Source organism: Sylvia atricapilla, chromosome 1 (assembly GCF_009819655.1).
Source record: "Sylvia atricapilla isolate bSylAtr1 chromosome 1, bSylAtr1.pri, whole genome shotgun sequence".
NCBI lineage: Eukaryota > Metazoa > Chordata > Aves > Passeriformes > Sylviidae > Sylvia > Sylvia atricapilla.
In genome coordinates, this window is record NC_089140.1 from 65,644,457 (window position 1) to 65,714,053 (window position 69,597).

The 69,597-nt window shown below is 39.3% G+C and overlaps 1 long non-coding RNA gene across 1 annotated transcript; it reads left to right on the forward strand.

The window, feature by feature from the left end:
• Positions 1-10,580: 10,580 nt before the first annotated feature.
• Positions 10,581-23,058, forward strand: LOC136367924 (uncharacterized). Its single transcript, XR_010744754.1, has 3 exons — positions 10,581-10,653; positions 15,104-15,265; positions 22,670-23,058. It is a non-coding gene; the product is annotated as an uncharacterized lncRNA (long non-coding RNA).
• The last annotated feature ends 46,539 nt before the right edge of the window (positions 23,059-69,597 follow it).

Genomic DNA, 69,597 nt, shown 5'->3' on the forward strand with positions numbered 1-69,597 from the left:
ACAAACTGCATGATCTGAAGGGGGCTTGTTTCAGACTCAGCATTTCTAGGATATTTTCATGTATCTAATTTATGTAAGTGGGCTTTAGGCTTTGATAGATTAAGTCTGTGTGGTTTAGGCAAAGTGAGTGCTGTTCTGAAGTTTCACCTACATTATAACACAAACTCAATGTGAATTTAAGATTAAAAAATTGTGCTATAAGTTAACTGGTGGTGAAAACGCTTTGTTCCTAAAATTCTGAGATATTTTTGCACTGTCAGGTTTTACTCGGGTCTGGAATGAAAGTTGAGTAGGAAGAGGATAGGAAAGGAGATGAGATGCTTACAGTGCATAGAGTAAAGCTGTTATGCAACTAGGTTGTCTTTGGCAGCACCTGTAGAGATGTGACTGCATCATCTTTATACCAGAACAAGGATTTTACAGGTGTGACTTCCTTATTGCTGTCTCATGGTGGCTAAGATCCTACTATAGATAAGACCTAAGCAGTCAGAAAATATTTTTGATCATGGTGTATTTAAAGCAGTGTTTTACTCCACAGAATTAGTGTTAGCAAGTCCAAATTGCTCTTTTCACCTTAATGATGACTTGAAGAGCACAGATGAGTTGCAGTACACAAAACTTAATTTCAATCAGAAAAAAAAAGTGGTTGGGTTTTCTTTTTTTTTTTTTTTTCGTTTCTTTTGGTTTTTTGGTTTGGTTTTTTTATGTTGTTTGGTTTGGGTTTTGTTTGGTTTTGTGTGGTTTTGTTTATTTTGGGGGGTTTTGTTTGTATTTTTGTTTGGTTTTTTTTTGTTGTGTTTTTTGTTGTTTTGTTGTGTTTTTGGTTTTTTGTATGTGTGTTTTTTGTGGTTTTTTGTTTGCTTATTTGTTTGTTTCTGGTTTTGCTTGTTTTTGTTGGGGTTTTTTTTGGTTTTTTTTTAATTTTCTTTTGGGTTTTGTTGGGGTTTTTTGTGGGTTTTGTTGGTCTTTTTGGTTTTTTGGGGTTATTTTTGCTTTTTTAAGTATGTGGTTTTTGTTTTTCTTTTTTATGTTTTTTGTTTTTTCTTTTTTGTGTTTTTGGTTGTTTTTGTGGGGGTTTTGTTGGGGGTTTCTTGTGTTTTGGTTTGTTTTTGTGTGTGGTTTTATTTGTTTTTTTGTTTGTTTGAGTATTTTTCTGCTTTTTTTGTGTGTGTTTTTGTGGGGGTTTTTTTGTGTTTTTTTTTTGTTTTTTTTTTTTTTTTTTTTGAGTGTGTTTTTTGTTGGGTTTTTTTGGGTTGTTTTTGTTTTTCCTGGCTGGCTTTTCTTAAGTTCAGTAGACATTAAAATAATTGTATGAAACAATTACAACAATAAGAACAAATCTCCACTTTTCAGAATCATAATGTTCATTGGCTTCAATAGAATAAAAGTTGTAGTGTGGTAAAAAATGCTTTTTTTCTTAAAAAAATATTTTCAGCTATCATTTCAATTATCAGGTCTGAAATATTTTGTTGAAAATTGACAACTTTGCCTACAGGGTAGGAAACTTTTAGAATTATGTTCCTAGTTCAAGCATTTGCAATTTCTGAATACTTTTCTGAAAAGGAAATATTGCTAATGAAGAGGAATTTTCATCCAGAATGGGAAGTTCAGATAGGAAATTTTCAGCTATTGTGAAGGGCACTATAAGCCAATGATGCTGCCTGCAAGTGACATTAAAAAACATTCATTATGCTGCCCAGTCACCTGGGAAGTCAGTCCAGCACTGCATAACAGAAACAGGGACAATTGTGTCAGGCCTGAGCTCCCCAAACTTGTTTTTAACCCCGGTCTTGCTGCATCTATTTGTCATCAATCCTTATTCTGTGAGAGCCTCTAAATTTGGCACTTCAGCAAAAGAGGGATGAGCTCCACAAGTGTATAAGCACTGGTGCTACATATTTCCCCTAGTGTACCTGGAACATGGGATAGCGCTGAATCTGTTCATATGCGTGAAAATACACCACTGCTGACAGAACAGTTCACAGAACTGAGTATTTTTAAAGAGTGTATCAACTGGTTAATATTTATAGATCAGCATGGCGAGGTACTAGCAATATTATAACCTTAGCTGGGTACCATTTTGTTTTACTTGAGGGAAATTCAATATGAATAAAACAGCAACTTTTCAAACATGACATTTAATCCACTCATGTAAATCATACCAGGAGATCTATTATTCATTATTAAAAGGGCACCATATTTTTATTATACTGAAAATGAAACACAAATGCTGTGAAAAATTTAGTGCCTTTTCCTGAAGTTTCAGGACACTTATCATGCAGTCATCTAGCAGGGGCTGACACTCATTTTAAAATATAGCTACAAAATTAATAAATTTGAAATCTTTTGCTTGGATGTTCTGTTCACTGAATGAGGGATTTATTATTTATTTAAGCCTTCCTAATACTTCAGATGGCAAAGTCCTTTGATGATGTTCATATTTGGAGTTAGATATGTAACGAATAAAGTCCATATCTTTGTTGTTATTAGTCATTTCCAGCATTTTCTTCCCTGAAGTACATTTTGAAAACTACATATATCAGAAACTGATTAACATGACCTAAGGTATTAATTCTTAAAATATGATGAAACAAACAGTTTCAAGGACATTATTTTCTGTATGTCAGCAGCTGTCTAAGGACTGTAATGCTTTTAATAATTGCAAAACAAGGAATCATTAGGAAAAGTAGACCACAAACTTCTCTCTCCCCCCTCCTCCTCCCTTCCTGGTTTACTTCAGTGAAATGCTGGCATAAGTGAAGAACATCTAGCTCTAGGACACTTTATAAACATAACATAAGAGTTTGATACAATAAGAAAAAAAGATAGTGCTTGGCAGTGCCAGAGGACTTTCAAAATGAGAGCCACTTAAATTTTCTCTGGATGCAATTATTTGTAGTAGGGATGAAAAGGTGCTACGTGAACCTTTTGGTAAATTCAAGAACTAAGCTTATACGGACACTTATATGTATTTGAAGATTGCAGTTCTGCTGTTTTTTTCAAAGAGAAGGAGCTAGTATTTTTACCTCTTTTATTATGTATATCTGAGTTTGTTAGGGATCTGGTCTTTGACTGCCATTTGCTAGATATCTATGCAACAACTCCTCAAAATTCACATTCTCAGAGCAATTCTTACAAAGCTATTACACATTAGAATCTGTTGTGTCTAGCAGTGTGCAATTTGTTTGCATATCTAAAAGGTTGCTACTTATCCCCAGGTGGTGGTTTGTTTTTGTTTTTTTTTTTTTGTTTTTTTTTTTGATTAGTTTGAGCTACTTTTCACATGTTGTCTGGTCATTATGCTCCAGTAGAGGCTGTTTTTGGAAACACCTGCTGGAATGCACTATGTATGCTGGATCACCTTTAAAGCAATGCATGCTGCCCAAAAGCCTCAGAAATGTGACCTGTGTTATAATGCTTTATATCTGACTAGAGGAAAGTATGTAGCCTGCTTTGGTAAATCTAGCAGACATATGTTAAACATCAAAAGTGCCTGGGGACAGCATTTTATTTTGGACCACTCCATGGTTTATCCCCTACTTAATTGGGAATTATATCTGTAAGAGAACTTGATGTGAGCCATAGGATACAACAGTTGTAAAAAAGTCATATATTATCTAGGGCAAACCAACAGGAAGGCAGAATGAAGCCTCTGCCTGTATCCTTAGCTCCAAGTGAATTGCAAACAACAGAGAACACCAAGAACAAAATAAATGCCAGCCCCAACCAAAAAAATCTGTGACTGGAAAAAAAGAGCATCGCCATGACTCACCAGAGCTGCCAGCCTGGAAAAAGTCCCTGAAAAGGGACCTAAAGTGTGTTTTGGTCAATATTTGCAAGTCATGGGAGACAGCAAAACACCCTCAGGAAAATGCTTTTATTTTTTTGCCTTAACATACAAAAGGCAAAAAAAAAAAAAAAGCCTTTTTTTAAAGGCTTTCATATTTTAAATAATTATCTGTAAGCTCAGGATGAGCAAGGTAGTTGCAAAGCTGTACTACAGAAATGAGAAGAGTACTTTATGGAACCAAAGAACAGAAAGTAATCCTGTTAATCCAGCAATTTTTAAGCAGAGCACAGAAGGAAAAGTTATTTTGTTCTCAGAGGCTGGTCTTCCTCTCCTCTTGTGGAAAGAGAGCAGAGCCTAACCAAGTCTGGACTGTCCAGGAAACGCTGAAGGAGCGTGAGCTCTGGATTGTCAGTGTTTTATTTGTGAAGTGAGTATTGCTGCATCCTTGGCTGGACTGAAGCCTGTGGTTGAACAGGTTGCTACCTGAGGTGTGATGAGGAAGCCAGAACAGCATCAAGGAAGAGACATGAGGTGGAACAGCTGCTGGACCAAGAAAGAGTGGGAAGCTGCCTGCTCCTCCTCTGGAGCCTGGGGCAGGCAGAGCAGCCCTGCTGCGTGACTCAGCCCTGCATGCCGAACGAGCCACGTCTTCATGAGACTCCTTGGCTCCAAGTGGTTTCTGGGCAAAGTACGCGTCCTCTTGACACAAAAGAAATAAACTCTGCTGTATCGTGTCTGTGGTCCGTGTTATCCTGGGAAACTCATGCTCTGACCGTGCTGAAATCGGTCTCAGGGATAAATAAGTGAAATGGGAGTGTCAGGAGAATGAACTGGGATTCCAGCTTTCCTCTCACAAAGACAATTTCTCCCTCACAAGATGAGGTCAGAATCCAGCCAGGCCAGTATATCACCAGAAGCTCTCAGGGAGGCAGGAGCTGGATGTACCATACATTACTACTCCCTGCTGGTCCAAGAGCAGAAAAAAATTAGCAGCAGATGTGCCAGGACAATTAGCAACAGATGCAGAGGCTAAAGCTCACAGAATGCAAACATTATTCCTCTATATTAGGGAAGATAAAAGGCCAGATTCTGGTCCTCTGGTGTAAGGTACTTGTGCATGAGATGCTGCTGGAGTTTTCTATAGGCTGAGTTATCACTCCTAGAGGAGAGGAGCAATGGAGAATTGTCACTACTCTGGTAGCATGGGAGAGGGATGGGTGTTTGCATTGGGCCACTCCGTGTGGCTCTGGGAAGACGCTGGGGTGATTTGGCACAGCATGCCAGGAGGAATCCTGCTCTCCACCACCACTGAAAGCAGTGAATAAATTGCCTGCTTACAAATGCTGCTGTCCTGTATCCCTAGCAGATTATGAGCCTGAGCTTGTGTGCTGTGGCCCAACAGCTTCTGGTGCATAAGCTACTGCTGACAGCGAATCTAGGTGCCAGGAAAGATGGTGGTACTGCTTAAAGGCTTAAGGAGATCTGCAAGCTGCAGGGACCCTTTGCCAGGCCTATTCTCTTAGAGAACAGGGGAAAAAAATGTGGGGAAATGAATGATATGTCACTGTATGGTCCTCCTCTGATTTGTGTGTTATTTTGTATTCAGATACCTGTTCAGAGACAGGCAGGGATGGAAAGCTGGGGAAATAAGTTTTCAGCTATTCCAAAACATTGTGGTGATAGACAGGGACTTTTGGAAAAACCCTAATAGCATGATATTTTATTTTTACTTCAGTCCATGTTTCTATTTTCTTCCCTCTGGCCTTTTATAAATTTCAGAGTTACACAAACACCTCCTAAGAACGCCCTTCTCTTTGCCTGTAGCTGGCCTTGCACATAAACAGGGAGAGCTTGAAATCTGGTTGTGAAAGCTCCCCTTTAATAAGGGAATAACAGCCTCATCTCCAGCACTATTCATTCTTCATAGTAAGGTAATTTTTATTTGTTAGTGATAGGAACTGTTTCCTATTTAAAAGGAGTCTACCTGTGTTTTACAACAGTGACATTCCTGTACTGTAGTTTTCATAGTCAGAAATGATGGGCTGTTAGTTTATGTGACATTTTTTCAGGATTCTTCTCTGTAATAATAGATATTGAATTGCCTTTGCATATTTTAATTCCCCTTAATCTGTTTGAGTTTTATTGATAAAATTTTTGTTTGATATGAATTAATTAGTGTAACTTTTGCCCATTTTTTCCTAAATCAAGAATATTTGAAGGTGCAGAGGAAAGAAGAAGTTTATTTCTTCTCTGATAAGGTTAAAGCCCAAGAGTAAGTCAGACAAAAACCCCCAAAAGCTCACACCAGATATGTTTATTGAAATATTCAAATAGAATTCATTCTCTCTATAGAGTGAAACTGTGGTGGCATATGGGGAAGTAAGATATATTACAATAAAACTGATATAAAGCAGTTGAATTCAGGAATAGTGGCAGGAGATAATTTTCGTTCATTATGATTTAATTCAATTAAATGCAACACTGTTAACTGCAGAGTAAGAAGTATTAGTTGTGCCTGTGCAGGCACACACAAGCATTATTTATTCTCTGCTGCATCTCTTTTTGCAGAAGAAATTACACTAGTAAAAAGGGGGTGCTCAATGCTTTCATAGCACTGTTAAACTCTCTATACGTCACAGACCTCAGTGAAAATTTGACCTGAGCAAAGAGAAATATTGAGGTAAGGTGTTGGAGAATAGACCCATCAAAGCCCAGGAAGCTGTCCTTGGGTAGTATATGCTCTTTGAATGTCAACAGTGTTGGTGCAGGCTTGTGGGTTAATTTACTGGATAGTGCCTCAAATGAGGTTGCCACCAGCAGGGAAAATATCAGTAGTGATTTTACTTTTTTCCTTCAGAAACCAAAAAATCCATCAGAACAAACTGCTCAGCTTGAGCTGCCTGTGCCTTGTCTATCCCAGGCACTGCTCCCAGTCTCTTGAAGGAAAGCAGTTACTGATCCCCATCCTCCTCCTCTGCTTACCTGAGCTGTTCCCTGTTCTGTACCTGAGCACGGCAGCTCAAACCCACAGAAGGAGGCAGGCAGGCATTCAAGGGCTGTGGTTTTCAATCTGAGCTATCTGCCTAAATGCTTTTGTTCATCCATGCCTAAGGGCCGTGCTGGCTGTGCCCCAAATCCCAACTCAGTCTCACAGCCTAGGAGGAGGCTAATGAAGGGCAGGTGGCACAGGACCAAGCTCTCTCCTCTCTCCCAGGGCTTTCTTACCCTGTGGGTGCGGGACTGTAAGCTGTGACAGAGAATGTGCTCATTGTGGCAGTGAGAAAAGGTTTAGTATGGATATGGACCTAAAGGAACCTGCACGAATGCTTGGCATGATGGCATAGAGTAAGTAACAGGTACAAACTTGGCTGGGATTTTTGTATGGATTCAACAGAAAGAAATTTTTTACTTGTCAAGTATGTTTTATTTGACTGTAACTGAAATGTGTGACGCTGTCCTACCTGAGTCAGGCACCCAGTGTTCATGCTTAAGGACTCCCTATAGCCTTTACAACCTCAGACCCTGTGTATTATGGCGTATTATAAAGTCCTTGTTTATGTTTTGTGATTATGTGTTTCCATCATGGCATGGTATAAACACCCAGCCCCTGTAAACAAACAGATGCTTCCAGTCCCAAAGAATGAGTCTGCAGTCTAGGTCCAGGATAAAAGCTTGCAGCAAAGGAAGAATCACTGTGAATCAGAAACAAAGAAATAAAATTTTAATTGTGACAATGATTACCCTTACACCAGCTGCTTGACCATCGTCAGTTTACATGCAAACTAGCAGAAGAGCATATACTGTTGAATTATTTTTAAGGGTCAACCTGGGAAACAAGAGAGAGCATGAAAAGGGAGCTGTGATGCAGCAGTGATTTCATCTGCAAATGCTTTGGGATTGTTCAATACTGTAGGTAACTGTCTTTGATCACAGCCTTGTAACCATCACCTTTAATTTGTAGCGCAGAGGTTACTATCTAGCACCCAGCTAGCCAAATGAAATGTATGGCTTGATTAAGGATCTCTTTTGTCAGTAATTTGTGCCTAATGTTTTTAGCTTTCCCACGGGCTGTTACAGAAAATGGTAAATCTGGTTTAAATGAAACCTGATACTGTTAATGGTTTAATAGCAGCTGCCACAGGGTTATGGCATTTTTCAACAGATGCTTCTGCTTCATTTTAAGCCTACACTAAGTCTTAGAATATATTTACATAATTAATATAAAGTACACGTACATAATAATGATAGTATTTTTTAATTTTAAAAGATTTCCTTAAATGACTTTACTGTTGTCTAATCACAATATAAAACGTGAAAAAGAAAGGCATATTATTACAAATAATAATTCATATTCACCTCTTCAGAAAAAAGTTGTAGAATGCAGCACAACTGTGAACACTTGTCATCTCCTAACATGGCAGTTATTGGTGTAGGCAAATCCCTTGCTGCTTCAGAAAAAGAGACAAAAAGCTTGGCTGCACCTGAGTTATGCTTGTTATCTTACCTACTGCTCAGTCAGGGGTATAAAATAGGTGATGCTTGTATTCAAATACACACATCAAGAAAGAGCTATGTTGAGGTGTGTGCTTACATACAGAAATATTTGAAGAGCTAAAGATTTGTGGATGATTATTGGCTGCACAATGTCATCCGATTGAGGAAATCTATCCTAATTTAAGAAAATATTGGCATTTTAGGCTGCTCATAGGGGGTGTTTGGTTTGAATGGATTTCTTCTATTTGGAGGTCTTATTCTTAAGTTCCAAAAAGTACTGAGGGTGTATCCTACAGGATATTCAGAGTGAGAGGATGCTCTTGAGTATTGTGGCCTTCTGCAAGTACGTGTCTGTTCACAATGAGGAGAAAAGGAGGAAAGGCTCCTCTTGCTGGAAGGCAAGGTTATGTTGAGCAGGTAAGTGTACCAAGGCATTTGCTGCTATGAACTGTGAGGACTGAAATGGGAACAATAATATGTGAAAAACATGCAAATAACAGAAAATTGTCTCTATTAGAGAAGCATCCAAGACTGTTTATTTAAGAGATTAGGCAGTCACTGTTCTCTCAGGAGAGTGTGTAGGAGCAGTGGTGAAGCAGATGTTTCACTGTGTGAGAGGTGTAGCTGATGTATTTGCTCCCCTTGTCCCCAAGGTGACTACCCTTCATGGCTGTTAGCCTGGATATGATGGTAATCATCTTGCATGTTCTAGCTTTTGTGTGGGTTTTGTTTTTTTTTTTTTCTTTTTGAATGTATTAGAGATGTTCAAGAGGACCTGAGTCAATGCCAGATTAAAAAAAAAAAAAATTAAAAATGTGATGTAGGAACAGATTTCTTTTTCTTTGTGTTTACCCTTCTTCTGTACCTGCCAAAACCTTATAGAGGGATTTACATAAGTTCGTTACTTCAGGGTGTTTCTTCACCACTAGATTTCAAGTCTTTGCCATGGGAACACAATTGCTTCAGGCCTCAAGGCATTGGTAACCTTCTTCCACACCTCCTATAGAGGAACTTCTATACCTATCTTATGAAAAGTATAGACTATGTTTGCCAGTTCTCTCCGAGAACTTTTTACCTCAAAATCCTTTTAAACCCTACGCTGAGGTTCACATACTTTTCACTAAGAGCTTTAATTTAAAGGAAGAAGGCTATTAAGTACCAACAACATTCCCACAGCTGGGTGAAGAGTCTGTGACTCAGTGAGGAGCAAGTCAGCAAGTGTTCTTATTGGGTGTTGGGATGAACTTTTCAAAGCTGCTGCAAGATGAATCCAGTGGTGAATGTTAGCAAGCCCTCAGAGGGACAACTCAGATTTCCAAGTTGGTTTGTTACTCTGTCATAAAGGTTTCTAGTGGCAATATTTTTCCAACACTGGTAAATAAAGACAGAAAATGAGTGCATTTTCATTTTCCCTCAGTGAAAGCTGAGGAAAAAAACAACAACAACAAAAAAAGGAAATCATAAAATAACCACACAAGAAAAAGCACAGCATTTTTTGTTAGAGTGGAAAATTGTTCAAATATATGATCTTTGGGAAGAGTTTTTAATTGTTTTAGCATGCAAAATTGGACCAAAGGTATGAAGGCTGCAGAGCTTTATATGATAAAAGAAAGCCAGTTCCCTTGTGATGTTTTTGTAACAAATAAATCTTTTTTCCTCTTTTGCTAGGTTCTACCACATAGACAAGCTGTGAAACCAGGCATGGTACTCCTCTTTGAACTCTTCCTTCTTCGAGGCACCTACACCTGGATTGATAGAGAAGTAGGATGGGGAGCTTTTCCCTTATGTGATAACAATTTTAATGTTTTGGAGGGAAAATTTAAATGTCCCTTCCTCAGAGGCCATTATGATTCCAAAATCAACCGATTCAAAAAAATTGAAAATTTTATTTCTCAGGACTTGGATCACTGGTTATGCAATCTCTACTTTCAGGTTTGTATTTTAAAAAATTGTTTGGTTTTCTCTATATTTTCCTTTCCGATCCTGAAATTGGATTATAGCTCATCTCCCATTTGCTGGGATGTCTGTAAGCATGGGGAAGACAGCGATGGGAAAATTATATGGGAGAAAACTGTAGTAAATGGAGTACAGACGAGCAAGAACTTCCTAAAATTCTTACAGCAACATCTCAGACTCCTAAGCTTCACAGTGCACAACAAGCATGTTCTGGCTTTGTTTTAGAATTTTAGAATTCTGAACTACCTTTTTATTTTTTCCCTCCTCTTCACAGATAATTAAAATACCACAGGATTCAGATAAGCAAAATAAGTGTGGTATGCATGTTCATCTGCCACCTGAACTTCTCATGTATTCAAGCACTGCTGAAAAGAATGGTGTCTCACAAAAGGTTGTACAGTCTGGACCACAAGGTGATGGATTCAAACTTTGATGTTTGCATTCAGGTTTTTGCTGGATCAACCCATAGTTTCATTTCAATGTTGGCTAATCATTATTGTTCTTGTTAGGCTAGATTTTCTTCATTCAGATATGGGTTCAACATGTGTTGTAGCAGGAATACTGTGACTCTTTTTATTAAGGTGGGCTGACTTTGTTTTCAGGTGTGAGCAATTCAAACCAGCCTCATTGCTGAGGATGGAATGGCCATGCTGGCCTATGCTTATGGCTGAATAATGCTTGGAATGTTACAGCAATAACAGTTCAGCTGTTGTGGCACCAAGCTTACAGGAAGAGAAAAGACAAAGATGTTTTTTTGTTGTTATTCTGGAAGAACTTTAGCACCTCCCCAGGCTACAACAAGGACTTCAAAATTGGCAGAGAGATAGTTCTGGCATCAGAAGCATGCTACTCCTTATGCTACTCTTCTGAAATTCTGTTAAGATACAATCAAGTGATAAGCCGTAGGAAGGACAATTATAATTTGCTTGTGTACAGCAGACATCCCCAGAAGCTTTCTTAAAAACTCAATGAATGTTCCCTTTTGACTGATCCTGCCTGGCCTCTGTGGACCTTCTGATGTAGCTACACCTGAGGGCACAACTGACCAAACGGCAATAGACTCACAAACTGGTCCTTTACTGGGAGAAATCCAGTAATGAGAAGAATGGCAGGACGCTGCTGTCGTTCTTTCCTTTTTCCAGCATGTGGGATCAGACTGCCATGAACAAAAAGAATTCATTTTTGCTATACAGATATTTCTATCTTCTCTCTTGTTTAATGAACTGAAGTGTTCAGCCAACCCATAGATTGTAGTGTGTGTGTGAATGTTATGTGCAGTTCTGAAACAGAGAATTAGTTCTTTGGGACAGAGGTTCCTTAAGCATTTGAGAAGAGCAGTAGTGATCCACTCTAGATGGCACAGGAGGAGAAAGGAGAGGCTATGGAAAGGAGGAAAAGAGAACACATAAGCAATAATCATTTGCACGGTAAATGGCAGCTCAGGTTGGAAGCATAACTTGAAAAGGGTCCAGGAGAAGTCTTTTTCAGACAGTGGTGATTTAAGAGATAAAGAAAATCAAGTTTGCCTTGAGATGCTTTTTAGGCAGTGTGATAAAAAGGCTTTTATATAACCACCCTGATAAGAGAAGCATGGAGGTGTAAACATACACTATATTGAGGATTAAGGTCTTTTTTGTTGTCATATATCTTCTACATATCTGCTAAGTTGCTTTTAGAGGTAGCAAACCATGAACAGCAGACCCAAAAGGTAGAATTGCAGGCAACTATTATCAGCAGTGAAGAATTATGGACAAACTCATAATGGATCAAACTTGTTTCGTCCTAACATCAGTCTCCGCATGCATTTGGAAATGCACATAGATGGTGCAGCTAAATAGGTTATGCTTTCTGGAAACACTTGGAAAAACTCGTGATGCTCAGCTTGAAAAGCCAAGACAGACATGTTTTTAAGAACTGAAAAAGAGCATTAGTACACGTCCTATTTTGCATGTAGACCTCTGAAATTTGCCAATTAGGCGATCATGGAAGATCTGTAATCTTCCTGGCAAACAGATTTGCACAAACAAAATCTTTAGGAGCAATTTCTGATATTGTTTATATTTATTTTTTTCTTGGAGCGTTCTTTAAAGATATTATTAGTTGCCAATATCCCCCATGGGTTTGTTTTTTAATGTATCTATGCAGTGCTACAGTATGCTGTTTCTGCTGGTGATATGTTGCTAAGAGATTTAATAATGGGTAAACAAACACAACATGTGGTAATCCATTTCAAATTAAAAGTTTATTAAATGCTAGCTTGATGACTTTCTGGCTATTTACAATTAAAGGAACAAACCTTAGAGAACTGGGAATCACGTGGTGAAAATCACAACTTCAACATTTGCAACAGAAAAATGTGTTTATGATCTGTGGTAAGCTGTTGCACATTGATATGCCCTATAAATACAATATTATATCTGCTCAACCACCAAAAACCATGGTGGGGAGGGGAAAGCTCTGTTAGAGTGACATTAAGGTTGAGACACAAACCAGAGAAAGCAAGAACAGTCTAAATGAAGACGGGTGCTCTGTAACTCACTTTACTGCAGTAGTCTAAATAGTGAGTGATCTTATATATCAATACCATATGTAGTACTGCAACATATAAGGAAAATAAAGCAGGTTAGGAGATGGTGTTTTAGCCTTCACTTCAAGTTTGTCTTGGTTTTAGAAGTTTAAAACAGAACCTTCATATTATTTCCGTTAACTTCAGGCTACATTATTCTTTTAAGCCACAGCTCCATGTAGAGTTAGGTAAAGCTCTTCCTTGCTGCACAGGCTTTTTGGTCTAGAGCACAGTGCAGGAAATGCAACATAATGCTTCCCATTCTACCTCCTTTGCAGATCACAGGTGCACATTATCAGATCTGGTGCGTCTCTAAGTCCAAACCATATCTTCTCTCCATTCTTTTGAAGTATTTTTTTAAGGGGTTCATGGCAGAAGACAGCTTCTGCTTTTGCCACCACCATCCTTTGCTTTTCTTAGGATAATATTCTGATGTCGATCTGTTACCCCTTACAGGATTAACAGTTCCTTTGAGAATAAATGACAATTTCTGAGTAGAATTCATTATCTCCTGTTGTGTGAAAGGTGGTAAGAGCTCTAATAGAAGGAGCTTAGGTAAGAAAATTTGATGCAACTACCAGGAATGTTGCCTTGGCAGGCTTGGATATAAGTAACAGGGGCTTCTAAAGTGCATGAAAACTTCAAGACTGAGTCTCCATATAAACACTAAATATACAAATCCATCAAGAAAACATTCTCACAGTAAAACCCAGCAAGACCACTTTTGACTTTAGCATCCCCAGGAAGAGGGGATTCACATGTGCAAAATGTCACTGTAACAGTAGTTTTTGGAGTTGGCAGCCCTTTTATCCTGAAAAAAGTGGAGAGACAGCACTCATATATTAGTTCTACAGCTCAAACACTTTTAGGTCAGACACAGGCTCATTTGGAAAGTGTTGCTCCACATATGTGGGGGACCTTCATCTGAATTCTTGCTTTTGCAGCTGTGCTGTTGATTTGACTCGACACATAAATGCCAGTTTGTGCCCATCTGAAGTTGTGATCAGATAAAACAGGCAAGTGGAAAGCTAGGGATGATTTTATCCACTGTAGTTTTTAGAACCAAAGGGAAACCTTTTGCATATCAGTTGGCTTATTCATACCACTTCAAGGTTGGCCATTTTGAAGTCCTGAAGTTATGGTCAGTCCTGTACCAGCATATACTGATGTGCACTCGAGACCTAAAAAGGGTGCCTATAGGGTAAAAGGTGAAACAGTTGCTAAGGATTAGGATACTGAAGCAGTAAATTTTTTTTTAGTGCTGAGTTTTTTTGTATTTTTGGTGAACCTAAAGAGTCATGACCAATTGTGCATTTTTTAAGCAGTAATTATCCCAAGCCCCGAAGAGTGAAATCAAGAAAGGAGTTTAACTTAGCCTGACTATGCTGGGGGAGAGGTGTTATCAGACAAGATTTTGAGGGAAAATATTTAAAGGTAGCCAGGCTAGTTTGGTCCCAGCAGCAGGATGATTTGCTGTAATAGATAGAACTGGTACAGTGTAGTGTAAGCATGAATACACTGTTCCCAGTGTCTGGGGTAGCAGAAATATTTGTTACTATTGCTTTGCTGGGTAGATTTGCCATATAGACAGGCTTCCACTACCTCAGCTGTTTTTGAGCTAAACACCTACAGGCAGATTTTCAAAGTCTAAAATCTTCTTTTCAGAAAGTCTTCTTGTCCTTTATACCCCCCTGCTCTACTATGGGAGAAAAAAGGACAAAAAAGTGCAGCTGTTTGAGAACAGTTTTAAGGACCTTCATTTTTTTTACAATCAACAAATATCTAATTTTTCCCTTGAACTTTATTTTTTCTTTCCTCTTAATGTTTTGCTGTCTAACAGCAGTGCACGTGGCTCCTGTGTCCTATGCATCAGGCAGAAGAAAAGTTAGAACTGGTGAAATGTCTTTAGTTCTCAGACTATGAGTTTATAACAGAAATAAATATAATATAGAGAGGTCATTTTCAGGTGTACTATTTTTTTCTGGTTACTGTACAATTTCGAGTATTTTTTTGTCCTGTCTTCCTTCTGTCTCTCTGTCTGACCATTAATGATTTTTTACCACTGTTAAAGTTTGTACCACTTGGCTTCAGCAGTCCTTGAAACTCGCCAGGGTTGTAAAGCTTTAAACAGTTGTGCAGGTCTTTAATTGTAAATTAGTTTTGACAGGACTGCTAAGGCAAAGGCCTGGCCCATCCTATCGTGATGCTAGCCAACAACCCCTTACTGCTCCTGGAGCAAGGAAACATGTGGAAGGAATTGTTCTTTTACATTTCACAGCTTGTCATTTCCTCTGCAGGGCAACCTCTGACCTCCCTGAAAGATCCTGACACCCATAAGGGAAGTATTCCCACTGTTGTAAAGGAAGTGGAAAAGCAGTTTAATGCCGTGAAAGGAGGAGAAGCGTGTGTGTCAGAAGAAGCTGTGAGGAAAAGAGAAGAGCTTAAAATGCTTCCAGCAGGTTAGGACTTTTATTGCATTACTTAATTTACTGAAAGTTTGCAAGTAGATCTGCTTGGCATGTGTGTAAATACCCCCATTTGCCTTCCCCCTCACCCTGTGATATCATATCATTATTTCACTGGGCAAAGAAAGTGATGGAAGAGTTTAAATCAATTGTTAGGGATCAAAAGCAGCTTAGGCAAAAGGGTACAGAAGCAGTGGACTCCCCTGTCTAAAATATATTTGTAGCCCAAATGTGTTAGTAATTACAAGGTGTGTGTGCAGTGCACTGACAACATTAGATTACGGCTGGTGTTTCCGTGACATTTTTACATCCTTTCATTTTATTTGGTCATTTATATCCATGGATCCAGTAACATGTTGCTGTTAGGTGCTTGGGAAGTATGTTTTCTTCCTGCAGCACATTAATAGCAATATCCTTTGTTAATTGTGCTGAGCTAAATTACATAAAAGTGCCTGTCTGTATTTACATCAGGTGACATTTGCTTCTGAGGCACGGGATTTCTTCCAAAGGCGAAGCTTTGCAAGTTGCTATGGCCTTTTTTTTTTTTTTCCTTGATTAATTTTATTTATTGGTTTTATTGATTGTTTTTTGGGATTTCTTTGTTAGTTTATTTTTGTTTCTAAGTCCCAGGTAAAAATATTTATCTGAAAATTGAGTAATTTAACCCCTAGGTCATCTCCTAAACTCAAAGACTGCCATGAGTGCCAGAGGTGGATTTACCACGGGTCAGGGATTTGAAGGTACCAACGATATGGATGTCTACTCCCACTTCATAGCCCAGGCCAGTGTGAAGAGATAAAGTATAAGTGGGAATAAATTAATCACACCTTTTGAAGGGCGAGGGTGACCTTCCCTCTGTACCAGGAAGCTGTAATAAATCATGGTTAGACACTGAACTGTGAAATATTAGGTAAGAGAGAGCTACCTGAGGTCTGACAGCTACCTCTTATCTATGTAAACAGTAGCTTGTGGTCTTCTTCAAGTCTGTGGGCTCCCTGAAATGATGCAGTAGATTTTGGATGAATGTCAGTTTGAAGCCAATGCCAGCTTCCCTTTCACAGCAACCCATGAAATGTTATTCAAAACTAGTTTCTTTGCAGCTATCCTTCTCTGTTGACTGTTCAGGAAGGCTAGAACTATACATCTGCTATTATAGGTGCATGTGCTGAATATCTCATGTTAAGTGGGCACAAATAGAAATAGGAGCTAATATGGCATTGCCAAGTCAGGATTCATAAATGCTGAATATCGATATTGACTATCATAGATATGTGAGAAGTAGAATACAGAGCTAATGTTGTTTTTTTGTTAAAAGGGTGTTTGTGACAAAATGTTAAGCATATCACAGAAAAAGGTAATAAAAATCTTCATTCTTTCATGAGTTCTCATTACATGTCCTGATGAGATCAACACCTAACATATCTTCTAGATGTTGGTTCTTTTAAGAATATAAACAGAGCCCTAGCTTAGAAAATTTGTTCAACTTCTACATAAGTAGAATCTATTTTAAAATTTATTTCGCTCATTTGCCCAGCATTAGTTGTGCAAAGCAGATTAAAATACTTAAAATAGTAAAAATGAAAGTAACCTACATGAACAGAAGGATTTTATAATAATTTTTAGCGGTGTTTGACATTTCCTTTGGTCTTTTTAAATTTTTTTATTCTAGTTTCTTTTCCTTGCCAATATTTGGATATTTCCACCTTTAAAGTGTGTCTCAAAACTCAATTATTGATTGTGCAAGGTAGAGAGGTATTCCTTCTCCCCTCTTCCCGTCACTAATGTTTATCTAGATCTAAACCTTATGCATTGATTTTTTATTCAAAATATTTATGTGGAGTTTGGCAGAGACCCGGTGGCAAACACAGCATTTCAGAACCCACATTTTCAGTTCAAGACAGCCTCTTGAACTGAAATACCCTGAAACAATGTAGTTACAGAAGTGGCCTGATTTGAAAGGTACTGAATTAGCACAAGCTTTATCAAAGCAAGGTTCAAAGGGCACTATTTTGCATCATCATCAGATCTGACTAGGTATATTTAAGAGATAATACTCTAATTGACTACGGACTAAAAAAAACCCAAAGAATAATAAAACAAATTCTGAGCTTACCTGAACTACAAGCAGTTCTCCAAAATATCCATGGACTTTGAATTAGGTGAAAAAAGTTTTTGCTTATCTTTATTCATGAGTCAACAGAAATTTTCCTTGATGAGCTCAGTTTCTGGTACTGCATCTATTGCACATTATTTTAATGAAAAGCTTGTTTCAAAAGTCACATCACTAAAGCATAGATTTTCTGTGATGGAACACTGTCAGTAATGTCACCACTAAACTCATTATCTGCACTCAGAATGATGGAGAGAAAAAAAAGCTTTATTTAGAAACCCCCAGATACTTTTTGCAGGATGACATATAAACTAGGATTTATACCATACCTGATGTTTAATTTGAAGCTTCAACAGTGCCTGCATTTTTTTCTTCACCAATGCTCATCCCACCAGGCACCTTATTCCCAGCCTCTCTCTCATATGAAGCCTAATTTCTTTTTTCAAAGCCCCCAGTTATGCATGTGCCACAAGTAAAATCCCTGGAAACATATGAAATATTTCTCATAAATATTGTTAGTCGAACTGTTACAAGCAACTGGCATTCTGCTAATTTTTGGGGTTTGACAGAACCTCTGTGGTTCCTTCAGCTCTCTATCACCTTTCTAGGGCATACTCAGGATAAAGTTTTAGCTCTCATTTTCAAATCATCTATCTCAGAAGGAATCTTTTGTTTGATGTCTGTCAGTGAACTGAGTATTGAAAATAAGGAGTTCAATATTGTTCATATTGAAGATTTCAAATTCAACACCCTTCCTGCTTTTGTGGAGAAACATTGTGAAGAGAATTGTGTCCTTTTGTGACATCAAAAGACATTTCTCTCAGAGCAAAGCTTCAGAATAACTCTAAGCAAAGATGGCACCAGGCTAACCGAGGGGTTTATTACAGTAGCAGCAGATAACACTCAGAACTGTATTCAGAATTTATTAAGGCGTTCCTTCTATATCAAAATACCAAACACAAAAACAGCTTCATTCTAATTTTATCATTGCCTTTAGAGAAGAGGCTTTACATTTGTTAAGATGTGCTTATATAAGTGAGAAGTAGCTTCATTGAGAGAATTATATTTATGCTCACAAGCATTTCAGAAGCAATTTTATGAAAACCAGTGAATCTGCACTGTAATATTTCTCCTTATACAGCAGTGAGGTTCTTTCCCTACTGAGGTGCTGTTTGCTTCTACATAAAATTTGTATGCAGATGTAAAAATAATTGCCTAAACAAAAGAAACCAAAAAAACCCTGTTCTCATTGGTAATTCCTCATAGGTGCCACTTAAAAGGAAACAAAGTGATATTTTAAAATGAAGATTGCTTATGCCTCATTTTTTAAGACAAGTAGTGCTCCAGAGACAGAGCCTCATATGGCTGAAACTTTTTTCTCTGCTAGTCTTTTCCTTCTCTGAGCAGGACTGTGTTTTTCCAATTGGGATCAAATTCAGATAATCGTTATGGTTCTAAAATCCGCACAATCTGAACTCTTCAATTTTCCAACTCTTGCCATGCTATTTGGTTTCCCATAGACTAGTGCATTATTAGGAAGGGAGTCTAAACAGGACCTTTATCTTATTTTCTGCCCCTGCCATGGTGATTTCTTTGCTTTCTGCTCCACTCTTGGATTGCACCACTCTAAAACCCTTTCTTGCTGACTTAAAGAGAGGTTGCAGCTATCAGAAGGGACTGAACTTCCCTTCACTTCTTTGGCCCCTTTACATCAGAAGTAGGTCCCATCAAACTTGTGTAAGGTAATTTCCTAGCTGTGCTATTTCTTTTTGCCTATATTTCAAAATAATCTTTTAGACGCCCCCTGCCCCCCATACATAAATAATAAATATTTCACACTATCAGCTCTATATGCATTTAGGGTGAAGCTGAGCAAGGGCGTGTGCTTTAGATGTGTGTATCAGGTACTAAAGGGCCATCAGTCACCAGGACCAGACTAAAATTCTGTTCTGACATGAAATCTTCAACACACAGTGGAGTCCCCACTGTTCAGTGGCATCCTCCCAACTCTTGGTTTCATTCTACAGGTTCACTCCTGTTGCACCCCAGTACTTGTTACAGAGGAAGACATAACCAAAGATGATAACTTCCAGACTAAATGCAGAGGGTAAAAAATGATTAAGTTTTATTCTGCAAGGGTTAGGAAGCAGTAAGACAACCTCTAAAGGGTGATTTTAAAGGTCATACTTTTAAGCTCTGCTGTTGCCTTAAGAAGGCTGATGTGGAGAAAGATAACAGAGTAGCAATAATGTTTTTGTTTCCAACCTCTTTCCATGGTGTTTTAAAAAACTTAGGTCCCAGCAGAGCTCAGGGATTTTGTACGGGTGACCCTTTCTTTGTATCCCTTATCAGGCATGATCCATGCGGTATCTAAACCATTTGACTGGGACTTAGTATGACCCAGAAATGACTGCTCTCAGCACTGTCAAGGTCTGCAAATAACCTTCAACATATCGCCATGATTTTCCAAATCCAGGCATTAGTGTTGTCGTGCCCCTTCCACAGTGGTGGGAAAAAAATGCCACCCTATTTTTCCTATTTGTCTTATACGAGTGTAGACATTTAAACTATTCTACTGGACTTCTAAATAGCTGATCACAGATTTATAACTTTGGATTAAGAAGCTTATTGTCTTTCTCATGCTCTGGTGTAATTGTATTTTCCTGCTTTTATGCATATGCTTCTTCAAAAATAAACCTATTAACAGAGAGTCTACATCTGCCACTGTGCCTTTGTCACAGCTATGATACCTGTCTTTGATCATTCTTTCTTGGTGCTGTTTTCTCCTCCTCAAATTGTTCCTTTTTATCATGAATGATATTGTGTTCCCCTGTCACAAAAAAAGAAAAAGTATTTTGAGTCAATTTGCTAAAATAGTCACTGCTTAGTGTTATATCTGGACAAAGTTGACACCTTTGACATTTTCTAAAATGGCAAAAATAACTGTATTTAAGGTATGATTTATGGGCACTCTATGTCAAAGGAATTTCTATGCCATTATGGTTTCTGATACAGCAGCCTCAACTCCGTCAATGAACAAATTGCTGATAGTGCAGCTAATTAATGCTTTATTAGTTTTCTGTGGTCAATTATAAAAAGTTATAAAAAAAGTAAAATGCAATTTAGTAATAAAGAACTGTGTGGTTCTTGTTTCTCTCTCAGAAATGCTTTATTTTTTGCAAGTGGTAGAAACAATTTCTACACAGCTCAGTTTTATAAGACACATACCCTCCCCCTCCAACCACTAAGTAGGGGCAACTCATATGATTAAAAAGTAGACTGGAGTCTTTAAATGTCTTTCTGATTGCTGGCCTCTATTAAAAACTTCTTAAAATAATAGATAGGTTTAATTCCTCAAGCCAAAGAAAAATTGTATCATCTTAAGTATTTTCCATATTTATTATATTGATGAGATTTGGCTACTGAGAAAAAAAAGGAAGTGAAATCTCTTGTATTGCAAGTTTTAAATGTACCAGGCTAAGGTTTACTTAATTAGAACCTCCAGGCAATAAAGGAGCCCTTTTTTAAATTCTGTGAATCTTAATATGCTAAATAATGCAAAGCTTCAACTCTTCAAGCATGAGACACACATCTGGCAGCTTAACATTTAAATTACAGAAAAAAACCCACTTCAGTAGTAATTTTCATGAAGAAAAGAATGGGAAATGTATTACAACTAAATTTAATTTCTTTTTAGATTTTTCATCCTGTCTAATTGCAGGCATTTCCCATCTCCTCTTTTATTTATTTATTTTCAAACAGATTTTTTTCTCTACTTTTTATTGATCTCTAATTTGAGCAGCTTCTTACTGTTACAGCCATTGAAGAATTACATTGTGTTTTTACTTAGCAAAAATTGTTCAGAGAAATCTATGAGGAATTAAAGTAATGAGCTCACTGGTATAGAAAGAAAAGAGCATTCAGAGCCTTACAAATAAAATATAAAAAGAGCATGTCATGATTAAATAACAGACTTGAGTTCCTTCTCCCTCCCATTTCTTAAATGTAGAATATTATTGTTTATTCTTTGTATTGTCCCTTTTTTTTTTTTTTTTTTTTTTTTTTTTTTTTTTTTTTTCCCAAGATAATTACTGCTTTATTCTTTTGACTCCAAAAACATTTTTAAAGTATTCATCATTTCAGCAAGGCTGTTTGGAAACCCATTTTTGTGCACTGGAGAAAAAAAAAAAAGAAGAAAAATTAAACAAAGAAAACCACAGGAACCATCTTTACAAAGGTATATTTATATTTTAATGTAGGTTTATGGATCCTATATACAAAATACATAGAGACAGTATGAACAGGTTATACTGCATGTGTGCACACACGTGACATACCCAGCAGCTCTATTTTATGCTGTTTTGCTGACTTCAGTAGACCTGTTCTTTCACCCCAGATGATGTAAATATCTAAATTCCCCATTCACTATGAATGCTCAACATATATACACCTGTACATGTGTGTATATATATGTAGAAAGCAAGAAATCTATCCATAGGAGGGTACACAAACATGAGGTTAAAACTGTGACGTTGTATGTGCATAGATTGTATATCAACCACTGTAAAATCTAAGAGCAGATCCTTCCTGTACTGTGTGTACAGGTGTTAAATACACTTGACTGTCTTTTACCGCATGGAAGTTGAAATTACTTAAAAAAGAAAAAAATTGAAATAATTGTTAAGTGTGTTTTTGGCTTATTCCCCATGTGCCATACATTAAGAAGTGTAATACAGACTTTTATTTTTGCCACACCAGTGATTGCTGTGATGTGGGAGTATATTTTTTCTCCTTCCACAGGTCACTGCTTTTCAGAAGCTTGAGGGACATGTGACCTGTGTTTTCCAAGAAAAGTTTATTCAAGTACTACATGTCCCTGTGCCTCATTCTGGATGCACAACTATGCCCATATAAGAAAATTAACCCCCTTCTGTCCGCTGAAGAACACTTCTTGGGGCATTTAAAATACCCTCCCATGTCATTCTTCTTGTGTCTATTATTTCTTTATTTCTACTTTTCTCCCTGTTTTTCATCTATGCAATTGTTATTTCCAACATCACAACATCTGAAGCCTTCTCTGCATTTATCATATTAACACTTTCAGAATGTAGGAGAGAAATAACCACCTATTTATGACTCAAATAGAGGGGGAAAAATTATCAGCCTGAAGGCAGTCAGCATCTTGTTGGGAGAGGGACCAAAACGCAGCTGCTTCCCTTCCAGAGGTTTGCCTTGTGCACAAATATAAAAATAATTTATGTTTGTGTTTCTTTTTTTGTTTCTTACAGACAATTACCAAGATTGCCATGACAATGCAGACAAGCACTGTGGCTTGTTTTGGCTGAAGGAAGCCCAAGGAGGACATCACAAGGTACTGGCATTGATATGAACATCACTATCTCCCTTAAAGCTCACAGAGAAGCCACTGGAGATTCTACATGTGCCATTTGAGATTGATTTGTGGTCTTGCTTGCTCTCGTTGTTGTGTTCCTTTAATCTATCCCTGTGAATTTTTTTATAGCCACAATAAGGCTTCACATGTCCAGGTGTACTGCTGTCTCTTGTATAGCTAATCTCTCCAGCAATGAAACTTCAAAGGAGGAGTAGGAAAGACCACTGAGACATCAAACAACAGAAGCTTGATCAAGCTGCAGGATGATATTGTTTCAGTAATGTGTAAACATGAGATAGGTTTCATATGCATCCATAAGCTTCAAGCTCTCGTGTACTTGTGCAGAAGACCATCAGAAAATTTTAGTATATGTATTTGTAATATCCTGGCCAGGGACATCAATTTGTGAACAAATATTGTGTCCTCAGTGCAAGTCACTGTGGAATTTTATCTGCAGCATCATAAGACTTTCAGGGTGAGATGCTACTGAGACTTTCAGATTTAATTTAATCCCAAGAAACTAAGACACAGAGAAGACTTTGTATTCCTGAAAATTGCTTCTCCCTACACTGTGTTATTAAATGAGATGTTTTCCAATGATGGTTACAATTTTTTCTCGGTAAATGTTGTCAATCAGCGTGGCTGCAGTGAATGAACTGCAAACATAAACATTCAAATTAATCATTGTAATTTGTCTCACCTTGTTCTAGATACACTCTGAAGCATTTTTATTGCTTTTAATTGCCCATAGGAAAAAAATCACCACAGTACTCAGAGTACCCAAAAACTTGTGTAGTGTAGCACAAATACTCAATGGCTGGGATTATAATTGCCATTTTTAACTTTAGTAGAGTGATGATGTACATTTGTGAGCAAAACCAGATTAGCCAACTAGATGTTCCCTTGCTTTTCAATGTCAAAGTTTCCAAGTGATTTATTTCTTCTGGAAGACAAGGGTAACTTGAAGAAAACAGTTTTCATATAAATTTAGCTGCTGACTGAGATGTGAGTGTGTGTGTGTGTGTGTGAGTGAGTGTGTGTGTGTTTAACCTTATATCTAGAGGAGGGATGATCTAAGGACCGATGGAGTGAGTTGTCCTGGTTTGGAGTAAATTAGGGAAGAACCTCCAAAAGGAGTCCCCTAAACCAAACCTCCACCATCCCTTCCGCCCCCCAGCCCTGGGTTCGGGAAGGAAAATACCTCGGAGGAAAGTGGAAAAACCGGTTTATTGACAAAAATACACTCCCCAACACCAAATAGTGGGAAAAGACGGGTTACTGTGACGATGGGGAGGGTGCTGACGCGTCTCTGTCTGGCCCGGGTCTTCTCCAACTTCTCAGGTCAGGTCAGGTCCGGAGCCGGTTCAAACCTGGGGGGGGGGGGGGGGGGGGGAGAGAAAGAAAGGAGGGGAAAAAAACAAACAGAAGCAGCGGGGGGGAAAGAAAAACGGCGGCAGGGGCAGCCGGAGAGCAGAGCGAGGCAAAGCGAAGCGAAGAAGGCAAAAGCAGCCGAGCCAGCTGAAGCAAGAGCCGAAAAGCAGCCAAGAAGCAAAAAGGAGGCAGGAACTGCAGGCTCCTGCCCAAGAGGGCGGGATTCAGCTGCGAGACATAACAACATATCCAAGATATGGGATGGATATATGGGATAGGAGGCAGCTCAACCCAGAACATTCCACCCCTTATCCCATATATCCATCCAATTAAAACTTTCATCTCACTTACTCAGACCTTTAGCACTTACACATTTCCGTCCGTCTTACTTGCTCAGACCTTCGACACGTACACATTCCCTTCTGTTTCATGTCTAACTGATCTAACACGCAGACAATGGTAGTAACATTCAGCACGTATCAATCTTACCCCATATTCAGATCTCCCTGAGGTACACATCGCATTATTCCATCTTTCTGCATTATCCACCATGTACAACCCGGTCCTTGAGCAGAGACAACTCCACGGATGGGTTTGCCCGTACTCGAGTCAGGGTTGATCCATACTGTCTTTCCCAACAAACCTCTAACATGGGCCACTGGGACTTTATCTCCATCTACTACATTAAGGTGCTGGGACTGAGCAGGACCCGCTCGGTTGGTGGAACCTCGAGTGTTAACTAACCAGGTGGCTTTTGCTAAATGCTGCTCCCAGTTTTTTAAGGACCCTCCACCCAACGCCTTCAGGGTGGTTTTTAACAGCCCATTGTACCTCTCCACTTTACCCGCGGCTGGTGCATGGTAGGGGATATGATATACCCATTCAATGCCATGTTCCCTAGCCCAGGTTTTAATAAGATTATTTTTGAAATGAGTCCCATTGTCTGACTCAATTCTCTCGGGAGTGCCGTGCCTCCAAAGGACCTGCTTTTCAAGGCCCAGGATGGTGTTGCAGGCTGTAGCATGTGACACAGGATAGGTTTCCAACCATCCTGTGGTGGCTTCTACCATGGTCAGCACATGACGCTTCCCTTGGCTGGTTTGAGGCAGTGTGATGTAATCAATCTGCCAGGCCTCCCCATACTTGTATTTAGACCACTGTCCTCCATACCAGAGAGGCTTCATCCGCTTGGCTTGCTTAATGGCAGCGCATATTTCACAGTCACTGATAACTTGAGAAATGCTGTCCATGGTTAAATCCACCCCTCGGTCTCGTGCCCACTTATAGGTGGCATCTCTGCCTTGGTGACCTGAGGCATCATGGGCCCATCGTGCTAGAAATAACTCTCCCTTGTGCTCCCAGTCAAGATCTACCTTCAACTCCCCTATCTTTGCAGCTTGATCTACCCGCTGATTATTTTGCTGCTCCTCATTAGCTCTACTCTTGGGGACATGGGCATCTACATGGCGAATCTTCACAGGTAGGGTTTCTAACCGGGCAGCGATATCTTTCCACTCTTCAGGAGCCCAAATTGGTTTACCTCTACGCTGCCAGTTCGCCTCTTTCCATTTCTTCAGCCGTCCCCACAGAGCATTGGCTACCATCCAAGAATCAGTGTACAGATAGAGCCTTGGCCACTTCTCTCTCTTTGCAATATCTAGGGCCAGTTGAATTGCTTTAAGCTCAGCAAATTGACTGGATCCACCCTCTCCTTCAATGACCCCTACGACCTGTCGTGTGGGGCTCCATACAGCTGCCTTCCACCTCCGACCCATCCCTACGACACGGCAGGAACCGTCGGTGAATAAAGCGTAACATATTTCCTCTGCTGGCAACTGGTCGTATGGCGGAGCTTCCTCAACCCGGGTCACTGGTTCTTGTTCTTCATCTGCAACACTGAAACTTTCACCTTCGGGCCAGTTTGTAATTACTTCCAAAATTCCAGGGCGATTTAATTTCCCAATTTGAGCACGTTGTACAATGAGGGCAATCCACTTGCTCCAGGTAGCACTGGTGGTGTGGTGGGTGGAGGGAACCTTTCCTCTAAACATCCACCCTAGCACTGGTAGTCGGGGTACCAGGAGGAGTTGTGCTTCCATACCTATAACCTCTGAGGCGGCCCGAACCCCTTCATAGGCTGCTAAAATTTCCTTTTCTGTTGGAGTATAGCTGGCTTCCGACCCTCGGTAACTTCGACTCCAAAATCCCAGTGGTTGGCCTCGAGTCTCCCCAGGCACCTTCTGCCAAAGGCTCCAGGACAGACCATGGCTCCCAGCTGCAGAATAGAGCACGTTCTTCACGTCCGGTCCCATCCTGACTGGGCCAAGGGCTACCGCGTGAGCAATCTCCTGTTTAATCTGAGTAAAAGCATGTTGCTGCTCAGGGCCCCACTGGAAAGTGTTCTTCTTGCGAGTTACCAGGTGGAGAGGGCTTACAATCTGACTATATTCTGGAATATGCATCCTCCAAAAACCTATGACACCTAGGAAAGCTTGTGTCTCCTTCTTGTTAGTTGGTGGAGACATCGCTGTGATCTTATTGATGACATCAGTGGGAATCTGACGCCGTCCATCTTCCCACTTAATTCCCAGGAACTGAATTTCTCTAGCAGGTCCTTTAACTTTACTCTTCTTGATGGCAAAACCAGCTTTCAGGAGAATCTGGATAATCTTTTCTCCTTTTTCAAACACTTCAGCTGCAGTGTTCCCCCACACAATGATGTCATCGATGTATTGCAGATGTTCTGGAGCCTCACCCTCTTCCAATACAGTTTGGATCAATCCATGACAAATGGTAGGACTGTGCTTCCACCCCTGGGGCAGTCGATTCCAAGTATACTGCACACCCCTCCAGGTGAAAGCAAACTGAGGCCTGCATTCTGCAACCAGAGGAATGGAGAAAAAGGCATTGGCGATGTCAATAGTGGCATACCACCTTGCTGCCTTGGACTCCAGCTCATACTGGAGTTCCAGCATGTCCAGCACGGCAGCACTCAGCGGTGGAGTCACTTCATTCAATGCCCTGTAGTCCACAGTCAACCTCCATTCTCCATCTGACTTGCGCACAGGCCAGATGGGGCTGTTAAAGGGTGAGTGGGTTTTACAGACCACCCCTTGGCTCTCCAACTCACGAATCATTTTGTGGATGGGAATCACTGCATCTCGAACTGTTCTATACTGCCGCCGATGCACTATAGAAGTGGCGACTGGCACCTGCTGATCTTCCACCTTCAACAATCCCACAGCAGATGGGTCATCCGATAGTCCAGACAGGGTGTTCAGTTGCTTAACACCCTCTGTTTCTACAGATGCTATTCCAAATGCCCATCTGAATCCTTTTGGGTCTTTGAAATACCCATTCCGAAGAAAATCTATGCCCAGAATACACGGGGCCTCTGGGCCGGTCACAATCAGGTGTCTCTGCCAGTCCTTTCCAGTCAGGCTCACCTCAGCCTCCAACAAAGTCAACTCTTGTACTCCCCCTGTCACCCCGGCAATGGAAATTGGTTCTGCCCCCACATGTTCTGATGGCACCAAAGTACATTGCGATCCAGTGTCCACCAAAGCCTCATGTCTCTGTGGCGCCGATGTGCCAGGCCATCGAATCCACACAGTCCAAAACACACGATTCTCCCCAACCTCTACCTGGCTAGAGGCAGGGCCCCTCTAAGCCTGATTATCTTTCTTTCTTTGGACATATGTCCTAGAGGTTCCCTCCAGGGGATCAGACATATCATCATCGTCCCGGCTGCAGACAACTGGTGCTGCTCTCTGTTTAGTAGGACTCCCTCTTTGAATCCTACCTTCTTTCAATTTACGCACCCGTTGTGCCAGAGCAGCAGTGGGTTTTCCGTCCCACCTCCTCATGTCCTCCCCAGCTTCACGCAAGAAGACCCACAACTCGGTTCTCGGAGTGCGCCTTCTCTCCCCAACAGAGGTACGCCCGCGTTGAACACCAGGGTCTCTAATTTGAATGGCCGAAATTTGGAGGAAGTCCTCCCTAATCTCTTCCCTGAGTTTTTTGTGATTTTCCTCTAATTTATCTTCCAATTTCTGCAGTCGTGTTTCCACAGCTGCAATCCTGGCATGAGTTGGGCCATGTACTGCATCAGCATATGCTCGAAGCTTCCTTGCCATATCGAGCACGATTTCGTGTGTCTCCTCCCGCTTCATTATTGCTAGAGCAGAAGCGTATTCAGATGGTCCAAGTCGTACAAGTTTTTCGCCACATCACGGGTGTACATGGTACCAAATCTGGGTTCTTAGTGTTTAGGTCATCTGAGAAGATAATCTCTGCCACTGCCATTTCTCTCAAGCGTTGAATCCCTTGTTCTATGGTCTTCCACTGGGTCTGCTGCATGTAGAGATCGTCTGCGCACAGGTATCTTTGTGCCACACTTCCCAGGACTCGTTCCCAGAGACTGCAAGGGGTAGCTACCCTCATCATTCCTTGGTCAATAACTGGATCATGTGACAGGGAGCCCAAATGCCTTGCTTCAGTGCCATCCAGAATTGTAGTTTCGCCTGCAGCATCCCAGAGACGGACTAACCAACTAATTATAGACTCATCTGGTCGTCGGGTGTAATCCTTTCTCAAACCTCGGAGGTCCTTCAGGGAAAAAGCATCAATAGTGGGTCCTGATCTTGTGCCAGCTGGTTGGACATTTGATCTTAGGCCAGTTGATCTGGCTCCCAATTGAGTGTCAGTTAGTTCGGCTTCTGATTTTACGTCAGTTTGTCCAGCTTCTGATTGGGTGTCCTCGGGAGGCCTTGAGGGCCCTTCACCTTCATCATCATTTTTCTCGGTAAATGTTGTCAATCAGCATGGCTGCAGTGAATGAACTGCAAACATAAACATTCAAATTAATCATTGTAATTTGTCTCACCTTGTTCTAGATACACTCTGAAGCATTTTTATTGCTTTTAATTGCCCATAGGAAAAAAATCACCACAGTACTCAGAGTACCCAAAAACTTGTGTAGTGTAGCACAAATACTCAATGGCTGGGATTATAATTGCCATTTTTAACTTTAGTAGAGTGATGATGTACATTTGTGAGCAAAACCAGATTAGCCAACTAGATGTTCCCTTGCTTTTCAATGTCAAAGTTTCCAAGTGATTTATTTCTTCTGGAAGACAAGGGTAACTTGAAGAAAACAGTTTTCATATAAATTTAGCTGCTGACTGAGATGTGAGTGTGTGTGTGTGTGAGTGAGTGTGTGTGTGTTTAACCTTATATCTAGAGGAGGGATGATCTAAGGACCGATGGAGTGAGTGTAATGGGCAAAGGAACCCGGCCCAACCCATGGGAGTGGCACAGTGAAATTCATTTCCTAAAATCCCATAATAGGACAATGCCTTTGAACAAAATGCCGTGCTCTTATAGGAACCTCAGTTGTGGGTGGCTCTCAAAGCCACATTAAAGTGACCTGGTTTCAGTGAGGTGAGTAAACCCATGGGTAATTCAGCACTGTCTGGTCCCTTTGGTCTCACTGAAATGACTCACAAACTCACATTTATTGACATGTTTGAATAGATTTCTGAACTGAGCCTCTTACGAGAATCCTTCTGCACAAACGAAGTGTGAGCATGTGAAATCTCCTTTCAGAGGTTGTGAGAGCCCCTCATTTTTAATGGGATGAGTGAATCCTAATGTTCAGAGAGAGCCTTGTTTTAGCATGTTTAAGATTTAGGCATTTGGCCTGATTTATATAATTTGGGCCTAATTGTATCTCTGGATAGCATCTTCTAAAATAATTTTACCTTAACAATTGTATATAGGAAACTAATGTAAAGAACAGACTTAAGGAAGAAGACAGAAATTCATGTAGTGGTTTATCCTCCACAGCAGTCCCTTTTCTTTTTGTAAACAGATTTTATTTTATTTTATTTTATTTTATTTTATTTTATTTTATTTTATTTTATTTTATTTCATTTCATTTCATTTCATTTCATTTCATTTCATTTTATTTGCAAAAGGAATGAGAAATGTCTTTAAGTCTGACCTCAATTTTTTGGAATATAGATTTCTCTGCTTTGCCCTCCCTGCCCCCAAATTCATCTATACAAAAGAGATGCGAATGGTCTCTCACTAAGTGTATTCTGAGTGATGGGCATTAACAACTATTCAGCTTTTGTTGCAATGAGTGTGCAAACCACTGCATGTATTGAGATATTGACTGGTAGCAATGAAAGAATGCTCATGGTCAGTGATTTCTGAGAGAAGTAAATCATATTCATCCTCATGCAGATGGCTGAGTTTCTGGTTCTTGTACCTCAGATAAGAGCAAACACAGTCTCAGAGACATTAACTCATAATACTATTAACACCTTTGGGATTTATGTCTTAAATAATGTCTTTACTTTGTACAAGAATAATTTAATGGAGACAATGTCAGTTCAAACAAGGTACCTTGCACACACTATCCATTGTGAAACATTGACTTCTAGGGAATAAAGTTGGGCAGTCATGTGACTGAAACTCAAAATGTGCAAGAGATCTATGTAATCCAAAATTCAGAATACAAATTCATTTTTTAAAGCAAAATGGTTTGTAGAGTAAAAAACCAAAAACAACAACAACAAAAACCAACCCAAAAAAACTCCCACAAAATTAACCAACCAACCAACCAAAAAAACTTTGTAGTTTTCATAATTAGCAAAGTGTAAAGTGACGTGACTGCAACAATGCATCCATACTCTCATTGTCTCTGGACTTGTTCACTAAATGTTAGCAAACCCATTGCAGAATTTGATATTGTGCCTGGGAAGGTATTAATAGAATATCTTCATGGAAGTCACCTGCAGGTGTTTGTCTGGTAAATTGTGACCTCATCGTGTCTCTTGGTGGAAGTGATGCTTGGTTGTCTGTCCAGAGGCAATAATGCCAAACATCCAGGGAATCTGGTAGTCAATTCAGAGAGGCAGTGCCAGTGTTGAATCAGCCCCTGTGCATGAAAAGGTGTTATTCCAGGGATGTGCATAGATCAGGATCCTCTACTTTGTAGCTCAGAGAGTAGTTTAAATGAGCATAAACTGCCAGCAGCACTGAAAGATGTGGTACTGTCCCTCTCCTTTGTGCTGGCAACTGGGACAGGGTGGCCTGGATCAGAATGGGTCCAGCTGAGAGCTAACCCAGTTAATAAAAGAAAAGGGAAAAAAAGAAGCCAAACAGTATTAATTCCATTCCCAGATCTGTTCCCTCCATATGGCTTACTATGGACATGTCCAGATTTTTGCACTGACAGAATGTGGTATGCAGCACTGGAAAAAGCAAGCAGGTGGAGCAAGACTGGCTGACTGCTGATGTCACCATGAGCTTGCACCTCCTTCAGAGGGTTTGTCACAGCCTTATGGGGGCACTGAAAAATATTCTGCATGGAGCTCTGGGCCCCATGATTTAAGAAGGTTGGAAAGGTCCTTGGATGGGTCCAGAGGAGGGGAAAATAGGGGGCTGGAAGGTATGTCCTGTCAGGAGTGGCTGAGGACTTGTCTCTAGCTTGGAGAAAAGCAGGCTCAGAGGAACCTTGTTGTTCTGTACAGCTTCCTGGGGAAGGAAAGTGTAAAGAGAGGTGTTGAGACCTTCTCGCTTGTATCCAGTGATAGGACATGCGTGAATGCTTCAAAGATGCACCAGGGGAGATTCAGACTGGAGAGCAAGAAGAAATTCTTTACTCAGAAGATGGCCAATATCCTGGAAAAGGCTTCTTAGACAGGTGGTTGATGCCCCAGCCTGTCTGTGTTTAAGAGGCATTTGGACAGTGTCCTTAATAGCATGCTTTAACTTTTGGTCAGCCCTGAATTGGACCACAGATGCTTTTTGTAGGTCCCTTCCAACTGAAATAGGCTAGTCTATTCAAAGTGTTTTGAATGCATATTCAAAGCAGCTTTGCCACTGCTGTTTCCCATGTTTGTTATAGAGTGAAAAGAGAGCTAGAATTCAAAACAGAGAAAGTGCCGCCTCTTACTTTGCTAGCTGTTTCCAGCTAATTACCTTAGTATTCTAACCTGTTCCTTATTTTCATTTAAAGGTCAGCTGGAATAACCCACCTGACCAATGTTATGAAGAAAAATCAGGTCCTGAGAACAGTGAAAGCCGAGAAGAAGGGAAAACATCTGCAGAGAGCAATTTTTATTTGGAAGACTTGGAGAAATATACCTTTTCTGTGTGGTAAGTGATCTCAGCATCAAACAGATTCACAACCCAAAAGTTTGCCTTGCTATACGTGTATTACAGAGGTGTCTACCTTTAGATGAAAGTTATTGGAATAAAAAACCCCCCAAACCAGAAAACAAAACCCCTGGGATTTTCTTGGATTTCTTAGTAATACTTATGATTGAAGTTGAATTGGAAGCACTTTTTGTCCGAGAATGCAATTTTGACATTACTGCATTGTTTTGAGAAGCTGTGTCAGGGGAATAAAGGCAAAAAGATTTCCAGCATAATATTTTCAACATTTTAGCAGCAATACACTGCCTTTTTGGGACGTTACTTTAAACATTATTACTATTCTCTGTTGTAAAATACACATAAGGGGAATGACTTAAAATTAATAGATAAAGTAAAATTAAATAGGCTACATCAAATGAAATATTTTCATTTACTTATAATTAATTTCCTGGAATTTCAACTTCTAGGTAATTGCTGAAGTTGGACAGTTATTTGTAATTCGTAAAAAACAATGAAGACCCAATCCATTACTAAATGAAATGATCAGATAATCTTTCACATAGCTCCCTACTGTGCTTTGAATATTCAAAACCCAGGTGTAATGTACATTTTGGGCACCGATGATCTTCTCCAAATCAGCCCCTAGAGTTTCAAATAAAGCATCCAGAAAAACGAACATCAGACTAGGGTGTATGTCTGTGAGAATTTAGTTTGAAATTACTTCCTTATCAAAACACGAGATAGGATTATGTCACAGGCAAGCCAAGTATCCTTCAACATCTCTAGTGCTGTCTATGCCTTGCTCTCATTCACCTTGGTGCTTTTAAAATTGACAGGAAGTCAGGTAAAGACCTTACAGACACAAAGTGCATTTTCGCTGTGGGAATCCAAGCTCAACCCTAGAGGTGATTTACCATGAGTACTGGAGAAGGGAAAAATCAGGCAGAAGAATAACACACACTCATATAATTAGGCTTTCATAATTCTGTTGGATTAATTATGGTTATTTTGGACAATTAAGGACTCCCCAGTCCTGGCCAGAATGTAAGAATAGCTTTTAGAGTAGCCGTGCTCATCCAAATATCCTTGCCAGCTCCCACTGTTTCATTTTACCGACCTCAAGTTTCAAATTAAATTAACCAAATTATCATCAATTATCTGTTTCAAGGTGCTTGCTTTCTGTGGTGGTGAACTTCACTTTCTCTCTTTCGCGTCTTGCAGAGTTACAGTGATAGAATTAATATTTGACTGTATGTTCCCCATTCCTAGAAGTGTTCAAGGCCAGGTTGGATGGAGCCCTGGACCATCTGATCTGGTGAAAGCTGTCCCTACCCATGGCAGAGAGTTTGGAACTAGATGGCTTTCAGGATCTCCCCTAACCCAAACCATTCTGTGGTTCTGTCTACTTTTAAAGTCAGCAGTGTTGGTCTTTTATTCTTTTCAAAGTTGTTCAGCTTCGAAGTGTTGGGAAAGGAGCCCAACTCAACCCTTATCAGCGTGGCTCCAGGCTTTGAACTCCGTGGCCTTTGCAACTGCACAAGGTATCTGGAGGAGCAGAGGGGGCAGGCACTTGTCTCTGTTGCCATGCACCTCACCTACTGATTTGGGGAATAAGAGAAAATGATTTCCCTTTCTTCCATTTCGTTTTCTATTTCTTTTCTTTGTCCTTTCTTAGGGAGCCCAGCTGTCCCTGAGCCCCATGCCTTCAGGGACACTGACTTTGCCTGGGCTCCCTGGGCAGGCAGAGTTATATTTGGGCACAGGAAGTTACAGGGCATGAAACAGATCTTCCTGGTACAAAACAAAAGCAGCAAGGCATGTGTCAGGGTGCTGTCTGTCCTAGCTGAGGCCAGTATTTTATTATTGTATGTGCCATTCTATTTACTGTATCTGTCATCCTGTTGGAAATAAAGCCAGCTCTTCCTTTATCTACTTATTCGGTATGTTCAAGTCCTGTGAGGTTAGAACAAAACAGAATTTGGAGGGAATCTCTTTGCTTTCTGCTTCACTTGTGGTTATCATATTTATCAGAAAGAAAAATAAGTAGGAAAATGAAATTACTCCACTCTTGGCCAAGTAATAGAGGTATTACACATAGCATGCCATGTAAAGAATGTATAATAATATAATATAAAAATGTATTCATAATCTATTTTTTAAATACAGAGTTAATTCCGGTTATTTACTTGGAAATCTGATACCTTGTGAGTTGTTAATTCCATTTGTTATTATACCAGCAGGATGTTTCAATTGTTACTCACTTCTCTGTCCCCTCCTTTCCTTCTCCCCTACTTTCTCCATCAAAGGGCATCAACTCCTCTTTGTCTGTTTCCAGACCTTCCTCTCTACTACAATTGCTACCTTTTAAAAAATGCAATGCAAGATAATTAGCTACTACAAAAAAATTTAATAGCAATGTAGATCTGGGGGCAGCTTAGATCTCCATAAACTTCAGAGTTTTAGATGCTCCAAGATGCAATCTGAGCAATTTCCATGATCTTTTATTGCAGCTGGTAAATCATTTATTGGGCTAGGTTATTTTACAAAATCCTCTTTAAAAACAAAATCCCATAAAATGTATTTATCATAAAGTACTGCATGACCAACAGTCTTCAAAGTTGTACATACCCTGTATTAATTAAAAGCTAGTGTTGTACTGTGACAAGTTAAAAGTATCCACTGTCTTAGTCTCTCCCTCCCCTACCCCTCCCTGTGTCTCCCCATGATTTTTTCTGTCTTCTTTTCTTTCTCTCATAATCTCTCCTCTTTTAAGGCTTGCCAAAGGGGAGATTGGTGAGTACGAAGAAGAAATTCTTTTGTGATCACAAATATTTTCCTGATAATTGTGATTTTTTTGTTGTTGTTGTTGTTGCTTCCATTGCTATAGCTTGCTTGTCCTTCTCCATTCATATTATTTTGACAGTGGTGTCTCACATCCGTAGGCCATAGTCAAACCTCCTTACAGTGGGCATTATGCACACATGTAATAAAAAGATCATTTTGGCTGCAGAAGCCCACAGGCTCTGGCAGCCTACACGAGTGCCTTTCCCACAGTGCCCACGTGCAGCCTGGCTCACAGCAGCAGGCTTTTGCTTGAGTCCACTGAGTTGAGGGTGATGGGAATGAGCCCAAAAGATGAGGTGAGGGTAAGGAGGTGAAGACAACAGGAGAATGTGGCCACATACTGCAGAGCTGTCTGTGCTGCTGAGGTGTCAGCTGCAGTCACAGCCTGGTAGATGCCAGATACTCATCAAGTGTTTTGCTGACCTTCCTGGAGAGCCCACCCCAGTGGGTGCCTTGCCTTGCACCACAGCATCACTGAACTTGCCTTCTCTGAGGTTTCTGTTCCTGGAGCTAAAAAGCTATGTAATCTGCAGCACAGCATCAATATTATTCATGACTATTGTCAGAATAATAGGGGTGAGGTCTGTAACCTTGAGAGAAAAGGAGGAAAGTTTAGAGGAATTTTGACCTTGCAGCCCAAAACCTGCTGTCAGAAGCTCTCTAGCTCTCTTCTTCTGTTCCCTGAAACAAGCTAAATTTGAGGAAAAAAAAGTGTTCTTCATGACTGTTTGTCACTATAAAGCCAGATTTCCAGAGCATGTATAAAAAAACAGATGTGAGAAATAATTTCAACATTCAGTGCTTTAGCATTGCTTTTTATGTATTGTTCTAGAGGAGATGTGAAAAAGACCCCAGATTTCAAAAACCTTCATTTGTCTTACTACAAAAAAAAAGACGATGACATACACTTTCTGTGACTTTAGGAATCATCAGGCTTGAATTTTTATGTTTAAACTAGCAGTTTCAATTGCCAGCAACTTATCATCCACCACAGCTCTCAAGGGTTAATATTACACACTAATATAAAAGTAACGATCATCCTTTGTCTCCATGCAATTAGCTTTTTAACAACGTGCCTGTAGCTCCTACCCAGGCTAAATGCTGCTTTGAAATATTTTCTCCTCAACTCCAAATGTGTTAAACTGACTCTGGCCAGCTTCTATAAAACCAATTAACTGTGGGGCAGTGCCTCTTGTGTGGGAGTCCCCAGTGCCCCACGCAGCCGTACCGTGTGTTGCCCATGGTTGCAGGCTGGTCAGTGCAGCACCAGTGCAGGAGCAGACAGCATTCTGATGCAGGAGACAACCTGACAAATCATATCTAGAGTCATATTCTTGCATTTCTGGAATCCAGGGCAGTGGACCAGGCTTTGGTTCTCACTTGTACCCATTAGGAACAGATGCAGGCTTTGTCCAAGAGTGGTAGCAAGGGGATGGTGAGGACAAAATAGGCTCTTGGCAGCGTGTGGCAGCCTGGGTAGGGTGAATAAGGTTGAAGACCCCTTTACAGCCCTGCTTCTGCACCTGTAGACTTTATGATTTTTATTAATTTTTTTTCCAGATTGAGGAGGATACTGAGGGGCAGGAAGAGCTAACTGTAAAGAGCACAATACAGTAAACTTGTTTTTTATATAAAGACAATAAACTTTCCCTTTATAATACACATGTGATTTGACATTGAAATAAACGCAGATGCTTCTTTGCTTCGTGTATTCCCTGTTGTGCTTTCTAAAACACCTTCACATATGGTTTGCCTCATTCCTGTGAAACTGCTTGTTGTTTATGTCATACAAACAGAACAGATTGAATTTATACCAAGTTAGGAGGGTGATGAATCCTACGTTAGAGGAAAATCCTTGCCTCAGTGTTTTGAATTTGTTCAAAATTAGCATTGCCTGTTACAAATTGCCCTGGATTGTTCCTTGAGCTTTTCTAAAGATTTCATTAAAATTAAAAAAAAAAAAAAAAAAGAGATTTTGTGGCTGCTTATAAATGCAACCTTTTATTCAACTATGTAACATTTACCTAAAATAAAAGGTCAAATTTTACCAGTTTTTTATAGCTGTCCTAGTAGGATCTGTTTCAGGCACTATATTCAGACACTATATATAAAATACTGCCATTAGGAGCAGGCATTCAACTTCCTTTGTGAAAAACAAAATAATCCTTTTTTACTTGCTTTGAAAAGTGCCAATCTTTAAAAAAATTCTCAGTAACTTCTGATAGTCTGCCTAAACCCTGTTTCATTGTTTCTAATTCCATTTTCAAATGTAATTAAAGGCAGGCCAAGATTGAACTCTTAGGAGAAATCAGAAGTCCCACTGTTTTCTTTGAATGCTTTCAAATCTTTTACACATTATTCTTAAAAATGCTTGAGCTTTAGTTGTGAGTTGTGTTTTCCCTGATTCTGAACTCGTTGTGGGACTTTTTTTGCAGGCAAGTCTCAGCAGGATACAAGTCATGGTTTTGTTTTGTTTTGGTTTTTTTAACATATCCAGGTATTAGATGGTGTTTACTTTGATGCTATTCTCAAATCTTGGAGGATTGAATTTTTACAGTAGACCAGTACATATTTCTGTAGAGTTTTGGTTTAGTTTTAGTCCCATGGGAGATTTTTCTGCTTTTTCTACAGGAAAAAGTTTATTTTTTGGAAAATTATTCTATGGACAAATCATTAAATATGACAACAGCATCATTCCTATTCACTCTAATTTTTCTGAAGCTGTCAGTTTATTCTTTTATTATTTAATTTAATTAATATTTGAGTAATTCCAATGAACTGCACACATTCAGAGATTTTATTTCATTTCTCGTGTGTGAAATGAAAGAATTATTTTCCTGTTCTGGTGCATTGTGGTAAAATTTTGCCAGTAAAAATTGAATGAGAAATAAAGTGTTTGAAAAAAAAATTGAAATCAACAAAAATTATTCTATCAAAATTAATCTAAACTGCTGGTAAAAAATTAGGAAACAAATTTTTAGGGATTGGAAATACTTGAAACATGAATCTTTGCTAAGAGCTGTTTTCCCTGGGAGTCTTTTGCAAAGCTCATCCAAGATGTATGCACACTCTTAATTTTGCCAGGATTTGATATTTTTATGGTGATGGGAAACATGTACTATTGCAGTTACCTCTGAACTTCAGTGCAATTATACTTAATGATAATTTCATTTATATATTCAGAATGATGGAAAGAGTTGGCAGCCAATGCACTTCCTCCTGCAGGTTCCAGTGCTGCAGAACTCCACCAGTTGAGACCTGGCCTCTAGCAATAGAGAAGAGAAATTAGTGATACAAAGAATTAGTTGAGAGTGTCAATTGAGAGTTGTCAGTGACTGATCAGTCACAATCACTAGGGAAATATTTGTCTGTTTGGTTGGTGTTCTTTTTTTTTTTTTTTTTTTTTTCCATTAGCCTTAATTTTCTTGAGCAGAAAGGAGTAGTGAGTTTAGTCATGGAGCAACTTCAGTACAGACCCAAAGTTTTTCTACAGGTCTTGTCGAGGGAGCTGTGTGGTTGACATCTGAATATGAGTAATGGAGCTGAAGGAGCAGGGAAAATGCTCCCCAGTGATGGAGCATTTCACAGTTTGACCTAGACCTCTCCAGAATTGTGTGTTTATAATTCCTTGCCAAAATGTTCTTTCTGCTCTCTTCCTCCATCTTAGAGAATTCTTATCTGGTAAAAGTGAAAGAATAGGCTTCAAATTTGGTATTAGTCGAGGGAAAACTGGGTATGACTACCATGCAGCTCTTTGACAATAAATTGCTAATTTCTCTTAAGTAGGGGGAGTCTCCAGTTACTGAGCAATGTGGACTCACAAAGTTGTTGGAGCCTTTGTTATGAGTGCAGTCAAAATATCTTCAAGGCAGCACTGCCAGCTTTTCTCCCTCACAGGCATTTCACACGATTCAGCTTGGATTCCTGCTCAGCACAAAAGCACTTTCTGACTTAGCTGAATTGCCCTTTGGTTTGTTCAGACTCATAGGAGAGTAGAAGACTTGGGAAACTGGCTGTGAAACGTGGAGTTGAGAGAGATGTGGTTGTTGTTTGTCATTTAATAAACATTTTGTTTTCATGAGCTAGAAAAGATGACATTACTGATGACTAGTGGAGAAAAGCAAAGCTATAAGTGTGCCATACATGGTCATCTCTAATGAATAGAATGAATAAAAATAATAAGTGCATTACATAGCTAACTGTCACATCTTCAGGGCACTCCAGTAAATAAGTGGGAGTTATACATGTGCATTAGTAGCAAAATGGGTACCACTCTTTGGATCCTATTGAGTACAGTGTAGAGAGAAAAATATGATAGATTGCTGCTTTTTATCTGTCACTGCTGTGGCACAGAAGCATAGACCATATGTATGTAAAATGACTTTGTTATTTCAGTAAATTCTCTAACTCTTTCTGTTGTAGCCTGTAGCAAAATGAATAAGTAGCTGAAGATCCTGGTGGGATAGTTCTGATTTTATCAGAATAAAATACCTCTGCAGAGGCATAATTATTATTAAATATACAGTGATGTGTGACAAAACAGCCAGAGAACTTAGCAGGGTCTCTGCTTTCACAGGTTTTCAGTACAAACTGAGATGCTTCACAAAGGATAGGAACAAGAAGCTGTGATGGTGAAGCTGAAAAACGCAGAAAAATTTGGGCAAATGTGAGCCTTGTTAACTGTGACTCTTGTTTCCAGTTTCAGAGGTGATGATAAAACTGTGGATGACAGTCAAAATGCTCCTTCTCAATCACCTAGTGGAACCAATATTTTTTCCCTTCTATTTTTTCCTTCTTTAGGTAGAATACAATATCTCCTCCTCTGGCAAAGACAGATTTGGGCAGGGTGGAGATAAGGATGGTGAATGGGAGAGAACACAGAAGATCTGCCATTTGCCTGGCCTTGGATCTGAACAGTCAAACCAAACTGCCAGGTTTGGGAGCCTGGTTACAAAATTCTGAATAAAATGCAGTCTGTCTGCCCTTTGATTAAAGAGGAAATCCAGCCAGTGAGGAATTTAAAGTCGTCATGCTTAATTCTTGTGATGGTGTGAATCACTGTCTCGAGCCTAGTTTTTAAACAACTCAGTAGCCCTCTGGTGTGCTTTGTCATCATAAGATTTTCAGCCTGGTATCTAAATCTATCCCGGTTTTTGGTTTAGGTGTCTGCTGAAGTCTACTGACTGAAAACATGCTAGACTATTTTATGGAATTAACAGTGATGAAGCTCTTGGTTCAGCTATTCTTTCTTGCAGCTGTACTGAATGCTATGTCTTTCTCACAATGTGAAGAGATGCTCTTCCTGGCTGTTAATTCTCAAATCTAAACCACTGCAGGGGAAGAGAGCTGGGGATGGAAAAAAAAAAAATCCCATTTCTTCATCAGTCCCATTACTTGAAAATAGAGGGCAAGCTATTTTACAGAGCTTTTAACTAACTACTAACGTAATTTGTTCTGCATTGTTTGCCCATTAATCCAAAAATTACTTTTCCCTTTGAAGCTTGCTTTATGTAGAGGAAACAATGCCACCCTTAACCATTATGTGTATCATTTTATGCAGTATAACTGTTTTTATTTGCCTTGCATTTTGGTTAAATGTGGTACAGGGGCCTTTGAGCATCTTTGGTTGCTTGGTAAGTTATAATATTTCAAAGTTGGAATAATTTCCATTTCAAAACATTGTATCATGATCCTCATCTTCTAAAAGACACTTGGATGTATGTTCATACCACAAGTATTCAATTTAGCCTTAGATGTGCTAGGAATTTTGAGGAATGAAAGGATTCTCTTGTCTCTTAGAATATGCCTTTCTTTCTCTGTCTTAAAATACATTCATCAGGTATAGAGTCTGACCTACAAAATGTCAGAGGGTGAAAGATATGTATTCAGTCTGGTTTATCAGGCAGTTCACTATCCTGCACAGTGCATCTGGAGAAACACTTCCCTATACTTCCATGCCAAATACATATTTGTATATATATAAACTTTCCAGTTTTCCTTGAGATAGTTATAATAACCAGCATCTCTATGGTGGGAGTATCTTTCTTATCCCTCAACTTTCAGAATAAAACCTGATATAATAAATTAAAGGTTTGACACCCATAATGCTTATATTTTTTCCCCCTGAAGATTAACACTGAATAAATACTGGATTTCCAGATTTAAGGTCCTGAAAGAAAGTCAGTAACTGGTCCTAAAAATCAAATTTTCTTCTAGTGGCTTTAGATGGAAATAAGTTTCCTTGGTATTTTTAATCAGTCCCTGAGATGGATATTATGATCATAGCATGACTGTCCAAACAGTGGCCCAAGGAGTGACTACATGCAGCATCTCAGTGCCTTCCAGCAATTCCTTTTGATTGTGTGTCCCCAAAAGCTTAATGCCAGCTGTGTGGCAGTCACAGGGATGTGACTCTGCAGCGTACTGCCACCGATCTGTGGAGCCATGGGAGATTAAAAAGCCTACTCTAGTTCATTTGTAAATTGGCTATTATTTTTAGTTAGTTCCCCAGGTGAACGCATCCATGCTATGCTAATCAGTCTGAATTAATTCTGGGAGACAGTTTTCAAAGCGACGTACAGCAGGCTGGTGTCCCAGTGGTAGGTTCTCTCCTGTGTATTACCACAGAATTGTGTTACATTAAAAGCTCTGTTTATTAGACAATCCTGTTTCTCTAAAACACTGAGTCCATTTAACCTACTGTGTTTGTTATTTGCCTAAAGATTTCCAGACCTGCATTTTTTGAATAAAAATTAACAGTGGGAGGAAAGATAGGTGGATGGCAAATTCAATGAGGTATGACTTGGACAACATGACAAATTCTGAACTATGAAAGCAAGTGGCAAGAGAAGTAATATTATAAGCCTGGCCCACACAAAACCATGGCCATGTGGAATCTTCCCGTTTGCTTTCACTGGGCTTTGGATGAGGCCCTGGACATACCAACAATATTTCAAGGGTTTATGATCATTGCTAACTTTGGAAACACTGCCAGGCTTCAAGAATAGGGACTGCATTCCACATGCAGCAGGAATAGCCTTTTCCCTACTTTGAGTAATGTTACAGGAACAATAAAAAATTCTTGCTACTGGGAATGCCAGGCTCTGTGGGACTTGGATGGGACCTGACATTTATACAGTTCATCACTACTGTAGATCAAGGAGCGCTACTTTTAGAAAAGAATGCATATTCATTCTTTTTTGTTAACCTTTGCTTCAGTGAATTCATGACAAGATTGTATGGGTATGTAGCTGTGTTTTAACAGTTTTTTAATTTCAGTTGTTGCTTGAAGCACTACTCTGGAAATTAGACACTTTTAGTAGTTCAATTATTGTTGATTTATTCATCGCTCTTGTAGATACAGTGAATGTAGTTACTATAGTAAGGTTATCTAGTTCTGAATGCCAAATGCCAAGTTTCAGAGCTTACATCTTGGCAACTGCAAGACTTATTGGCTTGGAATTTGTCATGCCAGCAGTACTGCCTTGTAACATTTATTTCACAGATTTTCATTAAATGGGGGAAGACAAGAGAGAATAGTGCTGCTAGTGACATGATGCATCAGACTGTTTACTAATGTTACAGGGAAATCAGCTCAAAGTAACGTAACTCCAAGCTTCATTCTGCTATTTTCCTAGACTTCATTGGAAGTATAGCAACAATACACTGAATGTAAAACATGCTGAAGTGCTAACTGGGAAAAATGTTTTATTTAATATTACCCACTTGGAAAAAAAATTGGAAAGTGTAGATTAGCAAAATAAATTAAAAATTCTGTACAGTGCTTGGAACTTTCATTAACTTTTTTATAATTTCTCTTTTGGGGGTAATGAGTCAGCAGAAACTTGCTTAAGTTTTACCACCTTTAGCATCTGTTCTGAATATGTTGCTAGACAGCAAATGTTGCAGTAACACAGAAGGGCAGATCCTCAGCTGACGTAAGCTGTTCAAGTGCCATTTCCAGTGAAGTGATAACAATTTGCTTTGACTGAAGCATAAACTTTCATGCTAACCTGCTGTAATGCTTTCCATCACCCTGTAGACTGTCTGCATGTGAAATATAATGCACCTAATGGCATTTAAATTAGCTATCATTGGAGGCATCTGTCATATTATAATATTTCCCAGTAATTTGTAAGGTCCTCTACCACTTAGCCTCCCTCCACTTTTCAGTGGCATCTCTTCTGCTGAAGTTACCCTACAACCACAGATATCAGCACTCATCTCGCCTTGCTACTGCTTCCATGTGCATCTTTAACCCATGATTTTACTCAGAGATAACTCCTCAGGATATCTGTGAAGTTTTCCTCTAATCCCATCCTCCCCCAAAATGCAGGTAGAAATCATTAACATCTGGCTCTGCTAGGAGTGGTGATAACATGAATCTGCTGAGACTAACATGCTGCTGTACAAAAACACAGCCCCATACAAGGCTTTCAGCTTAGGTTTGTGTTTAATCCTCCTCTGTGCAGTTTCAGTGCTACAGTACAGTCTCTCTGAAACATGACCTGACAATTTTATTGGTTCAACCAGCACCTTAGATGCTTACAGAATAACAAAACAAGGAATTTGGATTCACCCTTTAGCAACCACAGAACCTCAGCTGAAGGTCGGCAGGTATCTGAGTATAGCTGATACAGTCTAATGGAGTATCCATGATCAGCTGATAAATAACATTGTGTGCCATAGCTTTTATTTCTGCTTCACTGGCTGTCATCAACTAAAGATTCTGTCTTTGTTTAGGATTAAAATGAAAAATTGCAGACCTTTTTCTTAATCCTTAACTCAAAGCTTCTCCCATAATGACCGAATCAAAGCTTTAAACTGGAAAAGGACTGTAAACTTTGCCTCCACTGTGATTTTTTTTCCCTACAAGTTGAGGACAGTATTTTGAGCTCTAAATGGAGATTTTGCACTGACATTTTCTTTATATTCACCAAAATTTGAAAATTTCAGCTTTAGAAAAATTACCCCTCTGTCACTGGCACTGCTTTTTTTTTTCTGGATTAAAAAAAGCCTTTTTTTTTTTTTTTTTAGGAAACACAGAACCCAAAAGATATAAAATAGTAATATTCTTTTGATCCATATTCCATATTTGTCAATGTCTTTGAATCTCTGACCCACTGATTTTCTCACTCTTAATCACCTGGTTAATTTGTGCGTGTGAAATATTTTTGGTTTCCTTGCTGTACCCTTTCCCTTGTTAGTGGTTCAGCTTTTCTCAGGCAGTTGAAAAACACATGCTGTTGCAGGATACTTTCTAATCCATGTTTGCCACTAACTGAATTGTACATGGGTGGCATAGCACATATTCAGTCTTTCATCCTTATCAGTTGCTTCATCATTACTTTCAATCTTCAGTGAAAAATGTGACTAACATGTTGTGTGGTATAAATAGACACTGCAGTTTGAGATCATTTATGCATGGTTTGAATTTTGATGAAATTTTATACTGCCCTCTGGGCTAAACACTTAACCTAAGTGATTGTCCTAATAACTTTGTTGAATCAAACCTTTTCAGATGGAAGTTTTACCTTTCATTATCTTCTAAACTGTTTACTATAAAGCTTTCCAGGACTGTTAGGAAGCAAATGCAAAAGGACACAGTTTCTGTTTATCTGTGATTCTGTGAATCGTTATCTTATCATTGTAAATGAACAGAAATAGGAAAATAAAATATTTCAACTCAAAAGACTTTTTTTGGTGATCCCAGGTCATCCTCAATATTTTTTTCCGTTTACACCTACAAAATATGAAAGCATGAATGTAGATTGATCTATTTATAAGTGCTTGTGTTTAAATATATTTGCTTTTGGAACCGCTCAAGGTGCCAATTTATATGATTATTTTAATTTCTTTAGTTTCTAATGAGAAATTTCTAATTTTCACAGTTTCATGATCTTCACATATTTATTTATATGCTATTAAAATGTCTCAGCAATATTTCTATTATTTTTACAAATATTGCTCCAGTTCTATATTTGGGATAATTTTTATTTAATTGACAAACATTCTCTCCATGTAGCTTTATTGGTTTGGATGTTTCAAAGTCTGAAATGAGTTTTTATAGGCTGAAAGCAATCATTGAACACTGACACTTTGAACATTACAGTAACGCAGAAAATCATCATTGACTCAGTTAAGATGTTTCTATTTCTTCCAAGAACCAATTACAATACAATGCTCGTGTTTTTTACCAGAAAACTGTCTCCTTTGGTTTTCATCTGAGTATTTTTTAGAGGTTTTCACTGCTTATAAGCATCATGATTTGCTGTCAACCACTTCCTTCTTTCCCTTAGCCAGTCTTAGCAGTTCTAACTTGCTAAGGAAATCTAGGCATTTTCCCACCCCCTAGAAAACAGTATCCTTTTAAGGAAGCTGAAACACCCAATCCAGAAGAATTAAGTGGCTTAGTTCAGACAAGCTGTCACTTGGTTGCATGCCCACTGTGACAGAGGCAGGTCCGTGACACCCTCTGTGGTCCCTGTCTCCTGTTCCCCTTGACCGAGGTGGGAAATGACCCTCCCCATCCTCCTGGGTTTCTCTGGCTGAGCACTGAGTGCAGTTGGAGCAGGTGGAGGGTGTCAGGGATGGCAGTCAGGTCTGATCTGCCCTTACTCCTTGGAACCCAAAGCTCCTGAGGTGCTCTGTACATGTCCATGCCCAGTGTGGTCTGTCAGCCCTGGAGTTGCTCGTTGGTACATTGGACTATGCTGCACCCAAATGAGGTGATCTGGCAAGAATGCCTCACACAGCACGAGGGCTTGTGCAAATGAACAGCTTGTTACTGATTCTGATGAGAGAGACTGTTTAGGGGGGAAAAAAATCTATTTTTTCCAGCACCAAAATCTAAACATATTATCAAGAAAAAAATTCCCACATAAAGGTAGTTCTCTGGCAAGCTCTACAGTCAGAAGTCTCAGCTCCCCTTCACACAGGAGTCTCAATGGAAAATTTTATAGCTATCCCTAGTGCAGAGTCTTTCAGAGGTGTTGAGCACCCACTGTGACCATTAATTTAAATAAGCCCATAATGTGGTTTACATTTAATAAAGTTGCAGCCTCCGCATGAACCAGGTTTACTGAGTGTTGCCTTCTTTCCTGCTGGGTCTGAGTCTGCTGGTCTGGATAGTGTAAGAGTCTTGGGCTCAGAGCATGCCTTCACCCCATGTGTTCATTAGAAATATCCAAGAAAAGACTACAGACTGTGTGTTTTCACCCACTAGAGATGGCTTTTATTCAGGTATAAGAATGCACAAAAGAAAAGTGGGAAATAGATTAGGTTTGCACTTGGAAGAACCCTTTCATTGTTTGCCCTACTACTGACATAGCAGAATTGATAATTCTGATAAAAGCAATATATTGCTTTAGTACTTACACAGCACTAGAAAGATAGCATACTATTAATTCTAAAATCTTCAGAAGTAGTGGTAGAATAAAAAGCATCAAGTGCTTATGAAGAGGACAAGCAAAATAAAAACAGATCAGATACTTTGAGAGTGTGAATTACCTTTCAGTCTGCTGGTTTCAGCAGGGCAGTAATGTCAGATAAGAAACTGAAGTTTAGTTGCACTATTTACTAGAGGAAGTATGTGCTTCTTACAGAAAGAAAGTGTGAAAAGCAATGTATGTCTGATTTGTTCACATTTACTGTGAGAGAGCCCAAGTAGCTGTAGCTCACAGCAAGAGTTGCTTACCTTTGGCATTCTGAATTTAAACAGACTGGTGGTGGATGCTTTTGTAACCGAGCTGGTCTCATAGGCTGGCTGCTAATGTTTCTGACATGGTGCCATTCCACTCTGCTCCTAATGAATCTAACCAGTTTATTGTTCAAGTGTCTGTACCAAGCCCTTGTCTACCCAAGTCTACAACTGAGTCCCATCTTATTTGCTACTAAGAAGGAAAGGAAGATTTGTGGGGAAAATATTTCCAAAACCCACTGAAGACAGATGACCAGGGTTTTCAGTTTTAATTGATTAGACAGGCCCACAGTTATCTTTTAGCTGCTGTATTTGTGTAGGGGAAACTTGGGTTTGCCTTTCAGTGGCATACCAGAAGTAATTTGCTCAGTGTAGAGCTCTCCTCTTCTCTGTCTTTGCCAGGGATTTGCTGAGGAGTTCCTGTCCTCCCACACAGCTTCTGTCTGCCTCTGTCCAAGCCAGAGCAGAGGACAGTCTCTCAGGATAGGGTCAGCCCAGATCCTCTGGAGCCCACACAATGGAAGATGTATTTCCAATTTGCACTTCTCACTATGAGTGCAGTCTCAGTGCCCTGTATGATCTGTCACAACACTTGCCAGAACAGTGCCAGAATGGGTGACACACCAGTGTTTTACAGCCTGTCTCAAGCTACCCACTGAAATGAACCATATGACCCCATCAGAATCAAGAATGTGTGGTATTACTGCCATGGTTGAGGAGGGTTTTTTTTTTTTGACAAATTGCTTTGCATTGGAAAATTGTGACTTTCAAAAAAATTTAATTGTGGGAAAGGACAATTGAAACAAAATTTGGGCACTCTTGAAATATTCCATCTTGATATTTTAAAAAGAACATTTGTTTGAAATTACTTTCCCACACACACATTTTAATGTATAAGATGAGTAAATTTTCTATTGAAAAAGTCAAAATAATTTTAAGCCACTTTAAATTATCAAAACAGGTCCTTTCACTAACCAAAATATCCATACATGAACTTTTTCATTTTCACCATTTTCATCTCAATTTTGGATCAGAATTGTCCTTTGAAAGCCTTCATAGGAAGGGGAAGCTATTTCTCATGCATTTCTATTCTGCTGTTGAAAATTTCTAAGAGACCTTCACGTATTAGTTAAGGTAAGGTCTCATGCAGCATGAGGTAAGGTTTTCTTTTCCTGCAACAGCCATAACCTTGTGTAATTCCCACATCTCAGCAAAAATAGAATTGAATTTTGCATAAAAGAAGAACAAATGGAAAATAAGGATATTTCCCCAGCTTGCTACTGGCTTGCTTTTCTTGGAAAATATTCTTGCTGTCTCTGCCTCAGCATCCTTATTGTATTCTTGTTACAATGTGTATTATTGCTATATATGCTATAGATAAATAATGCTGTAGATACAGACCTCCAGAGTCCTTCTGCATCACGTGGGTGGTGTCTACATGCCTTTATTCATGCTTGCAAACTCCCTCTCTGCCATTTCTGTCCATTCCGCTATGTGTTCCCTGCTTTCTTGTTCCGGTTTCTGTCCAAATCGATAGTGTCCAAGACAATGATAGCTGTGGTATTCCCTGAGGTTTTAGTGTTGATTAATGGGATTATTCAAAAATTATCACATAGTAGAAAGACATTCAGAGAAATGTTACCGAATTTTAGGTTAATTTCTCACCCAGCTTCATAGAACCTGGCTTTTCCCAGATTCTTCCTTTTGGGCCTGGGTGAAAGCTGAAGACTTCCAACATTTGTTCAAGATGTCTGGATCTCTGACAGCCCATGTGGCAATTCCAGATGCATCCATTCGGCTGTACAGTCTTGCTCTACAGCACATGAGAAGGGACTCCTCTGTGCCTGAGACATGCTAAATCTATTGTGTGGACTAATAGCCTTCAAATGTGCAAGAAATCTGTTACTCTCTGACTTACTGCACGCTTGAAGCTCTGTGATCCAATAGTTAAGGAAGTACCACTTCTGTAGTACTTCCTTAAATATTGGATCAAGTGTGTTTATGCTCTGCAGCATATGCAAACCTATTTTCTGTAAAAAAGCCCAAGGATATGAATACCCTAAGCAGAATGGCAAAGATTATTTATTATAGAATGAAAAATATTGTAATGATTTTTAATTTTTTTTTTTTTTGGTACAAAATCATAAGGATCTGATATAGTGTTTTGCAGTGATTTTCATTCCGCACAAAGAGCAGCATTTTCTTCCAGTTTGGCTCTGTATTAGGAGATTTATTGCTGTGATCTGCTAAGGGGCTAATTTCTGAAACACATTACTTAATCTATGTATGAAAAACCACCCTCAAATAAATCACACTGGGATCAGGATTTCTTCAGTTTCTGGAATTATGACTTAGAGAATTTGCAATATGAAGTTCTTAGATGCTGTTTAATTTTGAGAATCCCATGGATTTTTGTCATGGACTCCAAAGAGCAGATGCAATACATGACCCATATGCCTTCTCTTTGTTTCCTTTTATTCCTAACTTCATGTAGGACAGAAACACCAACTGATGAAACAGCAGCGAAAATTATAATGTTCCATCCCATAAACTTAGATGAGCTTAATATACACAGTATAACAGTCTTGATCAAAGGATTTGCTGTCAGGCAGAGAGTGGACTAACAGGCAGATGATTGGAAACAGCTTTTTTTCCAGCCTGGATTGGGTGATAATAATGTGAAAAGAATGGAAGCTCTAAAAGGAATGCTCTTTCATTGCCTATGTTGAAGCAAGCATGAAACCCTGTTTTAGGGGAGTGGAGGCTGTCTCTTTCTGAGGCTAAACCATTGCTGGGGAAGCAGAGGCAGAGAGGATCCTGGCTTGCTGAAAGGAACTCTAACCTAAGTCAAAGCAGTGCACAAGAGTGGCAAGGATATATAGAAAGGCTGATACATTTAGGCTTTTTTAAGCTGGTGGGTTTTTTAACTGCTGTATGCCCCAGGAAAGATGCATCATTGACACAGAGCAATCACAAAGCTGCAGTTCTGTAGTCTGGGAGCTTAGACCTGATCTGGAGAGAAGTTAAGGCAGCTGGGCTGCATGCATCTCATTTTTCTGGGGGTCTAATACCCTTGGCCAGAAAGTATGCTGAAAGAGGCCAAGGAAAGTAATGTTAAATTTCTCTCCTAGAAATGCAACACAAGATCACTGAGACAAAGTATGCCAGGGGTAATTTGACAATTGACACATCAAGGCTTAGAGGCTATATTAAAAGAACTATTAGACATGTCAATTAATTTTCCTTTGCCTCATTAATGAGCATCTGAGCTATGCATCTTCTGTTTGAAGCAGCAAGTAATCATTTTTCTAGGTTCCTTCATGCTACGACAAGTCACAGCCCTCTCGAGACACACACGAGACAGGGCATAATAGAGTATGATTATTGTTCCTAATTTCATGAGTGACTCTAAACTTTCAAATTGAAGGGAAATTTAATATTTATTTTGAATGTTAAATGATGTCGCTGAAAAAAAAGGAAACCTATGCAATTCAAAGTTTTTCAAAGCACCAGCTTGTTCCATACTTTTAATTTGATTCTTTAGCAGTAACTGGGTTTACCCACTAACTCCAGTCCCAGATTCCAATGAAAGCTCAGAAAAAGGGGGGGAAACAAACCCCCCAACAACCCATGCCCCAAAACCAAAGCCAGAGCACACTCTTTCTTTTGCTATGGGAACTATGAAGTTGCTGACAACCTTCATTAAATGCCACAGCCAACTTCTGACATGCTCAGCAGTGAGTCTCATGACCCACAAACAGAAAGCCAATCTAAATCATGGAGTGGTTCTATTTGTCTTTTGTGTCTAGAAACCCGCTGCTGGAATTTGCTGAGTGCTTCTAAAAATGTAGCAGAAGGTTCACTGTCAAAAAGCATTGTCTTTGTAAATTTTACCTTCAAACCTTGAGCACAGCAAGCAAAAACTATTTAACAAGCAGACAAAAAAACCCCATGCAACACAACAACTAACCCACCAAAACCTTCTTTCTCTTTTTTTGCTGAGGATTTGAATTCTTTAAGGTGAAAGAATAACATCAAATATGACCTGAACCAATATGCCTTCAGGTTAAAACAGAAGCAAAAATCAAAAATAGTGAAGTGTTTTAAAAAAACGTTAAGGCTACAACTAAAACATCCCTATCATGATACTAGATTTGAAAATTAAAATTTTAATGCAAATATAAGTTCTGATGCATTGTGGTTTTAAAATATAAGTTTTAGGTTGATCCTTAAGGAAATAAAGGTTATTAAACCTACATACTAAGCATGAAAGAGAGGCTATGAAACGCAGAGAACCTGAAAGGACATTATTGTCTGAACTGAAGAAGACGTTTTCAGAGTAGTCTGTATCCTGTAAACACAGTAATCTTTCGAGTTCTAGCTTTAGTTTTAGCTAGTCTACTTAGTTTATTTTTTTTTAGCTAGTTAGGTTTTTAGCTGGTTTAGGTTTTTCTAGTCTACTTTTAGCTGTATTTCATCAACTAAATTCTTTTGGTATCTTTGGAAATCTCACCCTGACAGCCCCGTTACTTCTTGAGGCTTTTGCATCCATACGTTGCTACAGAACTTATGGGAATTCATAGGAAGGTGAGCAGGCTACTTCACTGAACAAAATTGAGACACTATAAAATGCATGTGGCTATTATGTAGTGCTTTGCAATTAAATATAAAGCTCTAGATAGGAAGGAAGGTGAAATAAGGATCCTGCTACAAACATCCTGTCAAGAGCTGTAGGAAAGAGCATCGGATCCGTAGCACTACTAGTCCGTCATATGACTATTTTGTAGGTGCTTCTATTTGAATGACCTATCAATGACATGGAGTCAAAGGAGCACAGGGTACTACAAGCTAGTGAAATCCTGTCTGAATTCAGACCAGTAGTGGGAAACCTTATGGGTCAAAGATAAGGGGCCTTTGTCCTCTCAGGTTGTGGTTTTCTGTTGTCTGTGATTTTCTCTCAGGTAGAAAATTAATAAACATTAAGGAAGATTGGCAAACACATTGCTCCCTCACCAGTTCTTCCCCCAGTAATCCAGCCTTTCAGCAGAGGAAACTAAAGCCTAAATTCAGAATCACCTCTGTGGTGACTCCTGAAGGTTATTTAAATGTTTCTTGTGTTTATTGTCTGGATGAACATGGCTCTTTGTACTGCAGTATGTCTTTCAGGTATTTGGAGTTCCTGGATGAAAAAATCTAAGTGTTCTAAGAAAAAGCAGAATCATATCTTTGTAAAAAGATAAAAAAAAACATTTTCCATGACTTTAAAAAACAAGAAATCTTTCAACAAAGAGTATTATTTATAAATACTCTTTCAGATAAATATACACAGGGGGAAAAAGAGCCCAAACCAAACAAACAGAGAATTTAATTTGCATGGTAAGTTCAATACCTGCCAACTGTTGTTTATCAGAGACAGCAAAATAACAAGCCTTTTGTTCTGCCCAAATGCATTATTCTTCTGTTTTGGAAGCTTTGGTCTAATGTCTCCTGAACACTGGGGTTTATTTCTTAGCCAGGTATCTTAGGAAGGCAAAGTATATGCGATAAGGCTGTCTGTCAGTCTTCCCTAGTAATTTCTGAACCTCTTGGCCAAGAGGGGTAGAAGGGAAGTACCTCAGTTGCTGCCTTCACAGAGAGAAACACTCAGTTCCAACCCACTAGAAAGTCAGCTCCCTTGTTCCTGAACATCCTTATTTTATGAGTGAAGTTTCAGAACTGAGTGTCTTTTAGATGTTTTATTTTTAGAAATTGTGCTTGGGCTTGGGAGGTGATAAGTGGTGTGGAACTTCTTTATATTTGAACTGAAGGAACAAGCTTATTGACATCTCTAAAGTCTGTGCTGCTTCTTTACCCTTGAGCAAATCTTCTGGTTGGGAGTGTCAAGTCCAAAATATTCTAGTGCCCATGAAATCTTTGACTGTTTTCTTTTATAAATGCTTCTCTTGATTGCTCTTTTTCAGTCTGATGAAATTGCAGTTACCTAGGAGCCATATCAAAACCTCTTTGAAACTGCAAAGATCCATATGGATGTTGATTAGGTATCCATTATTACAAGTCAGATTTTATTCTTACTGGGATGTGTCTTCTCTACATCTTAATTTTCTGCTCTCTAGTTAGATAAAACTTTTTCTGATGGTGTTGATGTCTTAGGCCAGCTAAGACATTATGCTATCTCTCTCTCCTCTCTCTGTTGATACACAGATGTAGCTGGTTTTTTTCTGACACTTTTTTTGTAGGTCTAGTGTCCTTTCAGTACCCCAGCATCCTTTACTTACCCCTGTGCCTCTTGTTATTCTCTGATACTCTTGTTTCTTATGGTGACACTGTTTTGTGTTCTGGCACAAGCTGGAGTCACTTAGTCACATCTGGGCTAGGAGTTCTGAATGTGTCTGAGAGGAAATGCACCCAAAGGAAAGCATAGACCCAGAGCACATTTTTATCTAAAGCACACAGAAAAATCATAATGAGCTTATTATATTGCATTTTCTTTATTGAAAAACAACATTTCTAACTGCAAAAGGATGGTATCTGCCTTATTTGAGCTTGATTTGTTGGTTTTGGGTTTTTTTTAATGCTTTTAGAGGTGTGTATTACTATGGTGCTGTGCTGTAATTAGCAGAAAGTTTTAGGATTTCTTAGCATCAGGCAGAAAGCTTTGCTTCTCATAGCAAATGTCCCCTTTGGGAAGGAGGTTTCAGATGAAGAGCATTTCACTGGATCGATAGATGACACCAAGAGAAAAGGAAGCTGGCATTTGTCTTGCCGTGTCTTACATGCAGCTATGGGCTATAGAGGAAAGTATGTTATCTAGAGATTGCCTCTGATAAGGGGATATCCCTCAAACTCCCAGTGCAGCTAGCAATCACGCATTGATTTTTGAGAAACAAGCTGTAGCAATTTTTAAATTTCTGTTTTATACTGTGGAACCCGAGGAATAACACTATGTCTTCACACTGAAGGAAAATGCGTGAATTTCTTCCCAAAGGCAGCCAGGCAGCCTATTTTATAATAGGTTCCCTGAACACCTTAAACATAGCTAGTATCCATTGTGTCATACAGTATAACAAGTGGGAAGGAGAGCACTGCAAAAGGAATTACACAGTTTTACTTCTTTCTTTTTCTTTCTTTCTTTTTCTTTCTCTTTTTTTCCCTTAAAAGGCGAGAGACCTGATTTCTGTAAACAACCCCCTAAAGGTACTCCCCCACCAATGGCAGCCCACTGTAAAATGGATAAGGTTCTCATTATGTATCCTCCATGTCTTGATCATAATTTCTTATCATGGTTGACATTCTGGTCCAGTTATATCAGGTACATTCTGTGTAAGTCCTTTAGAAGACCGGGATAAAACCCTGCTGAATGCAGGATCATTTTGCCTTGGGCAGAGAGTTAGTCAAAGTGCACATAGTTCAAGGTGGATTTCTAGTCAGATTCTGCAGTACTGGGACATTCTGAAAGAAGTATTTTTGAATTGAACATAGCTCAGAAGGAATTAAATTAGTTCTTTAATGCTTGGTTTTTCTCCAGAGCCATCAACACAAATTACTTTCTAAAATAGGCAGCAAATATAATAACACAGCATTAAACTGAAAAGAAAAAGTTAATACTGTTATTACGTGATGCATTTTGTTTCACTAAATTGTATGGACAATTTCCACCATAATTTCAGTGGTGTTTACAAAGATCTTTTCAAAATATTTCAGTTTAACATTTACTATAACTGTGTTTTTCATAATGTAATTGAATTTAAGATATCTGTACAGTATCTCAGTTTTCTGAGATAACTGTTTAATGTTGTTTTTTTCTGAGATAACTGGTAAATGGTGTTTTAAATGTAATAGTGTCCCAGAGTATTCTGCACATGCACATAAGTCCTTTCTTTTTTCAGGGCTCTTAAAGATTTAATTAAGGTGGCCTAACAGGTTTACTTCTTTGAGAAAACATGTTGTATTAAAGCAAAAACATTTTTTTAATATGCAGTGTAATAGCATCAGTCATCTGCACAAACCTGAGATTGTTCTCTTTCATCAAACTGTGAAGAAGAGTTCTTCCAAAATTGTTACAGCTATATTTGGAAAATGTATGCCTTGTAAATACTCAAAAAATTGCAAGCAATTTTCTGTTTGTGAGACTTCTTTTTTTAATGTAGTACATTTTGTTGTAGTTTCATGAATGGCCTTGTCTGGCCATGTTTAAATCTACAGGGATTTATTTTTAACTGTATTCTAATTGGTGTTACCTGGGTCATGTCATACTTCATTCTCTTCATGGAGGCTATTCCTGAGTCAAACACTTCTGTTCATGGACACGGTGCTGCACAAAGTAATAAAAATCAAAAAGCTCTAATTGATACAAAGTAAAAAAAATAATTTCAAATGTCAAGATTTCTCTAAATATGTGTTGCATTGTTCCCACAGACTCCAGTCATTTTTTTTCTGCCTAGTTCTTCCTTGTAAATTTGCAATGAAAAGGAAAAGGTCATTTTTGTCAGGTCAGTATGGAAGGTTCTGGAGATCTGACTGGAATAACACTGGTATTTTAGAAGCATTTTTATGCACAAGCTTACACCTATAAATTATCTTTTTTTTTCCTTTCTTTTTATCTTTGCACCCACCTGTTCCTAAGGTTCATAATTATTATAAATCTGCAAAAGATTTGAATGGTGTGCTTGGTTTAACAACTGACATCTTACTCTAGCATTTTCACATACGTACAATTTAATTGTCGCAAGGGAAGCAATGCGTGCAGGAATTCAGTTTTTGTTTCGTCCTGTTGCTGTGAACACCAGACAGAAGTCAAAGGGCTTTGACTGGTGGCTTGTCTGTGCTTGTGTAAGGTGAAGTTCCACTGCTGTATGGCCAGACCCTCAGAAAGAAGGTCTTTCTGAAATGGAGGGTCATAGTGTGCTGTGTGTCTTCTCTCTGCTCTGCCCACAGCAGCCTCGAGTCTGTTGATTCCCACTGAAGGAAGGTGGCTGTTTTTCTCCTGCTGTACAGACCCATGCTCTTAGCATGATGCTGCTGCTAATTAATGCCTTTCCCTCCCTGAAAATGTCTTTTTTTTTTTTTTTTTTTTTTTTTTTTTTTTGGTCCATGAGCTGTTAGGCTGTTTCTTATTTTGACAATTCATCTCTCTCTGCTACAATGGCTTTTGGTAATCTCACCTGTTTGCTTGGTGGAGTTTCAACTGGTGCTGGATTGCCATTTTAACTTGGCAACTTCAGAGTCTTGTTTCCCAATGGCCTGCCAGCTAAATTGGTGTGTTACAGATGAATGCACAGCTCACAGATGGTGTTTGAGTGTTTAGTGGCTCTCAGAAGTAGATATGTATTTGGTCAGGAGGAAGATTGCATTTTTCCTCCAGACAGAGCAAATGTCCTTGGGGATGTTTTCTGTGTCAAGGTAGAAAACAGTTCCACACATCAGGTACTGGGGACTCTTCTAGCTTAAGCACAAGTACTACCTACAAATGTATATGTATTTATTTTCTTCTGGATAGAGCATAATACTCCTATTAACATAAACAAGGAGCTTTAAATCTTAATTCTCCTGAATGTCTATAGACATTTAAGTCAAACATTTCCCTTCCTGTAGTTTTCCATTTCTTTTTTAACTGAGATAAGTTTGAATGTGACCCTGTAAACTTCTTCTCCAGGTCCTAAACACTGTTTTATTGCTCATGTACAAGATTGAGCATTCAGCATTTCTTACTGGGTGAACAGCTTCACAGATAGTGCTGTTTCTTTTGAGATCTATACCTCCTCTGACATCTTGCATCCTCCCCTGTGTGTTTTGTGCCTTTTTCTCATTCATTCATTGTCATTTTATTTACTTAAAGCAGTCAGAGGGCAATAAGTAGGGGAGGAGTTACATGCTTTCTTTTGCTTCTTGACTGGCCTAGTCATGTCATGAGGATGAATAACAGAGGCTGTCTACTGCCTTTTGTTCCTTTCTAGAATGAAATAAAAACCAGAGCTGCTTAAAAGTTCTGAAGGCTGCACTCGAGTTTCCTCACTTCATGTTTGTACCCATCCAGAGCTGGAAGAAGCCAGACTGGAATATTTTAACAAAGTCTGTTCTTGTAAGATTTCCAGACTGTTTTGCCAAGCCACTAAGCTCTTGAAAATGCAGTCAAGCATGAAATAGGCAAAGTTTTAGTTGCTTACCTAAACTGCAGCCATGATGATAATAATTTGTTTTTCTGTCATTTTTGCTTTGTCATTGTCAGATGCTGCTCAAAGCTGAAATGTGCAAAGCTTTGCCAGCTCTCTACAAGGAGCCACACTGTCCTCCAGCACTATTGCCACTCTGCTTAAATTTGTGATTCTTTCTAACTCCAATGCTTTCTTCCTCAGCTGGATGAGAAATCTCTTCTTGAGAATGTCTTAGTTAATTCCCTTAGGAAATTCTTAGTTAGCTAAAGTGAGGAGATGGGCACCTCTGCCAGCCTAACACTGTTGGGTAAAGGGACTGCTGAGGATATGAATCTTCTGCTCTTCGCCAATTTTCTGTTGTCATAAACTCTTTTATAGTGAAAGTTGACTGTCCACCATCTTCAGGATAGTACAATTATATCCAGAGGAATACGAAGCTGTCAGCACTTTCTTCCCATCCTCTTTAATGAATATTTCTTGGCCCACTGACCCAGAGTGTCCCCCCACCCAGTACAGAGGACCATAATGGTTCCTCCAAGGCTGCAGCTGTGCCAGCAGATAACCCCATGAGTGTGTTGTGGGAAAAGTTCAGCTGCTCTGTTTGTTCTGGCTCTTGGCTATGCATGTAATGCAAGCACACCTCAACTGTAGCTGATCCAGAGTTTACTGCTTGCTGGCCGTCTCCCATCAGCTGGCACAGCCTGGACCTTGGAATGAGAGCAGTCACCATGAACCTGCTCCTCCTCCCCAGCTTGGTGGGGCAGCATGGGTGTTTACAGGTGCAGTCATGTACCCGTGTCATATTCTTTGCAATAAACAAAAACAATTACTGCAGTTATTGGATTACTCTTTTTTCCTGTTTTGCATGAATGTTTAACTCCTAAAAGCCTTGCTTTTGGATTTTGCTTCTGGAAGTTTCTTTTTCCCACCACAGCTGCACCTGAAAAATGAACGTACCATGATTTCCAGCATTTCTTCTGTTTGATGACTTTGGGTTTTTCAGTAAAAAGTAGATCAAATTCTCCTAAGGGCATTTGTATGTTGAGGAACTACCTGATGTCCCCTCAGGTCTTCTGTCACCTCTCTCACAGCAGATAGCCCCTAGGTAGCCTGTGTAACTGTGATACCTGCTTTCTTGGTTGCTTGCAAACTGAAGAATATGAACATAGGTGTGTCCTGGAAAGAGCTAGGAAAAAACAGTGCCTCCATCCTTGGCAAATGCTCTCCCTGGTTATATTCACTTTGCATACAAATAAACAAAAAAGTAATATTTTATTAGGAATCCAGTGGATAGAATAATGGACTGTAACTCAGCAGAGCTCGGTTCGCAGCTCTGCCGTTGGCTTATTGGGCAAAGTCATTTGTGTCATCACCATTGAGCCTGGGATAAAGACAATTTCTTTGTAATGCAATACGAGCCTTGAAAAGGAAAAATATTATGCAGAGGGAATAATAATAAAATCCTTCTAACAATAATAAAATTATGTGTTTTATATATATGTTTATGTTGTGCACAGTGGAATGGACCGTATTCTCTTCTGCCTCATGCTTCATCAGTGGTGCTTTGAACTGGTTTCCATTTGAAGGGTTACATGTATTAGTGTACTAATTTTAGATGTGCCTTCACACACAGGTGATCTGAAAGTGATAACATTTCAGTGTACTAACACTGGGTAGCATTTCCTACATCTTCATTTCTGTTGATAAACCATAAAGGACTTAGCATTAAGTTTAAATACCTACCATTTAGGGTGTTGGTGGGGAGGGGTCTTTTTTATTTGTGAACTGGATAAATGTGTTGCACTGAATCTTGGACTGTAAGGACTGTGTATGATTCCCTGAAGGTTATTTGCATAAATCGAATTGTGTCTGCATTCGCTCTTTAAATCTTCTCTGTCTGTATGGGTGACAAAGGAACATTTATTTTGCCTTATTTTACGCAGTGTAAATAATGGATACATTCAGGATAGGTTCTGAATACCTCAGCTGGTGAGCACCAGTGTAGCTCTGGAGTAAGCAGGGTTGCATCAGCTGAGGATCTACCCTGCCATCAGTTCTAAGTGCCAGGCTTGCAGTGCATTATACAAATGTTCACCATAGTTTGTCAGCCACAAAGCTGTCACCCAACAGTACACACTGCTTTCTATCAGCCATTACTTTTCTGTCATCATCATCAAGTGCAGCTTAAGAGAATCTGTGCATCGTTTCTTTCCTTCTGAACAATTTCCATAGAAATAATTGACCTGCTTTTATGGTAATTCGGTCTCTGCTGTTTGTTACTGCAGCATTTCCCAAGGAAAAATGCAAAACTAATGCCCTAGAACAGAAACATTCAGCCAAATTACTTACCAGTAATCCAAGGAATCATGGATAAATCCATTGCTCAAGTGGCTTCTCATTTGGAAGTTTATGTAGTTTTCACCCAAGGGTTAAGGTTTGGGTTTTTTGTGGGTAGAGGGGTTGTTTTCTTTTTGAAAGGTAATACTCGTGCTCTCTGCCCTCGAGCAACTTTATATAAAATCTCTTCTGAAAACTTTATCTGCCAGCACTGTCACTCCACCCCGAAGCTTTTACTACTAACACCAGCTAAAAATATTTAAAGGGACTGTCTCCACTTGTTGGGTGCATTTCATTTCATGTTTCTGCCTCTTCCTTTCTTCATTTTTCAAAACAGTCAATAAGAGAGGTCATTTAAAGCCTAGTGTTTTGAAGTGGCAACCAGTAAACAACCTTACAGTATGATTGATGAGTACTCAGGAACAGTTTCCTGAAACTCACAAGTGAGTTGGGGCCAACTGATTCTGTTTTAAAGTAAATGAAGATATTCCAGCTATGGGCTGGGAGTTTCACTGAGTCACTATGTTGGCTACGTTTTCCACCAGTTTCTACCACTGGCTGATGGTGCTCGTGTCAAGGTGTTACGCAGTCACAGGGAAGTATAACCTAGCACAGAAGTGACATTCAGAATCTCGACCTCCAACAAATTAAACAATAAAGTGCTTAATCTTCATTTAAGAGCAGGGAATTGTGATCAAGGCATTTGATGAAAATCATGAAGTCTTAAAAAGGATAATTACTGTTACAAAAATAAAAACAAATGTTTGATTCTACTCAATGGACATATTGATTTCTTTGACTTCCAATAAGCTTGGGTTTCTGTGGAATTTCTGGGCTGCTATTGCCTTTTTCAGAGGAAAGGTGCAGCCAAGAAAAGACATCACAGATGCTCTGCTGGTTTAAGCAGGGTCATTCCATAGAAGGCTTTCTGAGTTTGCTAAGTGAGAATGTTCTGAATTTCTCTACTTTCATTCATAAGCTTATCGAGCAGATGGATTCCTGTGGCTGACAGAGCCAGCATCTCAGCAGGGATGACACGGCTCACAGGGGAAGACATCAGCTCTCTTTTGACCTCTTGAAAGTGGGACTAGTCTGTGGAGCAGTTGAGTGATGGTAGCACATATTGAACAATTTCATTGCTGCCTAAACCCTAGGGAATTCCACAGGCAAACTTTGTAGGGTGTGCTCACACTGTGTGCAGAAGCAGCTTCCAGACAGTGAATGACAGAGCTGGAGCAAGTTTGTTCAGGAAGCTCCTGTGAAGGCACTGATTGCTCTGTGAGGTCCTGCTGCAGTGAGCAAGGGATTTACTCACCTTCCCAACCCAGTGTTTTGGTCACCAAGGTTTTTCGTTATTTCTGGTGTTCCAGGACTGCTGTAAATGAAAGAGGATTGAGTATTTTCAGTGCTCTGAGCTGTGTGCTCTCCTTTTCTGTTTATGTGTTGTGTTGGAAGAAGGATTTATGTTCTTGAAATATTTTACAGGTAGTCCATTGAATATTTCACTCTGGTGTTCCTTATTTGGAGGTAGCTTCAGTTAGTAAATTGAGACTAAATGACCAAGTAATAGATGATTCTTACATAAAATGAAGTGTTGAGCTAAATCCAATTTTTTTTTTTTTTTTTTAATATGCATGGTTACTTGTGCTCTTGGCACAGAGGTGAAGATTGGCAGTGATCCCTGTAGGATGTGGATTTCTGACACGGGTGAGGCTGGGTGGAACATCTATGTAATTCTGCTTGTTTGATGAAGGATGAGATGAGTATTATGAAGTAAGATAGTATTGTTTTTTCACAAATAAACTCTTTGGTCTAACTAAAATAGTGTGGTTAATCCTACCCTATTAACTTTTCTCAAAGAGTGAATGCTTTAAGAGTAAATTTTGATGGAAGCTATTAAGGATGACAAAAATTTCTTTATATGAAAGGAAGTGTAGTGCAATCTAGCTGCAGTGTTCAGAACATTAAGAATTCCATGGTTATTGTAGTATAATACCACAGTCAATTATATTTCTTATTTTACATTTTTCTTTGTCTGTTTCTCCCACAAGCCTAGACTGTGAATTCATAATGTTAATGAAATGTGTTGTGATGTTCCTGTAGGCTGCTGTGGGAAAATAATTACAACATGAGGAAGGTCATTCATGATGTGGCCCTGTCTCTAAAGTAGGACTTTGTGACTGATTAGGACATAAGCAAAATGAACTACAATAACTTGAAAAAACCTTCAAAACCCCTGACAGATCAACCTACAGTCACTGCAAGAATCAGCTTTCTCAGGCCAACAAATCTTTCTGTGAGAAGTTTTAGTTATTTGCACTTGAGGCCTTTAGTGACCTAAAACCTATTTTTCGGTGTCCCTGAAAATTCTCATCCTCTCCTCCTCCAGCCATGTCAGTAAAGACTGATCTTCTCATGGACAAAGGGACTGGCTGACAGTGTGCCATCTTCTCCATAGGTGTCCTGCTCAGCACTGAGGATCAGGAGTAACATGATGCCAAGGCTGGTCTCAAAATCCAGCCTTATGGCTGGCAAGTTTGAGGGGTTTGTTTTTCCTTCTCATTCAAACCTAGACTAAATGCAGAAACATTTAAAGTTCCTTCTCTGTTGCTATTCACAGTTCTCTGTGTGACTGCTGGAGAAAGAAATGTACACAGCTACTTAAGAAATATCTGTAGACAGGAAAGATCTTTAAAAGAGCACAAAATACAGTGCAAGTATGTCTGTCACTTCTTCTTCAGTCTCATGCTACACTTTACAAAGCCAGCATGTTGTCTTCCACAAAAAGACCTTTATATTTCTGAACTTTCAGAAGCCTTAATCAACATAAATAACAGTTTGAGCATGATGACATCATATTCAGTCCTAGAGTTGTGCATCTCAGCTGCTTAGTCATTTAAATCAATGGAAATAAGCATAACAGTTAGAAGTTTCAAAAGGTCAAAGAAGCTACTGTCTTTTCAGCTTTGAATCAGCTGAGAGACTCCAGTTTCTGGGAAACATAATGCCAAGGCTGCATCTCAGCATCTCATTTCCTCCCTCCACCTCCTTTGAAGCACTACAGTAATCAGCTTAAAGGGAAAATCACACCACACTCTGTAGCAGAATCCTTTACAGTGCAAGTTCTTTTCTATTTTCTCTTTTATTTGAAACTGAAGAGGCATTTTAGCCCGCATTGTGTCCTGAAGTATTTGACTAAAGCGCTCTTACCCAAATGCCAAAAAGCTGTTCACAGGTTTTCAGTAAAATGAATACTTTTCAATACAAATATGACAAGTTTTCTTACCATTTTCTCTGAAGGAAAATAAACGATGAAGTGTTCCTCAGAGAACAATTTGTGAGAAAAATTAGAATAAAAATGAAAGCAAAAGGCTTCTAAAAACTTAGTTTTATATGCAATTTGTTGTCTTTATAAAAGTGGTGGCATGATTTCTGGGAGGAAGCCACCTCTTACCTAGACTGCTATGGATAAACCTTTTTTTTTTTTTTTTTTTTTTTTAATGTCAGATGCATTGTTTAATCAAAAGTTGTGATCAGAACCTGTGCCACATTATGTGTACAGCAGGATTCTGCAGTCTTTTAGCAGCTGCTGCTTCTTATGTGCTTTTCTGAATGACTCTTCATTTTGTTTCCATCTATTTCTAGCTGCCGTTCTGCTGGTGGTGTGAAGCTGTCCAGGCAGGTTGTGGAGCGTTTCCATTTCATGGTGTTCACAGCCTTTTCGGAGCTGGGAGCCACACGCTGGCATTCCAGGGATTTCTGGCTGCTCACACTGCTGGTAGTTGTGCTTTGGTTCCTGAGACTTTACCTGCATTATTTGAGCCAGTGGCTCTTCCTTCGGATCATCTCAGTTCCTGTTGCAAGGTGAGTCCTGCTACCCTCTTTTCTCTGGCAGGGTATTTCTCCACGTAGCTTGATTCAAAGTGGGTTCTTTGCACTATGAAGAGAATCGATGGCTAAGACTCATGCTGAGAGCTCAACATGCAAGCTCTGAGAGGAGCCCCTGCAGAAACTCAGAGAACAAGGACTGCATCCAGAGTCCAGTGATCTGATATGCGTGTATCAGTGAAAGTGTTAGTAATGTAAACTTTAAACCCAGAAGATGACATGTCCATTTGTGTATCTTGAGTCATACCTACCTCTCTCTGATCTGAGATACTCAGCAGGTTATGTATCTTCCAGAAGACTAATTTATCATTTTGGATAAAGTATTTCAAAATGCCTAAGGAGTCCACAAAACTGAAGAAACATTTAAATCATACTTCATGCTACCAAAGTGATCTATGATTAAAATACTCATAAGAATTTAAATTTGATATATAAGTTTTACTGTGAATACTGCAATGAGTTGACATATTTTAACTGTATAATACATTGACTTTAGCTCAGGAATTAGACCTCTATGGAGTGTTGCAGGAAAATCATTGCTTTTCATTACCTGGCATGAAAAACCCAAAGATGGAGTACAAGTCCACTAGGTGATATATATCTGACTCTATTCATGTGTCTGTGTGGTAGAGAAGGGTTTACAGAGCAAAAAGGTTCTATCATACTTAGGAAAGGAAATATTTCTCTGACAGAAACCTCTTTTCTTTTTTTTTTTTTTAATTCACCTTAAAGCATCACAGAAACCTGAATCAGTCAGTATGAACCAGTAATATGGAACTCTCTGGCCTATGTCTGGTGTGGTAGTGGTTTTGATTATTGGCTAAAATTTGTACAGGGTGTCTGAGCAGGCTCTGGACAGTGCTGGGTATTGTGTTCTAGATCTTAATGCAAAGCCAGCCATCTCTGACTTCTGGCCTCTCACAGCCTGTCAGCTTAGCCAGCTGGCACTAAAACTTCTGGGAGGCCAAGCATCAAGAGTCTGTGAAAACAAAGGAAACTCAACAGAAGGAAGTAATGCATGAGAGAGTGGTGGTCATGTTCAAAGCCACTAGTCACAGCTGTCCCAGGCAGTCAGCTAGATAAAGGATAATGGTCTCAAGCCAAAATACCCTGGATCAGCATCCCAGTCTGTAACTGTGTGCCTGAACAATGAGACTGAGCCGAGCACTCTCAAGTCCTACCAAATGTAGTGGTAGCACTCACAAGTCAGGAAAAGAGTGAGAATCAAGCCACTACACCTTTAGTTAGGAGCAGAATTTAAGCCATTTCAATAGGACTGAAATTTTTGCCTCAAATTTCATTATCTGTGTGTAGCTCACAATGCCGTGCTGTTCCCGTTTCTGAGTGCCAGGAGACTTGCTCGTTGTATGACCTTTGCAAATCCCACCATCTCATGGTGGCAAGAGGGACATTTCCAATCACTTTAGGCATGCTAATAGCTATGACATCTATAACATATTTTCTGCTTTGTGTGGTGCCCAGAAGTGCTGCTATGCAGAGATGGGTGAGCTCCTGGGGCCTGTGCTCTTGTTGGTGTGTCTGGGAGGTAATCCTTCCAACAGCCTTTCCTGCACAAGCCCCAGAGCCTGGATGTGCACCCTGTGAAATGGGAGTCAGAGGGGATCCAAATGTACAGAGACAGGAGGAGGAGGAGAAAATTCTGCTTTTTTGAGTAGCTTCATGCAGTTTTTGGTCAGTGTTGTGACCCAGATAGGGATGCAACTGTACAATGCAACATTCATGATTCTACCTTCTTTCAAAGGCTTGCTCAGGAGCACAGACAAACACTCTCCTTTTTCTTGTTTACAGATTCCAGCTCTTCCCTCACACTGTGGAACTGTGCTACCAGAACTCCTTGCTGCACACCAGTGAAGAGCTGGCCATGGTTGTGGTGGGACCCCTAACCTTGAATGCAGGGCTGCTCCTCATGGTCCTGATCAGATGGGGCTGTCAGCAGCTGTCTGACTCATTCCCTTCCTTCTTGTCAAAGCTGATCATAGCTATGGGACTATGGACAGTGCTAGACCCCTTGGCAGTGTTTGTAGTGGATTCATTCCTGGGGGTGAGTCACTTAAAATAACTTGGACATGAGAACTTGACGTAGAAGTTTGTTTTATTCAGTGAATCACTGAAAGATATGAAATTCCACCCCTGGCAATGGAACATGAAAGTTAAAAAGAAATTCAATAATAATGTTATACATTACCTTTTTATTAACAAAATTCCCATCTAATGCAGTCACTGTGTTTCTGCATAAAATTAAGAGCACTGTATAAGCCATATTTGGAGATAAGAAAGTAAATCCACTGCTGGAGTGATTGCATCTGCTTTGAAAAGAATTACTGCAATTTTGGATGTTAATGGGGATGGTTTAATGAGCAATCCTGATTATAACACTTCAGATTTTTCTAAGCATCAAAACAGACAAAATGAAAAAATAGAGGTTACCATGCCCTTCTCTGACGTGCAAGGTAGTTCATGTAATTTACTGGCACAGCTAAAAAGACTTGTGAGATCGAAAGACAGACGTCTTTCAGGAGAGAGTTTCATCATATGTGAAAACACGAGATCAAAGTTCGCAACTCTATCTGTGCCTGTGTATGGGCTGTGTAACCCAACTGTACTTGGGTGGCTCCAGACTTTTATCACATTTGAGATAATGCCCAGTATCCCAGAGCACACATTTCAAATTTGGGTCTTACTGTGTATGTGACAAGGTTCCTTCCAATGGTTGCAGGATGCTGAGAGCTTTTCTGGGGTTGTGGTGTTTCTCCTCTTCTGCCCTTGCTGGTCTTTCAAAGTCATCTATATTTCTGTTGCTCACTCCAGATCAAGCACTAATCCACAGGTCTTGTTGTGGATCAGGTTTTTTCTGGTCTGTTGGTCCTTTGTTGTCTAACTTGTCCTCTGCAGGTGATTTTTCACTCTTGAAAATTAAAATTGAGCTCTTCAAGAAATTTAGTTGAAGCTCACTTGAGAGGTAATTGAAATACTTTAAGCATGTGGCAACACTCTCTAGTTTTCACTTGGACAGCCTGCAAGCATTTAATTATTTTTAAATTTCATGATGTAAAATATGCTCAGAACTGAATTTTAATTGCAATTATTTGGATTGAGAGTTTTTTTCCCTAAGAGATAAAGCTGTATTTCCTCAATAACCAAAGTAGGAATACTAAAATATTTAAGTGGATTTTTTTCTCCTGTCTAATACTGGTGTATTCATAAAAACTGGAAGAGCGGATGAGGTCTGCCTTATCTTTCCCACACTTGCATTGAGAAAATCGTTGCCATTGACTTCAGTGGAATTGTGCTCAGTTCTTCACAGACTGGATTACTTATCAATTTCAAATAGCACTTGGTCAGGGGGAAACGTGAGATTCAAGTAAAATGACTTGTTTTTTCATTAAAATGTTAAAAATGTGCACACTTCTCTGTACTTCATATTGAAAATTTGGCAGTATTACCCACCAAGATTATCTTTGGTAGAAACTCATTTGTTCAAATATTACACAATATACTGTATGTATCCTTTCCAAAATGAAACTATATCTCTTACATGTGTTTTCATTACTGCATTTGTAATTTTTTTTCTCTTGGCATTCTTTCAGCAGCTATTTCAAATTTGCTTGCCAATCTATTTTAGATGAAGCCTTTTTAAAATATTGTGTTGTGGTAATACGAGTTATTTTAGTGCTAGAATGTATTTTGGTATTCAAAATGGCCTTAATACTTATGAAAGATGACAGATAGCCCTGGAGACAAAGGTTTCTGTGTTTACTAACTAATGTTTTCCATTGTTAAGGAAAGGCTAGAGAGCAGTTGCATATTTAGAGGGGTTTCAAGTCACAGTCCAAAATGCTGTGTCAAATGTATTATTTCAGATTTGATTTACTGTCAGCTTGTAGAAGGATGTTCCAGGGATAAGAAACCTTCCTATGCAGTTCAAGTTGCAGTTCTGTCAGAGTTTTCCTGGGACCTCACTCACTTTGTCTGTCTGTGGCTTCCACAGTCCGGAAAACAGTAACACCTCTTTGGTCACATGGATGCACGTCATTATAAAAAACAGGAGACACTGCAAAAAGCTCACATGACCACCACATGTGGTGGTGTGATAAGTACCTGAGAGAGATGCTGACAAATGTTATTTAAGCTATTTAAAATGAAGACATCTTTCTTTGATCACATCTTTGAGAACCACAGAAGGTATACAAATTGACAGAGTACCTTTGTTAGAAAAAAAGGATAGAAAAGTAAAGTTCTCCCACACTACTTTTGCTTTGCCAAAGAGAATTGCTTGGATAAGAGAGAAATTTATTCTTATTTGCCATTCAGACTTTTGCCTCTCTGGAGGAATGTCAGGACGTGACTGCTGTGCAGAGGATTTTCCTTGGTTGACAGTTCTTCAGTAAGAAACCAGTGGCAAATAAGAATAATTTTTTTTTTTTTTCCCCAAGAAGAGAAGATGGGACAGGGAGATAGAAGAGAACCAGAGTATTTAATTCTTTTTGTAATAAATATGGATAGATCTTAATTAGTGACTAGTCTTTATAGCATCACTGGTCTTGTGGGGCCTTCAATTTCCATGACAGAAACCTTACAGTGTTGCAAAGTGTGAACAGAGAACAAAAATGTACTCAAGAATCACAGTCCCTCTACAGCTGGAGTTGTATCTATGCACATCATTGCAAAGGTAGCCAGAAATGTGCAGAAAGTTTTGACACTTCCTAAGGGTTAATCTAGGCAAGTTGCTCAGAAAGGTGCAGGTTTCTTGAAGCCTGAAGGTCTCAGATCCTCTCTGAATGATGGACACTGGATGCTTTGGTGGTGCAGTTTCACATCCTTGCAAAATGTGTCAACACGATCTAATATGGATATGGCTGTCACTGTGTGACTTTAAAAAGGAAAAAGTGGAGAGAGGAATTTATTTTAGTTCTGAACAGTAGAAGACCCATGATATGTAGTTGAATTCTTCTAAATTGATCCAGCAGAGGGCAATAATATGTCAATACAGTAGCTAGTTCTTAAGAGCTAAATATGAGAAAAAAAAGATAAAAAAGGAAAATAATAGATATTTGGAAAATAAATAATTCAGTATTATGCCTCCTTAGTCATTGCATAAAGGCAAATTTCAGCTTTCTTCCCCCACCACTTGTCCTGAAATACACTAAGGGATTTCACTTTGAGTATTTTCACTGTGACATGGGTTTTGTTCAATAAGCCACCTCTATATGGTAGATTTTAATTGTACTAAAATAAGCCAGAAAATAGTTTATTTCATCACATCTTGTGTTTAATTTCAGATTCCGTCTAGCAGACTCCTAGGTGTCAGACCATGTGCCCCACAAATTACATTTAAATCCATATTATGCAGAGATGCAGGTTCTTTTGTCTCTCTAGTCTAATCAGGTGTGACATTTTCTTATGTTGATTTTTTTCTCCATGACAGCGATTTGGCGACTGTGTAGAGAAACCCATTGCTGATGCTGCAAAACTCTCCTGGGTGTTTCTACGAGCAGGGGAGTCAGGAGTTCCTGGTGCCTTAATCACAGTGATGCTTTATACCATCCTGTTCATGATCTCATCAACAGTGTTGTACCTGTATTTTTTAAGGTATGTCTCTTAATCTCATTATTCCCTTAGGAGCTTAGGTTCATGTGTCTTCTTCTGTTAGATAAAATAAGATGACATCAGAAAAGATATATCAGTGTCACACACCCAGAGCCCAGAACTGCAGATAATTAAGGAGGGGTTTGCTCCTGCTTAACTTTTAATGCACTGGGATTGCTGGGCACAACAAGTCAGAGACAGAGCCACTTATTTCCTGAACAGGAGCACAACTGATATCATGATTTTTCACAGATTCTAGAAGCCTCTGCTTCTTTGGCTTCAGGCAATGGTGTCTACGTAAGGGTTTAAGCTGTAAAGTGTTTGTACCTTTCATTTAGGTACTCTGGAAGATGTTGTCTTTAGCCTTACAAGAAGAGTTTTGTGAGAAAGAGGAAGAATTTCAGAAACCTACATATGATATGAAGTGAAAAATCTCTGAGTCTGCAGTGGCTTCCAGAGTCTTACTTGACTTGTTGTGACTGAGTCTTCATGATGTGATTTAATCCAAATAATTTTTCTGTGACATTAGCCCATTTTCTAAACTCAGTTCCTCATGAAATTTGATCAACCACTTTTCTTGCCACCTTTCTAGTACACAGCATTAGCTGTGAAGACAATAGGGACAGGTGTGGGACACTGAAAATTATTTAGATTGTCTAATACATTGAAGAAAAAGTGTATTTTTTTAAGTCAGTTTTTTATAATGCAGTAGGAATTTTGTGCTGGCCCTTGATTCACTCAGTGATAAGTATTGGCAAG